Source organism: Bufo gargarizans, chromosome 4 (assembly GCF_014858855.1).
Source record: "Bufo gargarizans isolate SCDJY-AF-19 chromosome 4, ASM1485885v1, whole genome shotgun sequence".
Taxonomy (NCBI): Eukaryota; Metazoa; Chordata; class Amphibia; order Anura; family Bufonidae; genus Bufo; species Bufo gargarizans.
The window spans coordinates 274,637,961-274,710,049 of record NC_058083.1 but is presented as its reverse complement, the minus strand read 5'-3'; positions in this window follow the sequence as shown (position 1 = coordinate 274,710,049).

Sequence of the window (72,089 nt, the reverse complement as noted above, 5' to 3'; positions counted from 1 at the left end):
GCACCACGAACACGACGGCCCCTGCAGCGTGGCCTGCCTCTGCCTGTCATTTTTTATTAGATAAGTGTTACTATGCGTGCAAGGTACTGTGCCACTCTATATAAGTGGTGGGCAGTGGGCACAGTACAGTCTGTGTGGGCCTGACACACACGGGCTTGCAAATGTGATTAGATCACAGTTAAATTTAAAATATTTTTTTTTTTCCTGAAAGGTATTTGGGTGAATGACACCCTGTAACGGTATGAGTGCAGGCCTAGCCAGCCACTAGCCAGTGGACACAATACAGTATGTGTGGGGGCCTGACACACACGGGCTTCAAAATCTGATTAGATCACAGTTAAATTTAAAATATAATTTCTTTTTTCTGAAAGGTATTTGGGTGAATGACACCCTGTAACGGTATGAGTGCAGGCCTAGCCAGCCACTAGCCAGTGGCCACAATACAGTATGTGTGGGCACCTGACACACACGGGCTTGCAAATGTGATTAGATCACAGTTAAATTTTAAATATAATTTTTTTTTTCTGCAAGGTATTTGAGTAAATGACACCCTGTAACGGTATGAGTGCAGGCCTAGCCAGCGACTAGCCAGTGGCCACAATACAGTATGTGTGGGCGCCTGACACACGAGGGCTTGCAAATGTGATTAGATCACAGTTACATTTTTAATAGAATTTTTTTTCTGCAAGGTATTTGAGTGAATGACACCCTGTAACGGTATGAGTGCAGGCCTAGCCAGCCACTAGCCAGTGGCCACAATACAGTATGTGTGGGCACATGACACACACGGGCTTGCAAATGTGATTAGATCACAGTTAAATTTTAAATAGAATTTTTTTTCCTGCAAGGTATTTGAGTAAATTACACCCTGTAACGGTATGAGTGCAGGCCTAGCCAGCGACTAGCCAGTGGCCACAATACAGTATGTGTGGGCGCCTGACACACACGGGCTTGCAAATGTGATTAGATCACAGAAAAAAATTAAATATAATTTTTTTTTATCTGCAAGGTATTTTCTGTCACACCCTGTATGAATGGTGTGCACTGTGCATACAGTGCTATCTATGACTGAGCCTGCAGCCTCTCACACACGGGCAGCCAGGCAACTGCAATATATATATATGGAAAAAAAAAGCTGACTGATGTACCAGCCCTGAAAAGGGCTTTTTGGGGTGCTGTCTGGATTCTATTCTTACAGCAGATGAGTCTGTGGACACAGAACAATGCCCTAGCTAACGCTTTTCCTATTGAATCAGCAGCAGCTACACTCTCCCTCCTCTCACTGTGAATGCAGTTTCCGAATTAATCTAAAATGGATGCTGTTCAGGAGGTGGGAGGGTCTGGGAGGGAGGGTCTGCTGCTGATTGGCTGGAATGTGTCTGCTGACTGTGAGGTAGAGGGTCAAAGTTTACTCAATGATGATGTATAGGGGGCGGACCGAACATCGCATATGTTCGCCCGCAGCAGCGAACGCGAACAAGCTATGTTCGCCGGGAACTATTCGCCGGCAAACTATTCGGGACATCACTAATGAGACTTTGTCGTCGAAGAGTCTGTGGTGGGGTTTAATGTGACATTTAAGTCAGCTCATAATATTGTAGTGCCCTCTGCAAATAGATGCAGAGATGCAGGGTGTCAAGGCTTTTCAACAGCCATGGGACTTGGACAGAGTTGGGTGTATAAAAGTTAACTAGGGTGTTCCTTTGCGATCCAAGCTCCCCTTTGACCAATAGTACTCTCCCTTCCACGTCAGTATATTGTTGTTTCAATACAAAAGGGGGCTGAAGAAGCATGTCTAACGTGGAACCATCGTGGGAAAGGGGATTTTGGCAATTTGGCAATGTGATTTTTTCGGATCCGGCCTTGCGGCAAGTCTTCAGGATTTTTGGCCAGAGCAAAAAGCGCAGCATGCTGCGATATTTTCTCCGGCCAAAAAATGTTCCGTTCCAGAACTGAAGACATCCTGATGCATCCTGAACGGATTTCACTCCATTCAAAATGCATTAGGATAAAACTGATCAGAATTCTTCCGGCATAGAGCCCCGACGACGGAACTCTATGCCGGAAGAAAAGAACGCAAGTGTGAAAGAGCCCTAAGACTGGTGAATCCAGATTCATTGCGTTTTAGACACTTTTTTCATCTTGTTTCACAAGGAGGAATGGTGACTAGCCACAACGTGTGTTAAGATGTTGTGCTAGATTTTTTGCAAAGTAAGGCTGCATGCACAATACCGTGCCATTTTTTGCGGTCCGCAAACCACGGATCCGCCAAAAACGGAACCGCCTGCGTGCCTTCCTTTCTGCCAATTTGCAGAAAGGAACGGGCGGCCCATTGTAGACATGCCTATTCTTGTCCGCAAAACGGACAAGAATAGGACATGCTATATTTTTTTGCATCTTTTGCGGCCCCATTAAAGTGAATGGTTCCGCACCCGAGCCGCAAAAACTGCGTCGTGTGCATGAGGCCTAAGTCAACCAATAGCTGGGGTAACGTTAGACAAAAGGGTCACCAAATGAATCATCCAACATAATCTAATTTGATACATTTGGCGTGTTGACTAAGTTTAGACTGTCTAAATATTAGCCAGAATTAGGAAATCTGCCCAAAGTTCCCTTTGCCTGCCTAAAAGCTGTGTCCACCTTTGCCAACACATCAAGCAAGCAGACACTACAAAAATATGGAGCAGTGCCTAATAAACAATAATGGGAACATGGTGCTCGATGGAGTGACATTGCCCCAATGAGTGCTGAGAGTTGCACTATCAACAATCTAATATTTAGGTCTATCCTAAGGAGAGCCTATCAATTTTAAATTCCTGGAAAACCCCATTAACCACCCACTTCAATGGAGAGTGGCTGAACATGCAACAATGTTTGCCAGCATTTTGGTGCAATATTCTGGCATAAAGTAAGCCAACTAGTAGGTGGTATAAATATGAGTGAGAGTACAGAGCTGGGTGGCACTGCCACGTGTCTTCATCCGCACCAAGTCTGTCACACCGCATCAAAATAGAAACAGTAATGGTGGTGCTCAGCCAGTAAAAAAAGTAACAATAAAGTTCAGCGGTAGAAAGGAAAGAAGGCGGCATTCATTACTCTAGAAAAATTCACTCACTTTATTCCTCCATGAGTTAAAAAAGAAGGCTTGGAGCATACATGCAGTTAATTACAGCAGGTGTAGCAATGACGGCTGTTTTGCGCTGGACTAACGAAGCGCACACCTGTGTGCTGACCTTTGTACCTCAAGGCATCTCGTTGCCATGACGACAATGGACGCCTCCCTGAACAACACATGTTCCTAAAACAATCCAAGTAGATGCATAATGTATCATTGCAGAATCAAATAAACACACTTGAATAATTCCTGTCATTTAATCCTCCTAGGCCTAAGGCTGCTGTTCTCATGATCCATCTCGCTTCCATTTGGAGAAACGAGCGGAGCTGTCACCGCCTTGGGCCATGTGTGTTACTAGCTCAATCCCTAAAAATGAGAGACTCCTACTATCGCCCCCATGCTGCGTATGGACATGGAGTCTAGGGCAACCTTTACCTGTTCTAATAGAGTTTATATATTCTCTAAACCTTTCAAAGAGGGGTCGTATCGTCTTTCCTATATAGAAGACTCCGCATTGGCACTGTATTATATATACCACATAGTTACTCCTGCAAGTAATGAAGTAAGATACCTTGTATGACTTGCCACCAAAGCGCAAAAACTTACTCTGACTGTTGTATTTGCAAAAGGAGCAACAACCTCAACGATAATAACCTACTGGCTTCCTATTGGACAACCAGTTGCCTGTTTTTAAACTCCTCACTAACTTGTCCTTAATGGTGTGGCAACGCTTAACCGTGATAAGGGGTCTGTTTTCAGTAAGACCCTGCAAACCTTCCTTATTTTTCAGCATATCTGTCACAACCAGACAGCTGAGAAGCTCTGACAGAGGCCTTTCAGAACCTCCTCCTTGAGTTTCTGTGTTGTGGTATTCAGTTCCTCCTCTCGTTAGTCTCTCTCAGCTGTCATGTGTTGGACTAATTGCTTCCCTTTAAATTCCTCCCCAGAATGCTTTTCTGGGCGGCTTATACTTCTTCCTGGAGTGTGTGTGCATGCTGACCTTGTTCTCCTATCTGCTACAAAGCTAAGTGTTGTACCTTTATCTGTTATTTTCTGTTTGCTGGATCCCAGGTGACCCTGACTCCCTCCGTATCTTGTGTAGGGAGCCGGTGGTCGTGTCCCCTCACTATTGTAGGGCTTTATAGTCAAGGTTCGTGGATATGCAAACCTCCACCATTTGGATCTTTGCATAGGCTGAGCAGCCAGGGAAAGTGCCAGGTCTTCTGCAGGGGTCTCCCTTGGTTCCTTAGCTTTTGGATCCAGCGAGTCATTTATACATGTTGCTTTGCCTTGTTTCCTGTACACCAGGGATGTCAAACTCGTGGCCCTCCAGCTGTTGCAAAACTACAACTCCCATCATGCCTGGACATACTACAGCTATCAGGGAATGATGGGAGTTGTAGTTTTGCAACATCTGGAGGGCCATGAGTTTGACATCCATGCTGTACACCGTCCATGACAATATCCCAATTGTCTTGTATGACATGCTTAATTAACTCCGCAACCGGGCTAAATTTAAACACAAATGCAAATCTCTCTTTGCGATCCTGCGTATCAACTAGTTTCCTACGTAGTAACTGATCTTGTGTCTGCAGAGCCACCTTTTTGTTGGCTCCATCCACCTCATGCTCAGGGTAACCCCTAGTAACCAGCCTCTTCTTCAATTCTTGTGCTTGTCGAGCGTACCCTTCCTGTGTGTTGTTAATGCGCTTTAAGCGAACAAATTGCCTATATGGAATGGACTTTTTAACACTGCGTGGGTGGAAACTGCCATAATGCAATAGAGAATTGGTAGCTGATGGTTTGTAATCTTCCATCAAGCACTGAAATTGACACATCCAAAAACTCTAGAGACATCCCTCCATAATTAAGCGAGAATCTCATATTCATATTGTTAGTATGGTTGAGGTAGGCCAAAAAATCTCGGCACTGCGCCTCTGTGGCAGACCATTATATAAACACGTCATCGACATAGCGCAAAAATAGATGTAAATAACGTAAAAAAGGATTAGCGGTAGAAAAAATATATTTGTCCTCAAAAACAGCCAAATACAGGTTTGCGAATGTACAAGACACCGGCGTGCCCATGGCTGTACCAAGTCTTTGCCTGTACCATTGTTTGTCAAACCTGAAAGTATTATTGGTGAGGACAAAGTTCAAAGCTTCCTCAACAAACTGACAATAGAGTCTGCTCTTGTCTGTACTACTCAATATGCGCATGACTGCCTCCACGCCAGCAACATGGGAAATGCGAGTGTAAAGGCTCTCCTCGTCCAGCGACACAAGATACAGTTTGCGGACAGATTTATACAAGTCAATTTCAAATTGTACCAAGTCAATTGAGGGCTGGGATACAGTCTTGTGAAGAGCTTTGACTTGGTACAATTTGAAATTGACTTGTATAAATCTGTCCAAAAACGGTATCTTAAAACAATGTTTAAGGATGTGCCCGCTGCACAACCACCCAATAGGCAGAGAAAAATACTGGCTAATATTCATCAGCTGGGGTTCAATATTTCCAGTGAATTTGACGCTATGGAGGTAGCATGTTTGGAAATACTCACGGGGATGGATTTGCAAGAGGGAGGGTGTGCGTCTACTAAACCTGATAGATTTAAAGGTGGAATCAGGTTAACTTTATGCCCCCTATGCCGGCCGGCAGCACTTCTTCTACGTCTTCTACAAGCGTGTCCTTAGGGATTTTAAGGCTTTGATTTACCCTAGGTCCTATGACAATATTAGGTTAGGCGAAAATAACTCTCTTATGCGGCCTAGTCAGTTGGATGACGTCATAGTGAAACCGGCTGACAAGGGGGGTAATGTGGTCTTAATGACCCGGGAATACTACCTACAGGAAGCACACAGGCAGCTCGATGATCCCACAGTATATAAAAGATTGGGAAGTGACCCGACGGGATCGATTTTAACACAGTTAGAGGAGCTCCTCAACAGGTATGTAGCAGACTTTCTCCAAGGTAGCATAATTGACAAGCTGGTACTGTCCCACCCCAGGAAGCCCACCTGGTATTTGTTCCCAAGGTACACAAGTCACTGACCCGAGCACCTTTAAATTTAGCTTGGTGGTGGAGTTAATTAACCACTTCAGCCCCGCTAGGTGAAACCCCCTTCATGACCAGAGCACTTTTAACACTTCTGCACTACACTACTTTCACCGTTTATCGCTCGGTCATGCAACTTACCACCCAAATGAATTTTACCTCCTTTTCTTCTCACTAATAGAGCTTTCATTTGGTGGTATTTTATTGCTGCTGACATTTTTACTTTTTTTGTTATTAATCGAAATGTAACAATTTTTTTGCAAAAAAATGACATTTTTCACTTTCAGCTGTAAAATTTTGCAAAAAAAAACGACATCCATATATAAATTTTTCGCTAAATTTATAGTTCTACATGTCTTTGATAAAAAAAAAATGTTTGGGCAAAAAAAAAATGGTTTGGGTAAAAGTTATAGCGTTAAACAAACTATGGTACAAAAATGTGAATTTCCGCTTTTTGAAGCAGCTCTGACTTTCTGAGCACCTGTCATGATTCCTGAGGTTCTACAATGCCCAAACAGTAGAAAAACCCCACAAATGACCCCATTTCGGAAAGTAGACACCCTAAGGTATTCGCTAATGGGCATAGTGAGTTCATAGAACTTTTTATTTTTTGTCACAAGTTAGCGGAAAATGATGATGATTTTTTATTTTTATTTTTTTCTTACAAAGTCTCATATTCCACTAACTTGCGACAAAAAATAAAAAATTCTAGGAACTCGCCATGCCCCTCACGGAATACCTTGGGGTGTCTTCTTTCCAAAATGGGGTCACTTGTGGGGTAGTTATACTGCCCTGGCAATTTAGGGGCCCAAATGTGTGAGAAGAACTTTGGAATCAAAATGTGTAAAAAATGACCGGTGAAATCCGAAAGGTGCACTTTGGAATATGTGCCCCTTTGCCCACCTTGGCAGCAAAAAAGTGTCACACATCTGGTATCGCCGTACTCAGGAGAAGTTGGGGAATGTGTTTTGGGGTGTTATTTTACATATACCCATACTGGGTGAGAGAAATATCTTGGCAAAAGACAACTTTTCCAATTTTTTTATACAAAGTTGGCATTTGACCAAGATATTTTTCTCACCCAGCATGGGTATATGTAAAATGACACCCCAAAACACATTCCCCAACTTCTCCTGAGTACGGCGATACCAGATGTGTCACACTTTTTTGCAGCCAAGGTGGGCAAAGGGGCACATATTCCAAAGTGCACCTTTCGGATTTCGCAGGCCATTTTTTACACATTTTGATTGCAAGGTACTTCTCACACATTTGGGCCCCTAAATTGCCAGGGCAGTATAACTACGCCACAAGTGACCCCATTTTGGAAAGAAGACACCCCAAGGTATTCCGTGAGGGGCACGGCGAGTTCCTAGAATTTTTTATTTTTTGTCGCAAGTTAGTGGAATATGAGACTTTGTAAGGAAAAAAGAAAAAAAAAGAAAAATCATCATTTTCCGCTAACTTGTGACAAAAAATAAAAAATTCTAGGAACTCGCCGTGCCCCTCACGGAATACCTTGGGGTGTCTTCTTTCCAAAATGGGGTCACTTGTGGCGTAGTTATACTGCCCTGGCAATTTAGGGGCCCAAATGTGTAAGAAGTACCTTGCAATCAAAATGTGTAAAAAAATAGCCTGTGAAATCCGAAAGGTGCTCTTTGGAATATGTGCCCCTTTGCCCACCTTGGCTGCAAAAAAGTGTCACACATCTGGTATCGCCGTACTCAGGAGAAGTTGGGGAATGTGTTTTGGGGTGTCATTTTACATATACCCATGCTGGGTGAGAGAAATATCTTGGCAAAAGATAACTTTTCCCATTTTTTCATACAAAGTTGGCATTTGACCAAGATATTTTTCTCACCCAGCATGGGTATATGTAAAATGACACCCCAAAACACATTCCCCAACTTCTCCTGAGTACGGCGATACCAGATGTGTGACACTTTTTTGCAGCCTAGATGCGCAAAGGTGCCCAAATCCCTTTTAGGAGGGCATTTTTAGACATTTGGATCCCAGACTTCTTCTCATGCTTTAGGGCCCCTAAAAAGCCAGGGCAGTATAAATACCCCACATGTGACCCCACTTTGGAAAGAAGACACCCCAAGGTATTCAATGACAAAGTCTCACTTTCCGCTAACTTAGGACAAAAATTTCAATCTTTCATGGACTCAATATGCCCCTCACGGAATACCTTGGGGTGTCTTCTTTCCGAAATGGGGTCATATGTCGGGTATTTATACTGCCCTGGCTTTTTAGGGGCCCTAAAGCGTGAGAAGAAGTCTGGAATATAAATGTCTAAAAATGTTTACGCATTTGGATTCCGTGAGGGGTATGGCGAGTCCATGTGAGATTTTATTTTTTGACACAAGTTAGTGGAATATGAGACTTAGTAAGAAAAAACAAAAACAAAAACAAACAAAAAATTTCCGCTAACTTGGGCCAAAAAAATGTCTGAATGGAGCCTTACAGGGGGAGTGATCAATGACAGGGGGGTGATCAATGACAGGGGGGTGATCACCCATATAGACTCCCTGATCACCCCCCTGTCATTGATCACCCCCCCTGTAAGGCTCCATTCAGACGTCCGTATGATTTTTACGGATCCATGGATACATGGATCGGATCCGCAAAACACATGCGGACGTCTGAATGGAGCCTTACAGGGGGGGGGTGATCAATGACAGAGGGGTGATCACCCATATAGACTCCCTGATCACCCCCCTGTAAGGCTCCATTCAGACGTCCGTATGATTTTTTACGGATCCACGGATACATGGATCAGATCCGCAAAACACATGCGGACGTCTGAACGGAGCCTTACAGGGGGGGGGGGGTGATCAATGACAGAGGGGTGATCACCCATATAGACTCCCTGATCACCCCCCTGTACGGCTCCATTCAGACGTCCGCATGATTTTTTACGGATCCACGGATACATGGATCGGATCCGCAAAACACATGCGGACGTCTGAATGGAGCCTTACAGGGGGGTGATCAATGACAATGGGGGGATCACGCATATAGACTCCCTAATCACTTCCCTGTCATTGATCACCCCCTGTCATTGATCACCCCCCTGTAAGGCTCCATTCAGACGTCCGCATGTGTTTTGCGGATCCGATCCATGTATCAGTGGATCCGTAAAAATCATGCAGACGTCTGAATGGAGCCTTACAGGGGGGTGATCAATGACAAGGGGGTGATCACGCATATAGACTCCCTAATCACTTCCCTGTCATTGATCACCCCCTGTCATTGATCACCCCCCTGTAAGGCTCCATTCAGACGTCCGCATGTGTTTTGCGGATCCGATCCATGTATCAGTGGATCCGTAAAAATCATGCAGACGTCTGAATGGAGCCTTACAGGGGGGTGATCAATGACAGAGGGGTGATCAATGACAGGGAAGTGATTAGGGAGTCTATATGCGTGATCACCCCCTTGTCATTGATCACCCCCCTGTAAGGCTCCATTCAGAGGTCCGCATGCGTTTTGCGGATCCGATCCATGTATCAGTGGATCCGTAAAAATCATGCGGACGTCTGAATGGAGCCTTACAGGGGGGTGATCAATGACAGAGGGGTGATCAATGACAGGGAAGTGATCAGGAAGTCTATATGCGTGATCACCCCCTTGTCATTGATCACCCCCCTGTAAGGCTCCATTCAGAGGTCCGCATGTGTTTTGCGGATCCGATCCATGTATCAGTGGATTCGTAAAAATCATGCGGATGTCTGAATGGAGCCTTACAGGGGGGTGATCAATGACAGGGAAGTGATCAGGAAGTCTATATGCGTGATCACCCACTTGTCATTGATCACCCCCCTGTAAGGCTCCATTCAGACGTCCGTATGCGTTTTGCGGATCCGATCCATGTATCCGTGGATCCGTAACAATCATACGGACGTCTGACCGCAGCCTGACAGGGGCGTGATCAATGACAGGGGGGTGATCAATGACAGGGGGGTGATCAGGGAGTTTATATGGGGTGATCATGGGTGATCAGGGGTTTATAAGGGGTTAATAAGTGACGGGGGGGGGGGGGTGTAGTGTAGTTTGGTGAGACTGTACTGAGCTACCTGAGTCCTCTGGTGGTCGATCCTAACAAAGGGGACCACCAGAGGACCAGGTAGCAGGTATATTAGACGCTGTTATCAAAACAGCGTCTAATATACCTGTTAGGGGTTAAAAAAATCAGATCTCCAGCCTGCCAGCGAGCGATCGCCGCTGGCAGGCTGGAGATCCACTCGCTTACCTTCCGTTCCTGTGAGCGCGCGCGCCTGTGTGCGCGCGTTCACAGGAAATCTCGCGTCTCGCGAGATGACGCATATATGCGTGACTGTGCGCAGGGCTGCCGCCTCCGGAATGCACATCTGCGTTAGACGGTCCGGAGGCGGTTAAGCATGTCATACAAGACAATTGGGATATGCTGAAAAATGAGGAAGGCTTGCAGGGTCTTACTGAAAACAGACCCCTTATCATGTTTAAGCATTGCCACACCATTAAGGACAAGTTAGTGAGGAGTTTAAAAACAGGCAACTGGTTGTCCAATAGGAAGCCAGTAGGTTATTATTGTTGTGGTTGTTGCTCCTTTTGCAAGTACAACAGTCAGAGTAAGTTTCTGCACTTTAGTGGTGAGTCATACAAGGTATCTCACTTCATTTTTTGCAGTAGCTATATGGTATATAGTCGCAAGAAAAAGTATGTGAACCCTTTGGAATGATATGGATTTCTGCCACAAATTGGTCATAAAATGTGATCTGATCTTTATCTAAGTCACAACAATAGACAATCACAGTCTGCTTAAACTAATAACACACAAATAATTAAATGTTACCATGTTTTTATTGAACACACCATGTAAACATTCACAGTGCAGGTGGCAAAAGTATGTGAACTCTTGGATTTAATAACTGGTTGAACCTCCTTTGGCAGCAATAACTTCAACCAAACGTTTCCTGTAGTTGCAGATCAGACGTGCTGAACTTTCTCCATTTATAGACAATTTGTCTTACTGTGGACTGATGAACAGCAAGGCTTTTGGAGATACTTTTATAACCTTTTCCAGCTTTATGCAAGTCAACAATTATTAATCGTAGGTCTTCTGAGAGCTCTTTTATGCAAGGCATCATTCACATCAGGCAATGCTTCTTGTGAAAAGCAAACCCAGAACTGGTGTGTGTTTTTTATAGGGCAGGGCAGCTGTAACCAACACCTCCAATCGCATCTCATTAATTGGACTCCAGTTGGCTGACACCTCACTCCAATTAGCTCTTGGAGATGTCATTAGTCTAGGGGTTCACATACTTTTTCCATCTGCACTGTGAATGTTTACATGGTGTGTTCAATAAAAACATGGTAACATTTAATTCTCTTGGTTGTTTTTAGTTTAAGCAGACTGTGATTGTCTATTGTTGTGACTTAGATGAAGATCAGATCACATATTATGACCCATTTGTGCAGAAATCCATATCATTCCAAAGGGTTCACATACTTTTTTATTGCAACTGTATATAATACAGTGTGGAATGCAGAGCCTACTATATAGGAAAGACGATAGGACCCCTTGATCCTTTTGCAAGTACAACAGTCAGAGTAAGTTTTTGCGCTTTGGTGGCGAGTCATACAAGGTATCTCACTTCATTACTTGCAGGAGTAACTATGTGGTATAAATAATACAGTGCCAATGCGGAGTCTTCTATATAGGAAAGACGATACGACCCCTCTTTAAAAGGTTTAGAGAACACATCAACTCTATTAGAACAGGTAAAGGTTGCCCTAGATTCATTAAGCATGTCTATACGCAGCATGGAGGCGATACTAGGAGTCTCTCATTTTTAGGGATTGAGCTAGTAACACACATGCCCCAAGGCGGTGACAGCTCCGCTCGTTTCTCCAAATGGAAGCGAGATGGATCATGAGAACAGCAGCCTTAGGCCTAGGAGGATTAAATGACAGGAATGATTTAAGTGTGTTTATTTGATTCTGCAATGATACATTATGCATCTACTTGGATTTTTTTAGGAACATGTGTTGTTCAGGGAGGCGTCCATTGTCGTCATGGCAATGAGACGCCTTGAGGTACAAAGGTCAGCACACAGGTGTGCGCTTCGTTAGTCCAGCACGAAACGGCCGTCGCTGCTACACCTGCTGTGATTAACTGCATGTATGCTCCAACCCTACTTTTTACTAAGTGAGTGAATTTTTCTACAGTGGTGAGTGCCGCCTTCTTTTCTTTCTACCGATTTATTATCTAGCATCAACGACTGTGATAAATCTGCACATTTGTAGCCTGTCTAGATTTATGTTTGCACAATCTTAATTTTGCCACAATATTTATGGTTATGTGACTAAGACCTCATTCAGATAGCATAATGTATCCATGTTTATCTCTCCATATGTAATTCATGTATGGCACTCCCCTACTTTGATACTATAAAGCCAAGGATGGTCTTGGTGTTACATCTGGAGTTAAGGTTCTTAAATGTGGGTACAATACAAACAAAAAGGTAAAAGTGGACAATGTTGCAGGTGGGTCCAAACTCATGGAAGACAGGGCAACGCAATTAGCAGGGTGGATAAAAATCTATGATTTTTTTTTATAAAAAAAAAATCAGATTTTTTTTAATTTAAATCGAATTTTTTTTTTAGGAAAATATATTACCATCTAAAGGTTATTCCATCATGAAATAAAGATTCGTTTTTTATTATGTAGAATAAGGCTGTACGTGGACTCCCATATTGTTGAATGGATTAGGCCAGTGTTTCCCAACCAGTGTGCCTCCAGCTGTTGCAAAACTACAACTCCCAGCATGCCTGCACAGCCAAAGGCTGTCCAGGCATGCTGGGAGTTGTAGTTTTGCAACAGCTGGAGGCACACTGGTTGGGAAACACTGGATTAGGCAGTGGCTGAGGGACAGACAACAGAGGGTTGTTTATTTAGACCATGGTCTTGTTACCAGTGGGGTACCTCAGGGATCTGTTCTGGGACCCATATTCTTTAATATCTTTATCAACGAAATTGCAGAAGGCCTCGATGGTAAGGTGTGTCTTTTTGCTGATGACACAAAGATTTGTAACAGGGTTGATGTTCCTGGAGGGATACACCAAATGGAAAAGGATTTAGGAAAACTAGAGAAATGGTCACAAATCTGGCAAATAAAATGTAATGTTGATAAGTGCAAGATAATGCACCTGGGGCGTAAAAACCCAAGAGCAGAATATAAAATCAGTGATACAGTCCTAACCTCAGTTTCTGAGGAAAGGGATTTAGGGGTCATTATTTCAGAAGACTTAAAGGTAGGCAGACAATGTCATAGAGCAGCAGGAAATGCTAGCAGAATGCTTGGGTGTATAGGGAGAGGCATTACCAGTAGAAAGAGGGAGGTGCTCATGCCGCTCTGCAGAGCACTAGTGAGACCTCATTTGGAGTATTGTGCGCAGTTCTGGAGACCATATCTCCAGAAGGATATTGATACTTTGGAGAGAGTTCAGAGAAGAGCTACTTAACTGGTACATGGATTGCAGGATAAAACTTACCAGGAAATATTAAAGGACCTTAACATGTATAGCTTGGAAGAAAGACGAGACAGAGAGGATATGATATAAACTTTTAAATACATAAAGGGAATCAACACGGTAAAAGAGGAGAGAATATTTAAAAGAAGAAAGACTGCTACAAGAGGACATAGTTTTAAATTAGAGGGGCAAAGGTTTAAAAGTAATATCAGGAAGTATTACTTTACTGAGAGAGTAGTGGATGCATGGAATAGCCTTCCTGCAGAAGTGGTAGCTGCAAATACAGTGAATGAGTTTAAGCATGCATAGGATAGGCATAAGGCTATCCTTAAAATAAGATAGGGCCAGGGGCTATTCATAGTATTCAGTATATTGGGCAGACTAGATGGGCCAAATGGTTCTTATCTGCCGACACATTCTACAAACCGGATTCCAAAAAAGTTGGGACACTAAACAAATTGTGAATAAAAACTGAATGCAATGATGTGGAGATGGCAAATGTCAATATTTTATTTGTAATAGAACGTAGATGACAGATCAAACGTTTAATCCGAGTAAATGTATCATTTTAAAGGAAAAATAAGTTGATTAAAATTTTCACGGTGTCAACAAATCCCCAAAAAGTTGGGACAAGTAGATATAAGAGGCTGGAAAAAGTAAATTTGAGCATAACGAAGAGCTGGAAGACCAATTAACACTAATAAGGTCAATTGGCAACATGATTGGGTATAAAAAGAGCTTCTCAGAGTGGCAGTGTCTCTCAGAAGCCAAGATGGGTAGAGGATCACCAATTCCCACAATGTTGCGCAGAAAGATAGTGGAGCAATATCAGAAAGGTGTTACCCAGCGAAAAATTGCAAACACTTTGCATCTATCATCATCAACTGTGCATAACATCATTCGAAGATTCAGAGAATCTAGAACAATCTCTGTGCGTAAGGGTCAAGTCCGTAAAACCATACTGGATGCCCGTGATCTCCGGGCCCTTAAACGACACTGCACCACAAACAGGAATGCTACTGTAAAGGAAATCACAGAATGGGCTCAGGAATACTTCCAGAAACCATTGTCAGTGAACACAATCCACCGTGCCATCCGCCGTTGCCAGCTGAAACTCTACAGTGCAAAGAAGAAGCCATTTCTAAGCAAGATCCACAAGCTCAGGCGTTTTCACTGGGCCAGGGATCATTTAAAATGAAGTATGGCAAAATGGAAGACTGTTCTGTGGTCAGACGAGTCACGATTCAAAGTTATTTTTGGAAATCTGGGACGCCATGTCATCCGGACCAAAGAGGACAAGGACAACCCAAGTTGTTATCAACGCTCAGTACAGAAGCCTGCATCTCTGATGGTATGGGGTTGCATGAGTGCGTGTGGCATGGGCAGCTTGCATGTCTGGAAAGGCACCATCAATGCAGAAAAATATATTCAGGTTCTAGAACAACATATGCTCCCATCCAGACGTCATCTCTTTCAGGGAAGACCCTGCATTTTTCAACAAGATAATGCCAGACCACATTCTGCATCAATCACAACATCATGGCTTAGGAGAAGGTTCTGGGTACTGAAATGGCCAGTCTGCAGTCCAGATCTTTTACCTATAGAGAACATTTGGCACATCATAAAGAGGAAGGTGCAACAAAGAAGGCCCAAGACGATGAACAGTTAGAGGCCTGTATTAGACAAAAATGGGAGAGCATTCCTATTTCTAAACTTGAGAAACTGGTCTCCTCGGTCCCCAGACGTCTGTTGAGTGTTGTAAGAAGAAGGGGAGATGCCACACAGTGGTTAAAATGGCCTTGTCCCAACTTTTTGGGGATTTGTTGACACCATGAAATTCTGATTCAACATATTTTTCCCTTAAAATGGTACATTTTCTCAGTTTAAACTTTTGTTCCATGATTTATGTTCTATTCTGAATAAAATATTAGAAGTTGGCACCTCCACATCATTGCATTCAGTTTTTATTCACAATTTGTATAGTGTCCCAACTTTTTTGGAATCTGGTTTGTATGTTTCTATATTTTTTTGGTAAATAAATTCCATGAATCCATTCACAATGTCATGCTCTTCTATAGGTTTTTGTAAGATTATTGGGCAGTTTCTCTGCCTACAAGATATTATCACAGATGCTTGGATTACTTTTGCAGTTCTCAAAACTGAATTGGACTCAGCAGAGATCACATGCCTCTTCTTCACAGCAAAAATGTTATAACATGAACAGAGTTGAGAAAAATACCTTAATCCTGACTTCTACAAACCTATTAATACAGAATCAACCTAATCAAACTAATATGAAAAGTTGTTATTCTAAAAATCTTCATCTACTTGCATATTATAAGTTATACCAGCAAGAATTAGTCTTTATGTAGAAAACTATGATTTAAATCAAGCCTTACTGACTAGTGATTTAAATCGTGAATTAAATCATTTTGATTTAAATCAAATCCACCCTGGTAATTAGTCAGGGACAACGGAAGTAGGCAGGGCCAACAATGCCATAGTGCAGAGAAATATACTTCCCCAGCTGAACCAAATACCACAGTGCAGCACAAAATACTGCCACCTCTGCCACAGTATTCAAATGTATCACTGTCCTGAGGACGTCAATACAGTTCAATTCAGGAGGTCCTGTGGCTGCTGGTCAGGTGCAAAAGAGAGAATCAGTTCCTTATGAACCCGGCTGGCGGCCGTGAGGAAGGCTTGGGTGGCCCACTATGAAAGATTATATACATTTCTAATTCTTAGTTTTTTTTCTTTGTTTATTTGGGTGTTAGTTTTCAAATAGGGTGCAAACACTACGTACTGTATATGTAATATACAGATTTACTGTGTTTGTGTGAAGACTCTAACTAATAGTCTGGAGGACATTTTCTAAACAGGTAAGTGTTTGTCATGTTTTCTTCCTTTTGCTGAATGCCAGAGATGTTGTTAAATTATTTTTTGAAGGTTACATTGCAGGATAACTTCCAGATATTAAATGTCGAATAAGAGTCTTTCTAGTAGGTCTGCAGTTAGGAAGAAATATTTAAAGCAAAAAACATAGCTGCATGGGTGAGTAGGAATTGACCTGTAACAGGTGATGATTTCATAAATATATAGAACTGATTCTTGACAACAGTCGCATGTCTAATCTATGTTATAGAGGTCTAAATATTTGCCATAATTCTGGGGTAAAGGACTTTCTGTTTGTGTGACTTGGTTAACTTGGCTTTTGTGGTACAAACCTGCTCCAATAGCTTCATGGTCCTATCTACATAGCTTGGTCTAAGGCTACTTTCACACTTGCGGCAGTGTGATCCGGCGGGCAGTTCCGTCGTCGGAACTGGCTGCCGGATCCGCCGATCTGCCGCTGACTGAAAGCATTTGTGAGACGGATCCGTCTCACAAATGCATTGGAAGGACGGATCTGTCTCTCCGCTTGTCATGCGGACCGACAGATCCGCCTTGAACATTTTTTCTCATTTTTACCAATCTGCGCATGCGCATGCCGGAACGACGGATCCGGCATTCCGGTATTCTGAATGCCGGATTCGGCGCTAATCCATTCCTATGGGTAAAAGTGCCAGATCCGACATTCAGGCAAGTCTTCAGTTTTTTTCGCCGGAGAGAAAATAGTAGCATGTTGCGGTTTTCTCTTTTGCCTGATCAGTCAAAACGACTGAACTGAAGACATCCTGATGCAAACTGAACGGATTACTCTCCATTCAGAATGCATGGGGATAAAACTGATCAGTTATTTTCCAGTATAGAGCCCCTGTGACGGAACTCTATGCCGGAAAAGAAAAATGCAAGTGGGAAAGTACCCTAAATGTAGAGCTGTATAGGTTGTGTGTATGTTGCAATTTAGTGAGTGTTATAAATTTATAGATTACTTAAAGGGGTTGTCTAAGTTATTATTATTGATGACCTATCCTTAGGTGCAGGAGCAGGTGTAACTACGAGAAGAAGTCCCATCTACTCTTATACACTTGAGTAGCCTTAATCTTGTTATGTGCTATTTGCTCTTGATTAAATATAATATTTGTGTTAGATCTGTATGTAGGCAAACTGGGCAGTTTAGAAATCCATTTTATTGTTATTGGAGTACCTGTGAGATATTCTTCAGAATTCTCTTTTATATCCACATAAGATCTATGGAAGAAGACATATGGATATTTATTAAATGTAGTACCAGTAAAGGATCACAGAAATGTCATAGAATGCTGAGACCCCCACCAGTTGCTAGAATGAGGAGAGAGAATTGTACTCTCTCTCTTTACAGCAGGAGATGGGTTTAATAGAAAGTCTATGGGCCCATCCCGATTCAGTCCTCTACAGCACGATATGTGCTTGCTTCTCTCTCCTCATTCTAGGGATCGTTGGAGTTTTTAGTGCTCAGCCCCCACCGTACAAAACTTTCGATATGTTTGATGTATTAAAAGTTTTACCAAAACTCAATAACAATAACATCCTAAATATTACTGAAAATAAATGACATTAGATGAGACCTCTCAAACTGTCTTTAGTACATTGCTCCCCTGACTACAGCTTCCACTTCTAAATGACCAATATTATGGCATAAGGCTAATAATTTACCATATTGACTTAAGGACAACTGGGAAAAATATATAACTGAAGATAAAAACTAAAAGGGGTTAATGTTAACAAGTAGTCAATTTAACAGAAGGTCTGTGGTCACATTAACAAATTAGCACAGGGCTGTAAGTTGAGGATAATGTCACCTCCGTATAATTTTCTCATTTGACGTCAGAATTAGTTCTTGTCAAGCCAATTTTTGGAGTAATTTGGAAGATTAAAGGAGTGTAAGAGGGATTGGCATAAGTAAGTTTTCCATCAGAGGAGACAATTCAATTTACATTGATTGTCTAGGATATTGCACACCAGGTGAAGCAGGAGTCAATGGAACTCTTGCTCTTTATGTGCGTTCTGGATATAGAATAGTTAAATGTAACCACCACTTTCCCAGTAATAGCAGCTGAATAAATATGACACATTGCATTTTACAGTTTAGATATTATTTGTAGCTGGCTAGATAAATAATACATCATTGCAAATGCAATCATTCAAAGTTCCATTTTAAAAATAAATTATGGAATGCTTTTTACAGCTGCTGCAGTAACATATTAAATAACCGGTGACATCCACTAAACTCAGCTGAAGTGATGTGAAGTAAAAATCTAAAAATCAAGGCACTGTAGATATACACTACTCACAAAAAGTTAAGGATATTTGACTTTTATGTGGAATTTATGGAAAACATAAAAAGTTCATGCTACAGTGATATTTAGGGATAAGCAAATCGACTTTGGATAGAACATCCTAAGTCGATTCACATAAAACTTTGTGTCAATACTCTACAGATCAATAACTTCAGCTAATCGGAGCCAATACAATCTAATACTATACGGAGCTCCTGCTTGGTACAGTATTGAAACAAAGTTTTATGTGAATCGACTTCGGATGTTTCAGTGTTATTATATCATGAAACTAGGGCATTTAGAAGAAGCATGCAATGGTGATTTCCTCATCTCAAACAATTTATTGAAACAAAAGCCAACAACAGACTTATTGTCTGCTGAGGCATGGCATCCCACTCTTCTTGAAGGGTGGCCCTCAGGTCATTGAGGTTCTGTGGTACAGAGTTACGAGCCTCTACATGGCGATTCAGCTGATCTCATAGGTTTTCAATGGGGTTCAGGTCTGGAGAAAGTGCAGGCCACTCCATTTGATGCACCCCATTCTCCAGCAGCCGTTCCTTAATGATGCAAAGTGTAGAGTAGTTCTCTATTGACTACTACCACCGAAGGCTGATCTGGTGACAACAGCAGCTGATGGATAGCGCTGTCCTTGATGTCTCCAACATCGTTGGCGTCCATCAGTTCTGCTTAGCGTGAATCGACTTTCATCAGTGAACAGCACTGAGGCCCACTGGTCCCTCGTCCAGCGTAGATGCTCCCTGGCCCATGTAAATTGATGACGCCTGTGCCTAGTGGTGTGGTCAGGTACCCTTGCAGGCCGTCTAGCACGCAGACCACGCTGACGTAAATGGTTTTGAATGGTCTAACATGACACTTGGGTGCCTCTCACTGCCCTTAAATGTGCCTGGAGTTGTGTGGCATTCATCATCTGGTTCCGCTGGGCATTGTTAACAATGAACCGGTCATCAGTATGGGATTTGGCCAAAGGACTTCCACTTATATGCCTTTCTGTGAGTCTTCAAGTCTCTCTGTATCTCTGCTGCAACCTGCTGATGACACTCTAAGCTCAGTGGCCACTTCCATCTGAGAACATCCTGCTTGAAGCCTCGCAATGGTAATGGTAAATAAATACGTACAGTTTTGTCGAAAACTAAATAGGGATAGGTCAGGTGAATGTAGAAGGAAGTCAATGACCAGCAGAGCTCCTTACTTTTCTTTGGCATTGAAAGGGATTGCCTCATTAAGAGAATCCCTGGCTACATGCCCTCTTCGGACTTATCAGAGAATCCCTGGCTACATGCCCTCTTCGGACTTATCAGAGAATCCCTGGCTACATGCCCTCTTCTGATATGTCACGTCCTTATGCCGGAATGGTGATTCCCCGCAGAATCGCAAACGTTTGTTTTTTAAGACAGAGGTCAGGTATTCAGGGAGAGTGCTGACCAATCAGAGGTGGTGCTCGCTCATTGGGTGTACTGATTTTACTGGTCATGTGAATCTGGGCATGGCCTATTTAAACAGGCAACCTGCTGGCCATAGGTTGCCTATGGTTGGTCTTATCCCTTGGATTACCAGACTGGCCTTTTCTATGAAGTTGCTGCTGGAATCCTGGCCTCTGTCTGTACCCTGGCTCTGACCTGCATTTGACCTCTTGGATTTGATGTGATCTCTTGGTTTTTATCTCTGGCTACCCCTGGTTTGCGCTACTGGTTCTGATTCTTGTTTAATTTGGACTCTCCTAGTATTGACCTTGGTTTGGTATGTTTTTGTTTCTGTCTTCTGTCTGTTGTACCATTCTGACACTAGCTGTCTGTTATTTTGTCTTCCTGTTTTTCCTGGTTTCGGGTCATGCACTTATTTAAGGGCTCTTTCACACCTGCGTTCTTTTCTTCCGGCATAGAGTTCCGTCGTCGGGGCTCTATGCCGGAAGAATCCTGATCAGTTTTATCCTAATGCATTCTGAATGGAGTGAAATCCGTTCAGGATGCATCAGGATGTCTTCAGTTCCGGAACGGAACGTTTTTTGGCCGGAGAAAATACCTCAGCATGCTGCCCTTTTTGCTCCGGCCAAAAATCCTGAAGACTTGCCGCAAGGCCGGATCCGGAATTAATGCCCATTAAAAGGCTTTGATCCGGATCCGGCCTTAAGCTAAACGTCGTTTCGGCGCATTGCCGGATGCGACGTTTAGATTTTTCTCAATGGTTACCATGGCTGCCGGGACGCTAAAGTTCTGGCAGCCATGGTAAAGTGTAGTGGGGAGCGGGGGAGCAGCATACTTACCATCCGTGCGGCTCCCGGGGCGTTCCAGAGTGACGTCAGGGCGCCCCAAGCGCATGGATCACGTGATCGCATGGCACGTCATCCATGCGCATGAGGCGCTCTGACGTCATTCTGGAGCGCCCCGGGAGCCGCACGGACTGTAAGTATGCCGCTCCCCCGCTCCACACTACTACTATGGCAACCAGGACTTTAATAGCGTCCTGGGTGCCATAGTAACACTGAAAGCATTTTGAAGACGGATCCGCTTTCAGTACACTTGCGTTTTTCCGGATCTGGCGTGTAATTCCGGCAAGTGGAGTGCACGCCGGATCCGGACAACGCAAGTGTGAAAGAGGCCTAAGAAGAGACTGCTGTCCAGTTGTGGGCTGCCATTTAGGGCAGATTTTGCCATTAGGTAGGGATGGTGCTAGGCAGGAGTACAGGACTCACTGTTAATATTAAAGTGCAAAATAAAAAAAATCTAACTTACCTCTTATCCATTTTATCCTGAACACCCGGCCGCCTCCATGTTGATTAAAGATCCAGTGCAAAATCTCACTGGCCTGTGATGACGTCACCACGTATGGGATTTCACACGGGATCTTTAATAAAGATGATGGTGGCAGCAGGCTATTTACGCTAAGGTATAAGGTATGATTTTTTTAAAATTTTTATCACCATTTCAGGGAAAATCGATTCGCTACCACAAAGCACGAGGAAATTCGGCTTTGCAGGAATCAAATTGTCTGTGAAATTCGGATCGAAGTTTCGCTCAACACTAATAATTTGATGCGTGGGGTCACCTACTTGGAACCACATTTATGAGGACTGAAATCGGCTCTGTATTCTAGCTAGGGCACATTTTTCCTGAAAAATAACTAGTTCAAGGGTGCGGCGGCTTCTGGACCATATTTATAGCTCATGCTGCTCTAGGCTCTGACACCAAATTTAGAAAAATTTGGTAATTACTATTAATACTAATACTATACTAATTCTATATGTATACTACTATTCAGTGACTGAATAATACCAACTACACAGATAAATAATAACTGCATATCATGAGCACTACCAGTGACTAAATAACACCACCATACATTGAGTGATTAAAGGGGTTTTCCAGTTATACAAAAAAACATTACTGCATTATATGTCAGATGATGACATTCTGAGTGCATTTTGACTCCAGTATAATTGAAATCTGTGACCTGTACCCTGTGCAAAACTCATGGGCAGTTCCTATAGCATTAGGCTACTTTCACATTAGCCTAAATCTGGATCTGCAAAAATGCTTCTGTTACAACAAGACAACCGAATGCATCCGTCATGAATGGATCCAGTTGTATTATGTCTTCTATAGCCATGACGGATCCGTCTTGAACACCATTGAAAGTCAATAGGGGACGGATCAGTTTTCTATTGTGTCAGAGAAAATAAATTCGTCCCCATTGACTTACATTGTGTGCCAGGATGGATCCGTTTGGCTCAGTTTCGTCAGGTGGACAGCAAAACGTCTTAGTGTCCGCCTCCAGAGCGGAATGGAGACTGATCGGAGGCAAACTGATGCATTCTGAAAGGATCCTTTTCCATTAAGAATGCATTAGGGAAAAACTTTTGAGAGCCCTGAACGGATCTCACTAACGGAAAGCCAAAACGCTAATGTGAAAGTAGCATTAAGTCTATGCCTCTCCTTCCCATCCCAGCTTGAACATCGCAAAGAGAAGCAGAGTTGGCAGCCTAATTAGTATTTACTGTGGATACTAATGAAGCTCTGTTGGATGTGGAGGAGGGGCTCTCTTCTAGCACATAGACTTTTACTAAAGAAACTATTTAAGAGGTCTTCATCAGGATTTGAAGTCCAGACCTTCTGTATTTCAGGCAGAAGAGTTACCATTACACTACAGATCTGCTTTGTTGGAAGGGCTGAATTTTCTGTGCTTAGAAAGATATTTTCTTCCCAGGCATAACACAAAATAAATATCATTACAGGGATACCAAACACTCTTTTATGATATTTCATAATAAGGATGTTACAAAAACCTTAATGGTTTTTGCTTAGTCATTCTTTTAGTAACAATAACTTTGCAGAAAATTTTAACTTTTGCCATAAAAAAGAAAAAAAGCTAGCAAATAAAATTCCTCTAGCTTAACTAAGGCCCCAGTTCCAGCTGAAGAAAAACAGCCCCAAAGCATGATGCTGCCACCACCATGCTTCACTGTGGGTATGGTGTTCTTTTGGTGATGTGCAGTGTTGTTTTTGCGCCAAAAATATCTTTTGGAATTCTGGCCAAAAAGTTCAACCTTGGTTTCATCAGACCATAACACCTTTTCCCACATGCTTTTGGGAGACTTCAGATGTGTTTTTGCAAAATGTAGCCTGGCTCGGATGTTTTTCTTCGTAAAAAAAGGCTTTCGCCTTGCAACTCTACCCCATAGCCCAGACATATGAAGAATATGGGAGAATGTTGTCACATGTACCACACAGCCAGTACTTGCCAGGTATTCCTGCAGCTCCTTTAATGTTGCTGTAGGCTTCTTGGTAGCCTCCCAGACCAGTTTTCTTCTCGTCTTTTCATCAATTTTGGAGGGATGTTCAGTTCTTGGTAATGTCACTGTTGTGCCATATTTTCTCCACTTGATGATGACTGTCTTCACTCTGTTTTATGGTCTATCTAAGGCCTTGGAAATTATTTTGTACCCTTCTCCTGACTGATACCTTTTAGCAATAAAATCCCTCTGATGCTTTGGAAGCTCTCTGTTGCCCATGTCTTTTGCTCTGGGATGCGACTAAGAAAATTTCAGGAAAGACCAACTAGAGCAGCTGAACTTTATTTGGGGGTAATCAGAGGCACTTTAAATGATGGCAGGTGTATGCTGACTCCTTTTTAACATGATTTTGAATGCTTAATTCTGAACACAGCTACATCCCCAGTTATAAGAGGGTGTGCACACTTATGCAACCATATTTTTTATTTTAGTTTTCTTCCTTCCACCTAAAAGATTTCAGTTTGTTTTTCAATTGAGTGGTACAGTTTATAGGTCACATTAAAGGTGGAAAAAGTTCTGAAATTATTTATCTTTGTCTCATTTTTTTACATCACAGAAACCTGACATTTTAACAGAGGTGTGTAGACTTTTTATATCCACTGTACATATATATATATATATATATATACACTCACCTAAAGAATTATTAGGACCCCCTTTTGCCTTCAGAACTGCCTTAATTCTATGTGGCATTGATTCAACAAGGTGCTGATAGCATTCTTTAGAAATTTTGGCCCATATCGATAGGGTAGCATCTTGCAGTTGAGGGAGATTTGAGGGATGCACATCCAGGGCACGAAGCTCCCGTTCCACCACATACCAACTCTATTGGGTTGAGATCTGGTGACTGTGGGGGCCATTTTAGTACAGTGAACTCATTGTCATGTTCAAGTAACCAATTTGAAATTATTTGAGCTTTGTGACATGGTGCATTATCCTGCTGGAAGTAGCCATCAGAGGATGGGTACATGGTGGTCATGAAGGGATGGACATGGTCAGAAACAATGCTCAGGTAGCCCGTGGCATTTAAACGATGGCCAATTGGCACTAAGGGGCCTAAAGTGTGCCCAGAAAACATCCCCTACACCATTACACCACCACCACCAGCCTGCACAGTGGTAACAAGGCATGATGGATACATGTTCTCATTCTGTTTCCGCCAAATTTGGACTCTACCATTTGAATGTCTCAACAGAAATCGAGACTCATCAGATCAGGCAACATTTTTCCTGTCTTCAACAGTCCAATTTTGGTGAGCTTGTGCAAATTGTAGCCTCTTTTTCCTATTTGTAGTGGAGATGAGTGGTACCCGGTGGGGTCTTCTGCTGTTGTAGCCCATCCGCCTCAAGGTTGTGCGTGTTGTGGCTTCACAAATGCTTTGCTGCATACCTCGGTTGTAACAAGTGGTTATTTCAGTCAATGTTGCTCTTCTATCAGCTTGAATCAGTCGGCCCATTCTCCTCTGACCTCTAGCATCAACAAGGCATTTTCGCCCATAGGACTGCCGCATACTGGATGTTTTTCCTTTTTCACACCATTCTTTGTAAACCCTAGAAATGGTTGTGCGTGAAAATCCCAGTAACTGAGCAGATTGTGAAATACTCAGACCGGCCCGTCTGGCACCAACAACCATGCCACGCTCAAAATTGCTTAAATCAACTTTCTTTCCCATTTTGACATTCAGTTTGGAGTTCAGGAGATTGTCTTGACCAGGACCACAACCCTACATGCATTGAAGCAACTGCCATGTGATTGGTTGACTAGATAATCACATTAATGAGAAATAGAACAGGTGTTCCTAATAATTCTTTAGGTGAGTGTATATATACAGGTCCTTCTAAAAAAATTAGCATATTGTGATAAAGTTAATTATTTTCTGTAATGTACTGATAAACATTAGACTTTCATATATTTTAGATTCATTACACACCAACTGAAGTAGTTCAAGCCTTTTATTGTTTTAATATTGATGATTTTGGCATACAGCTCATGAAAACCCAAATTTCCTATCTAAAAAAATTAGCATATTTCATCCGACCAATAAAAGAAAAGTGTTTTTAATACAAAAAAAGTCAACCTTCAAATAATTATGTTCAGTTATGCACTCAATACTTGGTCGGGAATCCTTTTGCAGAAATGACTGCTTCAATGCGGCGTGGCATGGAGGCAATCAGCCTGTGCCACTGCTGAGTTGTTATGGAGGCCCAGGATGCTTCGATAGCGGCCTTAAGCTCATCCAGAGTGTTGGGTCTTGCGTCTCTCAACTTTCTCTTCCCAATATCCCACAGATTCTCTATGGAGTTCAGGTCAGGAGAGTTGGCAGGCCAATTGAGCACAGTAATACCATGGTCAGTAAACCATTTACCAGTGGTTTTGGCACTGTGAGCAGGTGCCAGGTCGTGCTGAAAAATGAAATCTTCATCTCCATAAAGCTTTTCAGCAGATGGAAGCATGTAGTGCTCCAAAATCTCCTGATAGCTAGCTGCATTGACCCTGCCCTTGATAAAACACAGTGGACCAACACCAGCAGCTGACATGGCACCCCAGACCATCACTGACTGGGTACTTGACACTGGACTTCAGGCATTTTGGCATTTCCCTCTCCCCAGTCTTCCTCCAGACTCTGGCACCTTGATTTCCGAATGACATGCAACAGTCCAGTGCTGCTTCTCTGTAGCCCAGGTCAGGCGCTTCTGCCGCTGTTTCTGGTTCAAAAGTGGCTTGACCTGGGGAATGCGGCACCTGTAGCCCATTTCCTGCACACGCCTGTACACGGTGGCTCTGGATGTTTCTACTCCAGACTCAGTCCACTGCTTTCGCAGGTCCCCCAAGGTCTGGAATCGGTCCTTCTCCACAATCTTCCTCAGGGTGCAGTCACCTCTTCTCGTTGTGCAGCGTTTTCTGCCACACTTTTTCCTTCCCACAGAGGTGTCTTGATACAGCACTCTGGGAACAGCCTATTCGTTCAGAAATTTCTTTCTGTGTCTTACCCTCTTGCTTGAGGGTGTCAATTATGGCCTTCTAGACAGCAGTCAGGTCGGCAGTCTTACCCATGATTGCGGTTTTGAGTAATGAACCAGGCTGGGAGTTTTTAAAAGCCTCAGGAATCTTTTGGAGGTGTTTAGAGTTAATTAGTTGATTCAGATGATTAGGTTAATAGCTCGTTTAGAGAACCTTTTCATGATATGCTAATTTTTTTAGATAGGAATTTGGGGTTTTCATGAGCTGTATACCAAAATCATCAATATTAAAACAATAAAAGGCTTGAAATACTTCAGTTGGTGTGTAATGAATCTAAAATATATGAAAGTCTAATGTTTATCAGTACATTACAGAAAATAATGAACTTTATCACAATATGCTAATTTTTTTAGAAGGACCTGTATATATATATATATATATATATATATATATATATATCCATAATTAGGGTTATTCCTGCAGTATATAAATCTTTTGCTAGTGGTAGTTGTGTGTGTGTGTGTGTGTGTGTGTGTGTATGTGTATATATATATATAACTAGATTAAATCAGCATAGGTAGACAAATAGGGAAAATAAACTTGACTTATCTAAACATTTCACCGAAGCTAAGCATACAGAGAAGGATTTACGCTTCAGGATCATCGACCAGGTTGCTATGCCGAGACGTGGTGGCGACAGGTCGATTTTACTGAAGCGACGTGAATTATTTTGGATTTATCAGTTGAATACATTAAAACCTAACAGATTGAACGTTGAATTTAGTGTTGTCTAATCTCTTCCCAGTGGGAGGGTGCCCTGTACCTGTGTATGAGTTAGGACTAGTGCTCTTTTTTTATATAGTTTCTCTTTATATTTCAGGATATCTGGATGGAAACAAAAACAAATTTTTTTTAGGACCTTACTCGGCACGAAGACTCCATGTGCACCCATCCTGGCAGGATGTATTTGTTTTTCCATTCTTTTTTGTTTTCTCCCTTCTTAAATTACTCTTATGCAGGATTGCGGCTGTCTTGATTCCTTAAAGGAAGATGTATTGTCCCGGTAGATTGCTGGGTTATTATTATGGAGTGTTGCAATACACTATCCTATGATATCGGTGATGTTGCAGTTTTCTGGTGCATGAGGGTATCAGGGAGGCGACACTGCTGTGTTTTTTCCCCCCTTTTCCCGCATGGGGACACCAGTCTTGGTGGCCCTATGTTAAGCATGCATGAACTCTGCTGTGGAGGATGGGGAGGAGTGGACATTGATTAAGCTGTGCCTTTTTATTTAGAATTTTTACCACTCTATGATTTGTATACTGTATGTTCAATGTAGAAACAAGACAGCCATTCCTGTATTAGTTTTGAGTGGATCTCTTCACACGGTGCGCGACGCATCCTGTGGATAGACATCCTGGTTGCAGGGCGCAGGCGCACGGTACAGGGATCCGATGTTTACAGAATCCGTGCTGGCGCATGTTCGGGAGTCACGGAAGTACAAGTGTGTGCAGGAGCGGAACAGGTGGAAGTCTCGCGAGAGCGAGACACATATAAACGCATGCGCAGTGCACATCGTGGAACACCAACAGGGTGACGCATGGAGCTGATCATGTTAGGGTCTGTTCCTTTTTTTCTCATTGAAGGTTTTTATTGAGATTTTCAAATAAAGTAGATATGACATATAGAACAATGTCTCACAATGGCATGAACAGCGGGTCTGTTCCCTTTTAGCTATTTATTGAGCACAGGAGCACTTTATTGATTACTAATGAATTGATTGTATGTAATTACGGTTTATGTTTTATATTATGATACTAAGATCATGTATCTAATCGTCACGGTCATCATTGGAAGCACCTGTTGTTTTTATCTATTTTTAACTATATGAAATTTGATTCACAATCATGTATTCACTTTGTTATTCAGTTAATATGTCTATTGGCAATTATGTAACACTTATGTATTCAGCTGTATTTATATGTGTTTGGGCACTTTTATCACTAACTTGACAAAGGATTGTAAGATCCTCACCTGCTTTGCACTCCAGGGGAACCAAGAGGGGTCCTCGTGGAGTTGCGGGACAGGTTATGCGTGTCTCTGATGCACCAGCGCTGACCCCTTTGCGAGCCAGTGCGGAGATGCGTTCGCGTGGACATCGGAGGGGAGGACCGTCGGAGTCCCGGGGACAGAGTGGCCAGGCGAGTGACAAGACGCCGCGGCCAGGGTTGTCTCCGGTGTCTCCTGCGACTTCCGTTTCCGCATCTGGGTCCACGCGCTCGCATACTCGCGCTGAGTCAATCATGCGTCCGTGCGTACGCACGAGGGCAGGTTCGCAAAGGGATACACGGTCGCGAGTACGCGCTTCTTATGCACTTCGTCGACCAGTGGCGCATATTATACTGACTCACAAGAGCAAAGTGGATTAGGGAGCCAGCCATGGGTTAATCAACTTGTGATTGCCTTAGGCCTTGTACTCAGGTGCAGGGCAATTTGTTCACCTATGGTAGTGGACACTTGGCACCCTGGGATTGGTCAGCAGGCATTTAAAAGGAGGTCTCTCAGGGTGATCAGTGCCCACTGTTATTTTCCCTCAACCAGGTATAGGTCACAACTCCTAGTGACTGAAGACTGCCAGGAACTTTGTCCTTTACAGCGGACCCAAGATCTGGAGTGACTCGACTGCCAAGTGCACAGCATCATTCAGCACTGGTTGGGACTATTCCTGGAATCTCCTTGCCTGATTTTTTGTTATTATTCCTTGTTACCAGCAAGTGTCCTGGACGTTTATGTTTCTGGTGAATAAACACCTTTTTGCTTTCATCACTGGTCTGTTTGTTGGTGCCTTGCATTACAAAGATCCATTGAGAGAGCTGAAATGCTGCATTGCTGTTGGGTGTAATAAAGTATCCACTTTTTCACTGGAAGACCGGATTGCTGCCTTATCCTTTTACCTTCATTTTACTATATATATATATATATATATATATATATTATTTATTAGACAAAAAAGTAAAAGCATAACAATTAATATCATGCAAATTAATCAACAAAAATAAATTCTCAAATTTCCCCTCTTTTAAACACCTAACCCCCCGCCCTTAACTCTACCCTCCCACCTCCTTGCGATGTGTCTCCTATCCCCTCCATCTACAAGATATTTCTGGATCCTGTTAACTAAATGTAACCATATATATATATATATATATATATATACTGGGTATATTTTGTGTGAACTAGACTCTTGAGATTAAGAGTCTGGCCAAAAATATTATTTTAATTAATATAATGTTTTCATACTTATAACAATTAACCTGAGAAAGATCTCCAAGTATCCAACATTGTTCTGCAAATGGAATCACTACTTTCAGTTTTTGGGTAATATAGTTGTTAATTGCCCTCCAATATTCTATTATTTCTCTACAAGACCAAAACATATTTAAATAATCAGCTCCCGGTAAATCACATTGTGGATAGTTTGAATAATTTCTTAAACCACATTTATTAAGCCACCGTGGTGTTAGATAAATTCTATGAAGAATATTAAATTGAACCACCATGTGATTGAAATTGTGAGATACTAATCTCAAATAAACCAATATATTTTCCCAATCAGCTAATTGGTTAGTTGAACAATCCACTCCCCAAGCCCTTTGTTCGGGGGAGCGTATATTATTAAATAGTGCTTCCAATAACAATTTATAAAGTTGGGAAATCTTGACCGTCCGAACCACGTTTCCCATCAAATCATTAAAAGGTGTAGAGAAATCTATCTCGAAGATAATTTTCACCTTTACAGTAGAAAGTGCCGAACGTAATTGAAAATACCTAAACCAAGATAAGTTGACAATATTTTCCCTTTGTGCCAATTACATAAATGGGAGTTTAACTCAATTTCTCTCCACCAGTGCAATATATATAATATTATTTTTCCTGCAGGTGCAGATTGTGCCAAAGGAGCGTACAACTAAGAGATCCCCTAATTCCAAACCATCCTTTAATCACTTCAGCCCCGCTAGCTGAAACCCCCTTCATGACCAGAGCACTTTTTACACTTCGGCACTACACTACTTTCACCGTTTATCGCTCGGTCATGCAACTTACCACCCAAATGAATTTTACCTCCTTTTCTTCTCACTAATAGAGCTTTCATTTGGTGGTATTTTATTGCTGCTGACATTTTTACTTTTTTTTGTTATTAATCAAAATGTAACGATTTTTTTGCAAAAAAATGACATTTTTCACTTTCAGCTGTAAAATTTTGCAAAAAAAACGACATCCATATATAAATTTTTCACCAAATTTATTGTTCTACATGTCTTTGATAAAAAAAAAATGTTTGGGCAAAAAAAAAATGGTTTGGGTAAAAGTTATAGCGTTTACACACTATGGTCCAAAAATGTGAATTTCCGCTTTTTGAAGCAGCTCTGACTTTCTGAGGACCTGTCATGATTCCTGAGGTTCTACAATGCCCAAACAGTAGAAAAACCCCACAAATGACCCCATTTCGGAAAGTAGACACCCTAAGGTATTCGCTGATGGGCATACTGAGTTCATAGAACTTTTTATTTTTTGTCACAAGTTAGCGGAAAATGATGATGATTTTTTATTTATTTATTTTTCTTACAAAGTCTCATATTCCACTAACTTGCGACAAAAAATAAAAAATTCTAGGAACTCACCATGCCCCTCACAGAATACCTTGGAGTGTCTTCTTTCCAAAATGGGGTCACTTGTGGGGTAGTTATACTGCCCTGGCAATTTAGGGGCCCAAATGTGTGAGAAGAACTTTGCAATCAAAATGTGTAAACAATGACCGGTGAAATCCGAAAGGTGCACTTTGGAATATGTGCCCCTTTGCCCACCTTGGCTGCAAAAAAGTGTCACACATCTGGTATCGCCGTACTCAGGAGAAGTTGGGGAATGTGTTTTGGGGTGTCATTTTACATATAACCATGCTGGGTGAGAGAAATATCTTGGCAAAAGACAACTTTTCCCATTTTTTTTTATACAAAGTTGGCATTTGACCAAGATATTTTTCTCACCCAGCATGGGTATATGTAAAATGACACCCCAAAACACATTCCCCAACTTCTCCTGAGTACGGCGATACCAGATGTGTCACACTTTTTTGCTGCCAAGGTGGGCAAAGGGGCACATATTCCAAAGTGCACCTTTCGGATTTTGCAGGCCATTTTTTACACATTTTGATTGCAAGGTACTTCTCACACATTTGGGCCCCTAAATTGCCAGGGCAGTATAACTACGCCACAAGTGACCCCATTTTGGAAAGAAGACACCCCAAGGTATTCCGTGAGGGGCATGGCGAGTTCCTAGAATTTTTTATTTTTTGTCACAAGTTAGCGGAAAATGATGATTTTTTTTTCTCTTTTTTCCTTACAAAGTCTCATATTCCACTAACTTGCGACAAAAAATAAAAAATTCTAGGAACTCGCCATGCCCCTGACGGAATACCTTGGGGTGTCTTCTTTCCAAAATGGGGTCACTTGTGGCGTAGTTATACTGCCCTGGCAATTTAGGGGCCCATATGTGTGAGAAGTACTTTGCAATCAAAATCTGTAAAAAATGATCGGTGAAATCCGAAAGGTGCACTTTGGAATATGTGCCCCTTTGCCCACCTTGGCATCAAAAAAGTGTCACACATCTGGTATCGCCGTACTCAGGAGAAGTTGGGGAATGTGTTTTGGGGTGTCATTTTACATATACCCATGCTGGGTGAGAGAAATATCTTGGCAAAAGACAACTTTTCCCATTTTTTTTTATACAAAGTTGGCATTTGACCAAGATATTTTTCTCACCCAGCATGGGTATATGTAAAATGACACCTCAAAACACATTCCCCAACTTCTCCTGAGTACGGCGATACCAGATGTGTCACACTTTTTTGCTGCCAAGGTGGGCAAAGGGGCACATATTCCAAAGTGCACCTTTCGGATTTTGCAGGCCATTTTTTACACATTTTGATTGCAAAGTACTTCTCACACATATGGTCCCCTAAATTGCCAGGGCAGTATAACTACCCCACAAGTGACCCCATTTTGGAAAGAAGACACCCCAAGGTATGTCGTGAGGGGCACAGCGAGTTCCTAGAATTTATTTTTTTTGTCACAAGTTAGCGGAAAATGATGATTTTTTTTTTCTCTTTTTTCCTTACAAAGTCTCATATTCCACTAACTTGCGACAAAAATTTAAAAATTCTAGGAACTCGCCATACCCCTCACGGAATACCTTGGGGTGTCTTCTTTCCAAAATGGGGTCACTTGTGGCGTAGTTATACTGGCCTGGCAATTTAGGGGCACAAATGTGTGAGAAGTACTTTGCAATCAAAATGTGTAAAAAATGGCCTGCGAAATCCGAAAGGTGCACTTTGGAATATGTGCCCCTTTGCCCACCTTGGCATCAAAAAAGTGTCACACATCTGGTATCGCCGTACTCAGGAGAAGTTGGGGAATGTGTTTTGGGGTGTCATTTTACATATACCCATGCTGGGTGAGAGAAATATCCTGGCAAAAGACAACTTTTCCAATTTTTTTATACAAAGTTGGCATTTGATCAAGATATTTCTCTCACCCAGCATGGGTATATGTAAAATTACACCCCAAAACACATTCCCCAGCTTCTCCTGAGTACGGCGATACCAGATGTGTGACACTTTTGCGCATCTAGGCTGCAAAAGTGCCCAAATTCCTTTTAGGAGGGCATTTTTAGACATTTGGATCCCAGACTTCTTCTCATGCTTCAGGGCCCCTAAAAAGCCAGGGCAGTATAAATACTCCTCATGTGACCCCACTTTGGAAAGAAGACACCCCAAGGTATCCAATGAGGGGCCTGGCAAGTTCATAGAATTTTTTTTTTTCGCATAAGTTAGCGGAAATTGATTTTTATTTTATTTTTTCTCACAAAGTGTCACTTTCCGCTAACTTAGGACAAAAATTTAAATCTTTCATGGACTCAATATGCCCCTCAGCAAATACCTTGGGGTGTCTTCTTTCCAAAATGGGGTCATTTGTGGGGTGTTTGTACTGCCCTGGCATTTGAGGGTCTCCGCAATCATTACATGTATGGCCAGCATTAGGAGTTTCTGCTATTCTCCTTATATTGAGCATACAGGTAATGAGATTTTTTTTTCCGTTCAGCCTCTGGGCTGAAAGAAAAAAATGAACGGCACAGATTTCTTCATTCGCATTGATCAATGTGGATGAAAAAATCTCTGCCAAAAAAAAAAAAATGGAGGGGAAAGGCGTCTGCCAAGACATAGGAGCTCCGCCCTACATCCATACCCACTTAGCTCGTATGCCCTGGCAAACCAGATTTCTCCATTCACATCAATCGATGTGGATGAATAAATCATTGCCGGGATTTTTTATTTTTTTTATATATATACAAAGTGTTTGCCAAAGCATAGGAACGCCGCCTCCTCCTCAGCTCGTATGCATCGGCAAACGTATCTGTTACTGCAGAGTAGAAATCTCGTCTTGCAGCGCCGCATACACTGACTAGCGTGTAATCTGACAGCAGCGCAATGCTTCTGTCAGAATGCACATCAGTGCTGTAGCTAATCGATCGGTTGGTCCACCTGGAAGGTAAAAAAAGAAAAAAAAAAAGAAAAAACCAGGCCGCAACGCAATAATTTTATTAACTTTGCAACAGAACATATAAACTTTAACTTTTTTAACTGAACATTAACTTTTTTGCTTACTGGTGGTTTTTTTTTGTTTTTGTTTTTTTACCTTTATAGAACAAACCTCTCCTTCCCCATGGGTCAATGTGCAAAGCGCAAATCGCCCAAAGATGTGTCGAAGTGCGTTATGCACTTTGTCCCAGGTGAAAGGAGACGTTTGCAGCAGCTGTGTGAGTGAATGGGCCCTAATAGCCCTGTGTGCCTATCCTGGTGAGATGATCCCTATGCTAATAGTGTACCTGTGAGTGGTACTTCCGGAAACACTCTCCAAAGCATAGGGCAGGGTGGTCAGGACAGTCAGGACAGAAATAGCGGGTGTCACGCCTTATTCCACTCCTGCTACAGACACGACATCTTTTTCGGGGTGACGGTTGGATTGAGGTACCAGGAACGACATTGGGGAAATGTCGCTCGTGTAGACGGCTAACTACACTGGTGGATGGGGCCACGGAACCTCCTGGGTACAGGAGGTTCTCGATGATCTCTTCCTGAAATTTGAGGAAGGATCCAGTTCTCCCAGCCTTACTGTAGAGAACAAAACTATTGTACAGAGCCAATTGAATTAAATATACAGACACCTTCTTATACCAGCGTCTGGTTCTGCGGGAAACTAAATACGGAGACAACATTTGGTCATTGAAGTCCACCCCTCCCATGTGGAGGTTATAGTCGTGGACTGAGAGAGGCTTTTCAATGACACGGGTTGCTCGCTCAATTTGTATTGTCGTGTCTGCGTGAATAAGGGAGAGCATGTAAACGTCACGCTTGTCTCTCCATTTCACCGCGAGCAGTTCTTCGTTATACAGTGCGGCCCTCTGCCCCCTTGCAAGACGGGTGGTAACGAGCCGTTGGGGGAAGCCCGCGCGAACTAGTACCTCAGGCGCCAATCCGTTCTAGAAACAAATGCCTAAAGAGGGCCACACTTGTGTAAAAATTGTCCACATAAAGATGGTACCCCTTGCCGAATAAGGGTGACACCAAGTCCCAAACAGTCTTCCCACTGCTCCCCAGGTAGTCAGGGCAACCGACCGGCTCCAGGGTCTGATCTTTTCCCTCATAGACACGAAATTTGTGGGTATAGCCTGTGGCCCTTTCACAGAGCTTATACAATTTGACCCCATACCGGGCGCGCTTGCTTGGGATGTATTGTTTGAAGCCAAGGCGCCCGGTAAAATGTATCAGGGACTCGTCTATGCAGATGTTTTGCTCTGGGGTATAAATATCTGCAAATTTCAGGTTGAAATGGTCTATGATGGGCCGAATTTTGTGGAGCCAGTCAAAAGCAGGGTGGCCTCTGGGACGGGAGGTGCTGTTATCACTAAAGTGCAGGAAACGCAGGATGACCTCAAATCGTGTCCTGGACATAGCAGCAGAGAACATGGGCATGTGATGAATCGGGTTCGTGGACCAATATGACCGCAATTCATGCTTTTTTTGTCAGGCCCATGTTGAGGAGGAGGCCCAGAAAAGTTTTAATTTCGGAAACTTGGACTGGTTTCCACCGGAAAGGCTGGGCATAATAGCTTCCCGGATTAGCGGTTATAAATTGTGTGGCATACCGATTTGTTTCTGCCACAACTAAGTCTAAGAGCTCCGCAGTCAAGAACAGCTCAAAAAATCCCAGGGCCGAACCGATCTGAGCTGTCTCAACCCGAACTCCAGACTGGGCGGTGAAAGGGAAAACTACAGGTGCGGCTGAAGTTGGGGACTGCCAATCAGGGTTTGCCAGCACCTCTGGGATTCTAGGGGCTCTACGGGCACGTCTTTGCGGTGGCTGCGACGGGGTCACTACTGCACGTGCCACCGTACCAGCTTCAACTGCCCTTCTGGTGCTCGCTACTTCACCAGGTTGTACGGCAGTGCTGGTACTAGGTCCAGGAAGGGCTGGGCTGCTGGTGTATGCCTCACCACGTAATCCGACAGCACCAGCCCCACTCTGCTGCTCTTGAAGCGGATCCTGCGCAACCTGCGGTCTAGCGACACGGGGCCGGGTACGCCTGGTGCTATCAGGGACCTCAGCCTCCTCGTCCGAACTTTGGGTCAGAGAGCCACTGCTTTCTACAGGTTCGTATTCTGACCCGCTGGATTCATCAGATGAGGGTTCCCACTCCTCATCCGACTGGGTCAGAAGCCTGTAGGCCTCTTCAGAGGAATACCCCCTGTTAGACATGTGGGCAACAAAATTTAGGGGTATTCCCTGAGACTACCCAAGAAAAAAAAGCAAGCCTGTCTTACAAAGGGGAGGCTAGCGAAGTACCGGAGGCCGCTGCGGTTGATAAAAAATATCAAAACTGATTTTTTTATCGCCGCAGTGCGTGTAAAGTGAATGTGCATCGATCAAAAAAATATTTTTTTTTTGTCACTGCGGTGGGGCGGGTGTGGGCGAGCGATCAGGCCTGATCGGGCAAACACTGCGTTTTAGGTGGAGGGAGAACTAAAGTGACACTAGTACTATTATAGATCTGACCGTGATCAGTTTTGATCACTTCCAGATACTATAAAAGTACAAATGCTGATTAGCGATACGCTAATCAGCGAATAACGGACTGCGGTGCGGTGGGCTGGGCGCTAACCGATCCCTAAACTACCTAACCAAGGGTCCTAAACTATACTGAAACCTAACGGTCAATACCAGTGAAAAAAAAAAGTGACAGTTTGCACTGATCACTTTTTTCTTTTCACTTGTGATTGACAGGGGCGATCAAAGGGTTAATTGGGGTTCAGGGGGGTGATCAGGGGCTAAAGTGTAGTGTTTGGTGTACTCACTGTGAAGCCTGCTCCTCTGCTGGATCCAACCGACGAAAAAGAACCAGCAGAGGAGCAGGCAGCCATATAACAGATCATATTTACAAATATGATCTGTTATCTGGCTTCTGATTGGATTTTTTAAAAATCAGCAACCTGCCAGCCAATGATCACGGCTGGCAGGTTGCTGACAAAATACTCCTGAACGAAATGCCGGCGCGAAATGCGTCTCGCGAGATGACGCGTATATGCGTGACTGCGCAGCGCTGCCACCTCCGGACCGCACATCTGCGTTAGGCGGTCCGGAGGTGGTTAATAGTGCACCACATTTTAGTAGATAACTTCCCAAACTCTCTATACTCCTGTTGGGTACTGGATAGTTGCCCAGACTCGAATAGCGAGAACATATTATCATATGGGGAGTTCCTGATCAAGGCCCGACACAGTTCACTTTTCTCCCATTGACAGTAACGCCATAACTGAGCAGCTATAAAAAAGCCCTTGAAAGAGGGAAGATTCAAACCTCCCTGTTCCATTGGTTTGTAAAGGTATTTCAACTTTAACCTTACCCGCTTTCTTCCCCAAAGTAAGTAGTTAATATTTATTTCAATTAGTTTTAAAAAACTTATCCTCAATCCATATTGGAGAATTCTTAAGGTCATAAAGGAATTGAGGTAATGTCACCATCTTCACTAGGGATATTCTGTCCGCCCTAGATAGAGAAAATTAAAGCCATACGGTAACTTTGGACCTTAGTTTACCAATCAGTGGGATCAAATTGAGCTGTAGAAAATGTTCAATCTTGGGAGAGATCATCATACCCAAGTATTCAAACGAATTTGAAATCTTTAACATGCTCAAGGTCCCCTCAATTGGACAGCCAGGTCTGTCTATTAGCATGAGAGTTGTTTTTGACTAGTTAATATCAAGGTCCGAGACTAAACCAAAGGAGTTAACTATTTAAATAACTTCTGGAAGTACAGTTTCAGTATGATTTATAAAAAAGAGAACATCATCTGCATATAGGGAAATACGGTTCTCTACTCCTAGTGTCCCAAATCCCTCAATCCTAGAATCTTGCCTAACCCTAACAGCAAGAGGCTCAATATAAACATCAAATAATAATGGAGAAAGTGGACAACCCTGACGCATACCCTACTCATGGAAAAACTCCTTGTCATACTTCCATTCATATTCAATCTGGCTGTAGGTGACATATATAAGCTTAATCATGTTTATAAATATGCTACCAAATCCCATTTTCCCTAATACCCTTCAGAGGAATTCCCACTACACCCTGTCAAACGCCTTAGAGTAGTCTAAAGATAGAATGGAGCGTAAAACTCCCCAGGAAGCCTGTATATTCGCACACAACCTATGCAGATTATAATGAGTACCTTTGTTGGGAATAAAACCATTCTGATTGGGGTGTGTAATTGTTGAAATAACTTTAGATAGCCTTGTAGTCAAAATCCTTGAAAAAAGCTTCATATCGGTATTCAATAAGGAGATTTGCCTATAAAACTCCATATCTAAGGGGTCCTTTCCCTTTTTCAATATTAATATTATTACCTTCTCTGTTATTGATTCTGGGAACCTACCCTCCTCCAATGATCCGGTGAACACCTCCATAAGACACAGGAAAATGACCTCACTATATTTAAGCTGAAATTTATAAGGGAACCCATCGGACCTAGGGGAGTAGTTTCCAGAACATGTCTTCAGTGATGCCTCTAGCTCCTCTAAAGAAAGATCTGCATTGAGGGATTATCTTTGGATATCTGTAAGGACAGGGAGAGAGATAGAGTCTAAATATGAGTCAATCTCTAGATCTGGAATAACATTGTCTGCATTATATAATTCTGAGAAAAACATAATTATTGTTCCTGACTAGAGATCATCCTCGCCAGAAGCTTCCCTGGTCTACCTGATTCAGAGAAATATTTTTGTCCCTTGAAAAAAAGTCTCTGCTGGGCCCTTTCCAAGAGAAAATCTGAATAAGCCTGACTTGCCTTCTGCAAAATTTCCCTATTTTCTGTTGTTTTATTCCTAGAAAATTCATTCATACCAACTAAGGCTGCTTCTTTTAAGTCTCTCTCTTTCCTACCATATTCTCTTCTTAAATAAACAATCTCACAAAAAAAAACTCCCCTCATAAAGGCCTTAAATGTATCCCATACCAGTTGAATTTTTACAGAGTTAAATTATTATCCCAAAACCGAACCATCTCCTGCTTCAACAATTCATGATTATCTATTATGGAAATCCAATAAGGGTTTAATCTAAATGGGGCTCTTACCCTATGATTATTATTAGTGTTGGGTGTGAATATTCGAATAGCGAATATTAATAGCGAATATCGGCACTTTGCGAATATTTAGAATATAGTGATATATTCGTATTTTCGAATATTCTACATTTTTTTTCATCTGAACCCATGATCCCTTTATATATATCTCCCCCCCATAGAAATCCTGTCCGTCTCTGGATTAAAAACACTGTTAAGTCTCCATTAACCAGCGAGGGACATTCAGGCCATTGGTCCATGAAAGTTAATAAACAATTAAGTACATATAAAGAAAATGGTGGAGTGATATAAATAAAAGCCCGAATACATAATCTTCCAAAAAGCTTTCCATTAGGAAACACAAATCTCCCCTGTTTATCAATAGAGGATGCCTCGCAGACAAATTCAATCCCTCTATGAATTAGGACTGTAACTCCTCTGGAATAACTAGTAAAAGTGGAATTAAAAGTCTGCACAGCCCATCCCCTACCGAACCGTAGAGCAGACTCCTCAGTAAAGCCAGTCTCAATCAGACAGACAATCGCTGGTGAATGTCTCTGAACCAAGTAAAGGGCTGCTTGTCTTTTTATCTTAATACCAGGCCCTGAACATTCCAGGTGAGAATTCTGTCTGTCATCAAATCTACCAGCAAAATCCCATAGTAGAAGAATATTCACAGTCCCAGCCTCCCACTCCCCCATCATAGGAGACACATCGCAACAACCCATCTCAGAAACCCTACCCCCAATCTTCCTGATCTACCACATCACTGCCATAGATCTCTTAACTAAGACCACCTCCCCCCCTCTCCCCTACCACAGAAAAAAAAAAAAAAACAAGACAAAAATATACGAAAGCTGCCTAGATATTATTCTGGTCAAGCCATTCCACAATGGAATCCGGGGTGTCAATAAAATTAGTTCTACCATTGAATATTATTTGCAGTTTCGCTGGATAAAGAAATGAGTACTTAATAGCGAAAAAGCTGCGTCTAATTTCCTGAATCTCTTTCGAGAAATCTGGATAAAAGGACAATTTACTTCCATTATATAGGATAGGAGGACACTCCCTCGCTTTTCTTAAAATCATATCTCGGGAGGCAAGTATCTTCACTAGGAGTGTCCGTGGCTGCCTACCAGGGATTGGTTTACCTCCTGGGACCCGGTTGGGCCCTTTCCACCATAAATAGTGGGGAGAAATGTTCCAAAATTATCCTGAATTAGAGTTTGTAACATTTCTCTGACGTAGCTCAACACTGGATATTGTGCCTTGATTCAGTGTTATTATCCCATTGGGCGCTTTATATAGTGGCGCAAACTACAGTAGTCGCCACTTACTTGTCTCAGGTGATTTATACCCCTGTTCTTTTGGGTCTATATCAATTAGAGGACTGTGGTCACCTGACTGGTGCTCAAATTAATGGTGTTTAGTGCTACACTATTGCTACACCCATCCAGTCTGTGTGAAGCACACGTTTCCTCCATTTGACCCTTCAGTCAGCCTAATTCACACCATGTTTTTTTCACACACACATTTTTTATGTTTTTAAAATATATCATTAATAAAACTTTATTATTTCGATTTTTCAACGTCCTTTAAATTACTTGCTTCTTGTACCAATACTCTGGATGTATATACTTCCACCACTGAATATTTATTTTGTTTTTTCTGTAACAGTTCAGATTTTTTTCCTCATTGCCCTCAGATAGACCCATAATTCTCAGATTACATCTCCTGGATCTGTCCTCTAGATCCACCGCCTCTTTTTTTTTAGACTGTTAACGTCCATCCTCAATGCAGAAATTTCAGTTTTAAATATTTTAGCTTCGCTCTCCAGGACCCCCATGGATTTCTCCATAGATATAACACTGTCCCGAATTTTTGTGACCTCGTCCCTTATCAGGAACACTTCTGTCTGAATCACCCCAAGTTGCATGGAGATATTATATATTAGTTCTCAATTTTTTTTAGTGGGGCAGGTTCCATAGTGGACGAGTTGTTTAAATCTTCCCTCTCCGCCCCTTCCTTCTGGGGATCATCCACCAATACTTCTTCCCCGCAAAGTCCAGCTTTTTTTGCGTTAAGATCAGCAATCTCTTTTTGTCCTGCTCTTGTGTTTACAATTGGAGATTTCAAAAACTGGTCAATTTTGGCCGATTCTGGTGGTTTTTGCTCCATTTTCTGAGCTGAGTAATCCGCTGAGCGCTTGTTTTGTTTGGGAGCCATTTCTACCCCCTTGTTTTTTTTTATGTCTTACTCTTCCTTCCCTCTCCCCCCCCTTAGTTTTTTATTTCCTTCTTTCCCCCTAGATAAGCTGTTTATGTATTATTCAATTACTTTGGGAGGCTACCAACAAAACAAGAGGAAATAGAAAACAAAAAGGCTTCACATGGAGAAACAAGTAGGACTAGGAAAGCCGCAGCCACAGCAGACAAACAGTGGTATCAAAGGCCTCTTTCACACTGGCGTCACGGATTTGGTCCGGATGCATGGGGGGGGGGGGGATTCAGGGAAACAATGCGATTTTGCTTGCAAGTGCTGTCAGTTTTGAATGCGATTGCGTTGCGTTATTGCATTTTCCCCTGTACGGGTGACATGTGGATTGCATGCGTTTTTCATGAGCATGAAATAAACTGATCCATCCTCTACATGCACCTGTTACTTCAAACACATATAAATACCTCCAGCATGCCTTGGCTTTTTGGACAGCTGTTTGGGGAGCTTTGGTCGTTTGGCACGTGTGTGTGTTTGGTGATTGGATTTCCATTTGCAGGATGTCCACTTTCACTGTATCATCCACTGACCATGTCTTCTTGTACTGGCTGGTCTTCCGCTGTTTTGGAGAGCAGCCAGAAATGATTGAGGAGGAATCACAGAGGAAGCATATGTGGGTGCATCCTATTATTTTGCAGCGGCCCAGCAAAGGTCCATTTGCTGTCTGGTACTCTGACCTCCGTGCGCACCCTCTGAAGTTCTTTAATTATTGCCGGACGTCAGTGACTACGTTTGATCGGCTGTTGGGGGAGTTGGGGCCTGTCTTGACTTTCCAGGACACCAACATGCGGCGGAGTGTGTCACCTGAAGAACGTCTTATTATTACTTTAAGGTAACACTATATATTATCATACTCATACATGTATGACCCACTATTTGCCAATACATAGCAGTTTTGTCTATGGCCTGTGTCTTCATAACTTTACCTGTTTTATATCTAAGTACTTAATAGTAGTAAACATGTATTGTATATAGTTCTTTTTATTCATTAATTGTGTGTGCTTTTGGGCCAGCCACTTTGTCTAAAGTAACTTGTTGTACTACCAAGTCATTGATTAGTCACACCAGATTCATGTTTCACAGAGGGTTAATTATTCTAATCCTGACTGTAATGATGAGGATACTTCACCTGTGTGTATATGGTAATGGTGTTGAAGTTTATTTAGCTAAATGCTATTCCTTTAAAGTATCTATCAATTTAACCACTTAAGGACATAGGACGTACCGGTACACCATGTTTGCCGAGTCCTTAAGGACTCAGGACATACCGGTATGTCCTAACTTTAAAAGTACATTGCGGCGCGGCGGGGGTTAATAGGAACAGGATGCCCGCTGAAATCATTCAGCGGGCATCCTGTCACAACGCTGGGGGTCATGTGACCCCCCGTATCGGCGTTTGCTGCAAACCACAGGTCAATTCAGACCTGCAGTTTGCGGCTTTTACCTGCGGTTGCGGCGGCGGGCGGTGTCATCGGGTCCCCATGCGGCTGTAAGGGGGACCCGATGGCATGGAAGGCATTGTGATGTCTAAGGAAGGCATTGCGCTGCCTTCAGGTGACAAGCCTGTTAAGGGGTTAAAGTATTTAGTCCCAATCTTGGAGTATGGCCTATTTTAATTTCAACTTGCCAGACACATTGCCATTAAATAATGTAAAGTGATGTAGTTGATTTCAAAATTTGTGCAATTTTGTGTATTCATTTTATTTATTTATTTTTCATTTCAGATATCTGGCGACGTGAAATTCTTTTTCTTCGTTACATTTTGAATTTATAATGGGGAACTCCACAATTGCTGGCATGGTACAGGCTACATGTGCTACCATTTGGTTGAGACTGAAGGCTTCAGTGCTGCCACATCCAATCAGGCAGTAGTGGCTTGCTACAGTCCAGGGCTTCTGTCGTGCCCTGCTCAGGTTATGTGCGGAGGTCTGCCAGGTGAGCAGCATGTGTATAGTCTTTTGTTTTTGTTTTGGAGTTGAGCTGTATCCGCCTCCCTTCAGGTGCTCTGGGTGGGGTCATTGGTATTAGTTTAAATTACGCCCACTCCCAGTGTCCTGTGCGGGTTATAGCTTCTGTCTTGCTCAGAGGAATGAAGGAAGGAAGGATTTTCTGTTTCTGCTCAGTACAAGATAAGTTTTTTTTTTTTTTTGTGGTTGTCTGTCTAGGCTGTTAGAGAGACGCCTGCCCCCTCCAGGTCCTGAGGGAGCAGGCTGCCTCTTTCCCCCTTTCACCATCTTAGGGATTTTAGGGAATCTTTAGCCTAGGCACGAGGACACGTTTTTTTACCACCATTAGGGTCTGAACCTGGGCATAGAAGTCTAGGGAGAGCTGGTAGGGATTTGTCAGGAGGTGACCTTTATCCCCAGCTTCTGGCCTAGACACTTGTTTGGTGGTATTCTGTGTATCTTGTATCCTGTCCACCATGAGAGCTTCCTGGAGAGGGCCCAATTCCTAAATTGTATTGGTGCTCTTGACGGGAAGCACATCCGGGTTAAGAAGCCACCAAACTCAGGGTCCCAATACTATAGTTATAAGCAGTTTTTCTCTGTAGTTTTGTTGGCCTTGGCTGACACAAACTACAGGTTTATAATTGTAGATAGGTCAATGGAAATTCTGCTGATGCTCACATCTTCAGGGCTTCCAGAATGGGTTGCTGGATTCAGTCCAACCAACTGGATGTACCACAGCCAGCAAACCTTACTGGCTCCTCTGGCCCACCAGTGCCTTATGTGGTTGTAGTGGACAAGGGTTTTGCCCTATCTACCCACCTCATGCGTCCCTTTCCTAGGTGAGGTTTGGATGCAAAGAGGCGCACTTTTAATTGTCGGGTTTTTCTTTCGCCAATCCAGCTGGCCCCAGAAAATGTCAATGTGATCATCAAGACGTGTGTAGTGCTGCACAACTACATGCGCACCTATGAGTTGATACCTGATGAAGAGGCCCAAGTCTACAGTCCACTATCAGGAAGAGACACTTTACAACTTGGAAGATCTGGATCTGCTGGACTGAGAGTGAGGGACTTATTTTTAGGATATTTTATGTCCCCTATCAGTTCATTCCCTTGCCAGTATTTTTGCTTTACCTGGATGGTTATTTTTTAGTTAGGAACTCACAGGATAACGAGGACACTTGACGTGGGTTGCGAACTTATATATTTTACTTACATATAATTGTTTTTCACACGGTATGTGAAATATGTACTAATACCTAATTCATTGCAGGTGACAAATGTAGCCTAAAGTGTATGAATGTTTTCCCATCTTCATTAATAAAGTTTTATTTGGCCTCATCCTCATATAATTAAAAATATTATTACATGTGTCATGGCGTTTACACTTCAAATGTAATGTTTTGACTATCGTGTGCGTAAAGTAGATTATATATTATTTCTAACATGTTATGTATATATGTATACTAAAGGTATTTACCGTATTTTTCGCTTGATAAGACACACTTTTGGAAAAGGGCAGTGCGTCTTATAAAGCGATGGTGTCATTTTTACATGGCTGACACTGATACATCACGGGCCGGTATGCTGCACAGCACGTCCGGCAATGCATCAGTTACAGTTATGCAGGGTGGGAGGAGGGGCTGGAGGCTGGAAACTCACAGCGGGGCCCGGTGCAGTCACTGTATTACACCAGGCCCCGCGCACAGCAATCTCTTTGTATGTAAAGTCTATTTCTTTAATGCTGAAGCAAACGCTTTCCTTTGATAAACTAGCCTAATCGTCTGAAACAGTACTCGCTATGAATGCAGCAGTCCGGCTGACGCGTGACATCAGTAAGTCAGTCGCGCTCCTGCTCCATTAATGAAGTGGGAGGAGTGTGACTGACTGAGTGACGTCCCGCTCCGGCTAGACCGCTGCATTCATAGTGAGTACTGTTTCAGACAATTAGACTAGTTTATCAAAGGAGAGCGATTGCTTCAGCATTAAAGAAATAGAATGTACAATTGGATATGAGGGGCACACCTACATCTAATTCACACCGACCACTGACCAGTGATAAATAAAAATTTATTAAATATACATACGGTACCTGATAAATCTAAAATGCATAAAATACAGATAAAATACAGCCGTGCTAAGGGTTAATATCGTCATGAACTAAGGTCTCAGTAGTAGATGTCTCTAATAGAAGCGCTGAGACTCGGCATATAGGATGATCGATACAGTCACTATATTGGTCCGCAATTTATATGCGATTCTTTCAGTATAGGAAAAATAGATGCGTTAATCTTTCAATATAGGAAGAATAGATGCGTTATCCTTTGCGTTTAATTGCATATATTTCTTTTCACAGTTATGGCTTTATTTCACAGTTGTAGCTTCGCTAGTGCACTGTGATACAATATAGCAAGTTACTCACTGTTATAGAAGCGGTGGAGTGTTCAGATTGTTGCGCTTAACAAGGCTTCCCACGTGTTATCAGCGCAGATGATCGTACCTCCGGTCAGCTTTATCGTGAGTGATGAACTTGCACGGAATGAACTTGCAAAAAGAGAAACAGTCCGTTTAGATGCCAGGGTCAGTAAGGAATCCGACCCTACTTGAGATTTGCCATTGCTTGGTGTCTCTCTTACAAGGCAGGACTTTCGTTTCTTTACGGATTAATTGCAGATTCAGTTAAGATGCGCAAATGATATTGCAGTTTCCTTCTTTCTGTGGAGACTTGTCTGCACCATACGCGTTTCGGAGTTAACACGACTCCTTCCTCAGTCCACTGACTGTATCGATCATCCAATATGCCGAGTCTCAGCGCTTCTATTAGAGACATCTACTACTGAGACCTTAGTTCATGACAATATTAACCCTTAGCACAGCTGTATTTTATCTGTATTTTATGCATTTTAGATTTATCAGGTACCGTATGTATATTTAATAAATTTTTATTTATCACTGGTCAGTGGTCGGTGTGAATTAGATGTAGGTGTGCCCCTCATATCCAATTGTACATTTTGATTCCTCTTAAAGGTTTGGGGTAACCTTTTTAGGGGGAGCACCCTTTTTTCATTGCAACTTGGAGGGTGAGCCATCCCGATATACTTCACATAATTAAAGAAATAGACTTTACATACAAAGCGACTGCTGTGAAATATAGGGCCATGAGGGGGACCAGCATAAGATGCTATATGTGTGTCATCCACATATATAGCATCTTATGCTGGTCCCCCTCATGGTGCTATGTGTCAAAGCACACATCCCCTATAACAGTGCATCGTCCACAGATCCCCCATAACAGTGCGTCATCCACAGATCCCCCATAACAGTGCGTCATCCACAGGTCCCCCATAACAGTGTGTCATCCACAGGTCCCCCATAACAGTGCATCATCCACAGTTCCCCATAACAGTGTGACATCCACAGATCCCCCATAACAGTGTGTCATCCACAGGTCCCCCATAACAGTGCGTCAGCCACAGATCCCCCATAACAGTGTGTCAGCCACAGATCCCCCATAACAGTGCATCAGCCACAGATCCCCCATAACAGTGTCATCCCTAGACCATCATTAGTTCAAAATCCACCAAAAGCACACCTTTTGGTTCAAAATATATATTTTTTCTTATTTTCCTCCTCTCTTATAATCAGGTGTGTCTTATAAAGCGAAAAATACAGTATTTATTCTACAGTTTTTAATTTATTTGATATTGGTGAAAACCACACTAATATTAAGGTGTGTAAGTGATAGAGGGAAAAAGTTAAATTAGTAATTGGATTGTGGTCATGTTAATGTTTACTACAAGTGTACAATTATTTTAATGTCGTGTATGTGTTGGTGCAACATAAAGATCATTTTACAGTGTATATAATAAAGAGAACTAACTATAAAAATCAGGAAAATAAAACTCGTCAACTCGACTATATTTTCTTTTTCTGGTACTAACAGAAAATAAAATAAGTATAAAAGCATGTGGAATGCCTCCAATTATTTCAAGAGCCAATCTGGTTCTAAGTAATTGTTCTAGAGGCAGCTGGCGCTAATAATAGGCCAGACTCCGGGCAAAAAGATTGTGATGATCCTCCTGCCGGGCTCTAGATAAATAATCCAGAACCTGCGCATTAATGTGCGTTTCGGCAGGAGGCATTGCCTGTCGTCTGGCCCGGCTGGTTAGAGGCAAAGGGGGGTGTAATCGCCTGCGGATGCTGCTGGAGGCCTGGATTCTGCCATGCCGGGTCCTGCCACACTGCATCTGTGCGGCCCCAGAGGTAGCGTCTTCTTCACAGGCGCTCGATAGCTGCAGAGCAGGCTCCTCCCCTTCATCCTCTAGGATGAAAAAAAAATAATTTAAGTCACATATTACTATAATCAGCAAAAAACTTTTATCACATAGTACTACATGAGCTAAACAACATATTACATATGGGGTCATTTAGCAACATTGGGGAAATTAGAAGTGTCATAGCTGCCCATAGCAACAATTCTTAATCCACTTGTCATGTTGTTCACCTACTTTTGGTAATGAAAGGAGTAATCGGAATGGTTGCTATCGGCAACTATGACATTTTAAATTTTACAATTGTTAACAATAACAGTACCTACATAGTCTACATACAGCGTGTATCGATAAACATGTAGTGGTCAGTGTGTAGATTTGACTTACGGACGCAGTGCAATAACATCACGGAGGAACATCAGCTGTTTCTTGAAGATATAGGGCCGTTTCTTTGGGGTCCCGGAACCACTCCGCCCATGCTGCCTTATTTTTTTGCAGGACTGGTCCCTGCAGCAACGCCAAGGACTCTTGACCTCTTCAACTTGTATAAAAAACACAAGAAAATAAAATGTAACCAAATATCCAATTCTACAGAGGCAGAAGATTACGTATGAAATGGCGAGCCCTCATGCCGCTCTCAACCTTCCATCACAGCACCATGCTTCAGATCCCAAAACAGAGAGACTCAGCTGTTAAGCCCAGCTGCCTATATAAAAAACAGCCAGATGCTGCCAAAACCCGGACTGGCACTTAAACTCTGGTCCAGTATTTGATCTCACCTGGAGGAAAATCAGCCCAGCAGCCCATGTTAGGAGGAAAATACCTGTCTTCCCAAACCAAACCCCTTGCTATGTCACATACACCCCCTTTGTTCAACCTTGAGGGGGTGAACACACGCCAGACAGTGTACCCGGGACAGGGCATCCCCGTTTCCCTGTAACCGGCCTGCCCTGTGTTCTACTGTAAACTTAAAGTTTTGCAAGGACAAGAACAATCTGGTGACCCGATCATTCCTCTCTTTGGCATGGTTCATCCACTTGAGAGGGGAGTGGTCGGTCACCAGACGGAACTTTCTCCCTAACAGATAATAGCGGACAGACTCGAGTGCCCACTTGATGGCCAGGCACTCTCTCTCCACTATACTGTGCCAGGTCTCGGCTGGAGTTAGCTTACGGCTGAGGAAGACAACAGGATGCTCCCCCCGTTGACTTCTTGAGACAGTACAGCACCGAGGCCTACTTCGGAGGCATTGGTCTGTACTATAAACTCCCTTTTGAAGTCGGGCGTCACCAAAATCGGGGACCCACACAGAGCCGACTTCAAAGCGGAGAAAGCCTCTTCTGCCTGGTCATTCCAGCGGACAATCACAGACTTCCGTCCCTTCAAGAGCCCTGTCAATAGAGCTGCTAAAGTAACAAAATGGGGAACGAACCTCATATAATAGCCCACCATTCCCAGGAATTACTTTACTTGCCTAGAGGTGACAGGTCAGGGCAAATTCCTTATCGCCTCTATTTTGTTTACTTGGGGTTTGATGACTCCGCGCCCAATGACATACCCTAGGTATTTGGTCTCCTCTAACCCTATCGCACATTTTTTGGGGTTAGCTGTTAGACCAGCCTTTCGAAAGGAATCCACTACAGCCTGTATTTTGGGCAGGTGACTTTCCCAGTTGGTACTGTGAATGACAATATCATCCAAGTTTTCTCTTTGGCAGCCTCCGTCAAGGATACTTGCCAGTACCCTTTGGTGAGGTCCAAAACATAAAAATACCAGGCTTGGCATAACCTTTCAATGAGTCTATTCACCCGAGGCATGGGATAGGCATCAAATTTAGATATTTCGTTAAGCTTACGAAAATCGTTACAAAGCCGTAACGTCTCATCCGGCTTGGGTATTAAGACTATTGGACTAGCCCACTCACTTTTAGACTCCTCGATGATATCTAGCCACAGCATGAGCTGCACTTTCTCTGAGATGGCTTGTCGCCGAGCCTCGGGTACCCGGTATGGCTTTAACCGGACTTTTGCCTGAGGCTCAGTGACAATGGCATGCTGGATTGCGGAAATGCGTCCAGGGAGGTCCGAGAACACATCCATGTTCTAACTAACGAACTCCCTGGTCTCCTGAGCCTGTTTAGAGGAGAGGCTGTCAGCAATTTTTACTGTCGCAACCGCTTCTCTTGCATTGGACATAGGAGCCGAAACCTCTTTCCCTAGAAAACCCGGCCGCGGGCTGTCTTCAATACAGGTTTCCCTATCTTTCCAAGGTTTAAATAAATTAACATGGTAAACATGCTCTGGTTTCCGCCGCCCTGGCTGGTGTACCTTGCAATTACTGTCCACGGTCAGTACCAGAATCAAAACCTGATCACCCGGGTTAAAGATCTGGACCCGAGCCTGCCGATTATAGATCCGACTCTGGGCTCGCTGAGAGGCCTCCATATGCTCCCTGACAAGAGGCAAAATGGTCTCTATCCCCTATCTTGATAACATACTCCAGGACACTTTTATATGGAGTGGGTTGCTGTTCCCACGCCTCTTTGGCCACGTCCAACAGACCACGAGGATGTCTGTCATAAAGTAATTCGAAGGGCGAGAACCCAATAGAAGCCTCTACCTCTCGCACAGCAAACATGAGATAGGGCAGAAGAAGGTCCCAACCATTCCCATCTTTAGACACCACCCTTTTTAACATAGTTTTTAGAGTTTTGTTAAACCTTTCAACCAGACCGTCCGTTTGCGGATGGTACATGGACGTCCATAACTGTCTGATATGCAGCAACTTACAGAGTTCCTTCATGACCTTGGACATAAAAGGGGTCCCCTGGTCAGTCAGAACCTCTTTAGGTAGCCCCACTCGGGAGAACATCTCCATTAGCTCCTTAGCTATTAGCTTAGGCGATGTATGTCGCAGTGGCACTGCCTCCGGGTACTGAGTGGCGTAGTCCAGGACGAACAAGATGTGTTGGTGTCCTCTAGCGGACTTTGGTACTGGGCCTATGAGGTTCATAGCGATTCGCTCAAACGGCAACTCGATGATCGGGAGAGGTACCAAGGGACTGCGAAAAAGGTGATGGGGGCTAGTTGCCTGGCAGGTCGGGCAAGACTTACAGAATTCTTCCACCTCCCTAAACACACTGGGCCAGTAAAACCGTTGTAGTATCTGGTCCTGTGTCTTCTGCATTCCCAGATGACCCCCGAGAACATGCTGGTGGGCTGTCTAATATGAGTTTCCGATAAGCCTGGGGTGCCACCAACTGTTCAATATATTCACCTCGCAGCTGGTTTACCCGGTACAACATATCCTGATGAACCACAAAGCGGGGGAAAACCGACTCTGCCCCTGGTTGTTGTGGTTCACCATCTACTATTAATACATTTTCCCAGGCTCGGGATATGGTTGGGTCCCAGTGTTGGGCGGTACCAAAATTATCCCTGGAGACATTGAGGTCTGCCAGCTCAGGACCCGGCGGCAAGTCCTCCATGTCTCCCACCATCACACTTAGCGGGGTTGTCTCCGACCAATTCCACCAAAGTGGCGGTCACCCCTACTGCTGGCCCTTCGGACTCAGGTTCCCAGGGTTTTGGTCTCCCCCCTGTGCCGGGCCACTCTGCTAGGGTTACCCCTGTCTCATGGGTATCAGAGACAGGGGAAGAAAAAAAGAGGGTTAGTCACTGGGCCTTCAGGAGTGATGGTCCAGGGGTAACTTCGCAGGGCGCCAAAGGTAGGGCAGACTGGGTGTAGTACGATTTTGTATTATATATTTGGAAATAAAAATAATGAAATAATATATCTTAGGAATATATATATTGATCAAAAGATAATGGTAAAGAGATAATGGTAGAACAGAAAGGGGCCGGCTGCCGGTGGTCTCAACCCACCCTGATCTCTCAAGGTGGGTGATTGGAAAGAAAACAGTGGGGTTGCGTGAAAGCGCAATAAAAAGGACCACAGGAGGGCGCCAGTAACCCTAAAATCTATGGTTATGATTGTGTAAAGCACAACGATAGAGGCTTATCCTTTTGTGTACACTTCACGGATAATGTAGTTGATTGGTATACAATGGGTAAAAAATAGGTTGTTAGTGGTTAGGAATAAGATAACAGTAGTGATAAAATATATACAATCAACTTATAAGATCCCAAAAATGGGTTGTAAAATCAAATCAAAATTTTTTAGTGACTCACTTCACCCAGGAGGGTAATGTGGGATAAAGCTCAAGACACCCACATCACACCTCCTGCGCCTGGATCGCCAGTAGAATCTCAGAAACGAACAGTGATCACTCTGGAGTCCTATGTTCTTTCTTTCAATCTTTTATTTCAAAGCCAGGGTGGGGGAGTGAGGAGCTCGACGCGTTTCGGGGCCTCTTAATGGGTCCCCTTCATCAGGAGCAAAGATAATGATAATGTAGAAATTATCTTTGCTCCTGATGAAGGGGACCCATTAAGAGGCCCCGAAAAAAACTAAAACATAAACATAAACTAAACATAAACCGAATGGAATAGCATGCCGCTGCAAGATGCTGCGGTAGCCATGCTGGTTCAGTATGCCTTCAATTTTGAATAAATCCCCAACAGTGTCACCAGCAAAGCAGCCCCACACCATCACACCTCCTCCTCCATGCTTCACGGTGGGAACCAGGCATGTAGAGTCCATCCTTTCACCTTTTTCTGAATCGCACAAAGAAACGATGGTTGGAACCAAAGTTCTCAAATTTGGACTCATCAGACCAAAGCACAGATTTCCACTGGTCTAATGTCCATTCCTTGTGTTCTTTAGCCCAAACAAGTCTCTTCTGCTTGTTGCCTGTCCTTAGCAGTGGTTTCCTAGCAGATATTCTACCATGAAGGCCTGATTCACACAGTCTCCTCTTAACAGTTGTTCTAGAGATGTGTCTGCTGCTAGAACTCTGTGTGGCATTGACCTGGTCTCTAATCTGAGCTGCTGTTAACCTGCGATTTCTGAGGCTGGTGACTCGGATGAACTTATCCTCCGCAGCAGAGGTGACTCTTGGTCTTCCTTTCCTGGGGCGGTCCGCGTGTGAGTCATTTTCTTTGTAGCGCTTGATGGATTTTGTGACTGCACTTGTGGACACTTTCAAAGTTTTCCCAATTTTTCGGACTGACTGACCTTCATTTCTTAAAGTAATGATGGCCACTAGTTTTTCTTTACTTAGCTGCTTTTTTCTTGCCATAATACAAATTCTAACAGTCTATTCAGTAGGACTATCAGCTGTGTATCCACCTGACTTCTCCACAACGCAACTGATGGTCCCAACCCCATTTATAAGGCAAGAAATCCCACTTATTAAACTTGACAGGGCACACCTGTGAAGTGAAAACCATTTCAGGTGACTACCTCTTGAAGCTCATCAAGAGAATGCCAAGAGTGTGCAAAGCAGTAATCAAAGCAAAAGGTGGCTACTTTGAAGAACCTAGAATATGACATATTTTCTGTTGTTTCACACTTTTTTGTTATGTATATAATTCCATATGTGTTAATTCATAGTTTTAATGCCTCCAGTGTGAATCTACAATTTTCATAGTCATGAAAATAAAGAAAACTCTTTGAATGAGAAGGTGTGTCCAAACTTTTGGTCTGTACTGTATATATATATCTTACACTTTTTATGAGGCAAATTAACAAAAAAAATGGCTGTTCTGGCACAGTTTTAATTTTTATTTTTTTTACAATGTTCACTTGACAGGTTAGATCATGTGATATTTATATAGAGCAGGTTGTTACTGACACGGCGACACCTAATATGTCTATTTTTATTTTTGTTTAACACAATTAAATCATGTTTTTAAAAAAAATCATCTTTTTGTGTCTCCATTTTCTGAAATCCATATTTGTATTTATTTTTGGGACGATTGTCTTAGGTCGGGTCTCAGTACCAGCACCGATGTCGCCATTTCAAGGAGAGTGTCAGCTGTCAGCAAGGGGAGGGGGGTTGGGCTCATGTTCATGGCAGTGTCCCCATCAGGGTGCTGGCACAGCAACGAAGCGTCCCGATTGGGGAGGTAGAAAACTCTTCAAGCATCGGGCCACTGCCACAGCAGAGCAGCGGCAAGATGGTTAGCCCCTTCCATACTGCGGTCCCTAAGGACCACGGCATGAAAGGGGTTATTGTTAGCATACAAGGTGGAAGTTTCCTGTTAAACCAGAGTGCAAAAATGGAATCTATTCTTCAGCAATTCAACATGACAGAGGCCAAAGGAACAAGCACACCTATGGATACAGCCTATCCAAAGTTAGAAGGAGAAGATGATCTTCTCACATCTAATGAACAGTACAGACAAGCAGTGGGGGCACTTCTTTACATTGCAACCACTACACGTCCAGATATTGCAGCTGCCATGTCTCTTCTATGCAGGCGAGTTGATAAACCACATCAAAGAGATTGAAATGCAATTACAAGAGTTATAAGATATCTGAAACAGACAAAAGACTTAAGTTTGAAACTGTCAGCAAGTGGTGACTTAAACCTCATGGGATATGTGGACTCCGATTGGGCAGGTGACCACAGCACATGCAAATCCACAAGTGGTTACTTATTAAAATTAGGAAACAGTCCTATATCTTGGACCAGCAAGAAACAGATGTCAGTGGCATTGTCTTCTACAGAAGCTGAATACATATCTGCAGCTAATGCCAGTCAAGAAGTTGTGTGGATACAGCAATTACTCAAGGATCTTGGGGAAGCAACATCAGAACCTACCGTCTTTTTTTTAGGACAATCAGGCTTGCATTAAGCTTACAACAAGTGAAAAGATTAGTGCAAGAACTAAGCACATCGACATCAGACATCATTACATTCATGACTTAGTTGATCAGTAAGTGATTGTTGATGCTCTGACAAAGCCACTCGCTAGAAACAGATTTGAGGATCTTAGATCAGAAATGGGACTGACATAGATAGTAGTTGTTGAGTGGGGGGGTTAGCATACAAGGTTTGTATTGTATAAGCAACAACCACTGTATGTCATTGCTATATGCCTAGTGTATTGTATGGTCACTAGATGGCAGTTTGTGTAACTTCCTGTTTGTCAGTTGTTCAATAAAGGTCAGTTAAGTGCTCGTGCAGATACCGAGCAGAGGTCAGTTAGACCTAAAAGACTGTCTGCCTGTCCTTTGTTTAGCCTCATAAAGTATTTCTAACAGTTATGTCTGCCGTTTCAAGCAGAGTGTCAGCTGTATGTTACAGCTGACACTCTACACCACTTAGCCATCCTGTTGAGGGCAGGAGGGAGGACCACTGCTGCGCCAGCCATCCTGAACGGGGGGAGGGAGAGAGAGCTCAACAGTGTGCGCTCCCGTGTGGAGACAGGAGGAACTACAGAAAATCTGTCAGATGAACAAGAAGCCTGCTGTGCATAGGAAGCCCATGCAGCTGTAGAAAAAATATAAAAATATAAAAATAAACAACGAATTGGAGAAATTATTTTCTCCACAAAATAAATTAGTGTTTTCTTTTTGTTAGTTTTTTTTACAAAGGTGTCCATAGCCTTTAAGACCAATGCTAAATGACAATATTGACTGTTCAGAGTCCTGATAGGTTAATATCCATGGAGCATACGATAACAAAAAATTATTCATTGGAATTTATTACAAACCACATAATATACATAGTTATGTGGAAGAAATGTTGCAACAAAAAGGAAAGGCAGCAAAAAGTAATGTGTCCTTATTTGGGGGTATTTAAAAGGGCATCTGTCAGCAGATTTGTACCTATGAAACTAGCTGACCTGTTACATGTGCACTTGACAGCTGAAGCCATCTGTGGTGATCCCATGTACATATGTGTCCACATTGCTGAGAAAAATTATGTTTTAATATATGCAAATGAGTCTCTAGGAGTAATGGGGGCATTTCTATTATATCTAGAGGCTCTGCTCTCTCTTCAACTTCCACACCCTCTCCACTTTGATTGACAAGACCAGGTGTGATCACATTTTCATTACCTGTCCCTGTCAATCAAAGTGCAGAGAGTGCAGCAGTTGTAGAGAGAGCAGAGCATCTTGATCTAATGAAAACACCCTGTTTCCTCCTAGAAGTTCATATGCCTATATTATTGCTTAATTCTATTCAGCAATGTGGACAGATATGAACATGGAACCAACACAGGTACCTTCAGCTGCCAAGTGCACATGCAACACGTCAGCCAGTTTCATAGGTACAGATCTGCTAACAGATGTTATTTAAATATCTCAACAATAATTGGGACATTGAGTCCACTGGTTGTGCTAGATGAATTATTTCTTGCTACTGGAGAACCAACCAGAGGAGATAATTTACTGGATCTAATCTTGGGCCAGATACAATATTGCATGTGCAGGTGCGGAAGTACTTGGGTAACAGCGACCATAATATGGTGAGTTTCAATATAATATTCAGTAAGGTCCTACAAACAGGAACTACGAACAACTACGAAAAATCTAAGAGATATTACGAGACTCCTGTAGTAAGTTTATACCCATGGGTAACAAAAGGTCAAGGAATAAAATTAAACCAATGTGGATAAAAAAGGGATGTATTGAACATAATAAGTCAAAAACAAGGAGCATTTCAAACATTAAAACCTGAGAGTTCAGAAAAATAATTCCCGACATACAAAGAGCTCAATAGAGAAAAAGGAAATAAAGTTAGCTAAATTAGCCACAGAAAAACAAATTGCGGATGACATTAAGACAAATCCCAAAACTGTCATAAACATATAAATACCAAAAAGAAAAAAATTTAATAATACTGGCCCTCTAAAAGATAACCATGGAAATATAATTATAGAGGACAAAGGGAAGGCAGAGATTCAACTCTTATAACAGGTTTACATGGCCCAGTAATCAGGCTAATTATCGGGGACAAATGCTCCTGTGAACGATTGTTCCTGACAATCTGCCCGTCTAATACCTCATTCACATGTCAGTGTTCGGTCAGTGATTTCCATCAGGGATTTTGAGCCAAAACCAGTTGCGGCTCTAAACACAGAACAGGTGCAGATCAATCTCTTATGCCTTATGTCTGTGGAGGCTCCAATCCTCATGTAGACTCACAATCACTGATGGAAATCACTGACCAAAACACTGACGTGTGAATGAGGCTTTATGGTGCAGCTTATCACCCGAACTACTGGTGGAACTACTGGTAAGTTTGACATCTTTCATTTGTAAAATATGTGAAGGTATTCTAAGAGATGAACTGCTAAAGTATATCATGATGAATAAATTAATAACTGGTAACTAGCATGGATTCTTGCACAATAGGTCATGCCTAACCTACATTCTGGGTTTCTATGATGAGGCAAGTGCAAATCTGGAAATTGGTCATGGGGCATATCTGGATTTTGCTAAAGCATTTTATATGGATAGTCTTGTGCTGAAGCTACAAATGCAGGGAATGGGGCAAAATTTGCACATGAGTAAAGAATCGGTTACAAGACAAAAAACAGAGTTGTAGTAAATGGTACATATTCAAAATGGGCTAGTCAGCAGTGGGGTACCACAAGGATCTGTGTTAGACCCAATTATCTTTCATTTCTTTATCAATGATCTTGTCAGTAAGACTGAGAATAAAGTGTCAGTTTTGGTCAATGACATAAAACTGTGTAGGATACTTAAAGGCTATGTATACCTTTGGGGCATTTTTATTATTGCATTGTACTCATTTTGAGCTAAAAATATTTTTTTTAAATGGTCTTTATTAAAAATATGGTGTCCATTTTTCTGTACAGAGCTGACATGCTCTAGTAGCACCCTTTGGGTTTTCTGTCTTTTCCATCAGACCAGGAGCAGATGGACTCCTTATCTCTGCTCTCTGACCTCCTAAACACTCATTATAGCTAAGTTCTTATCTTACTGTAAGAATGAGAAGAGGTTTATTAGATGACCGGCACAAAGTAAAAGAACCAGTCACACAGCTGGAAAAACAGTTAGCCCTTTATGACAGAACAGCTAAATATCTTTAATAATGGCCAACTGAAAAAAAAAAATTCAGCCAAAAATATGTCACATGCAATCATAAAATCTCGTTCAAAGGTGTACATAGCTTTTAAAACCCAGCATGATTGTCAAACATTACAGAAAGACCTATATAAGCTTGCATCATGGGCAAGAATGTGATGAATGAATTTTAACATTGCTAAAGTAATGCACCTGGGACACAGTAATCAATTTGTTGCATACATACTAAATAGAATAAAACTAGGGACAACACAACAAGAAAAGGACTTGGGTGTTATGGTTAAGCTAAGCAGCTGTGTTCAATATGTCAAGCATCAGCTACAAAAGTAAAAATCAGTAAAAAAATGTAAAAGTAAAAAATATTTTTTTTAAAAGATTTTTATTTTTATAAAAAGACACTTAAAAACCTGTAATCCCAATGTAATGTTCCCTCTTTATAGATAGCTCGCAAGGCCACATTTTGAAAATGGAATTCAGTTTTGTGCTTGAAATACTGTAAAGTTATTAAATGGGACAGAAGGTCTCTCTTAAAAATTGGGCATGTTCAGCTTAGAAAAAAGATTAGAGGAGATCTTATCTACATGTACAAATACATATGTGGTCATTACAAAGACCAGGGACATGATTTATTAATCCCAAGGACTTTACAAAGACTAGGAGACATGGAATGCCCTACCCGAAGAGTTAGTGTAGTGTCCCACTACGTAAAGGTGGGCACTACTTAAGGGTCAATTGGGTCATGTTGTTCCCCACCTCTTGTGGAGCATAGTCATGGTATTTTGTATTGCATTGTAATGAATATTTCCATGTTATTTCCTGTGTACCAGGCCTGCTAGGGGTGTAGGTTCTCCTCCTAAGCTGTAGAGGGAGCTAGGGAACCCCCTAGTATATATTGACAGGCACAGTCCAGGGAGGTGGAGTGTGTTAGAGATCAGGTTCACTCTAGTCATGGAGAAGCGCAGTGTCAGCTAAGAACATGCAGCTAGACAGTCCAGGCTCCCAACCTGAGTCCAGGAAAATGAGTATCCTCCTGAGTTATCCTGCACCCTGCAGAGTCCAGATCAGTGCTGATCCTATCCAGCCAAGTGGAAAGCTGAGCGGCAGAAGTTTATTGTCAGCAAGAGGATTTTTACCAGAGAAGGTTTCCCTACCCAAGGATAAAGCAAGCTATTAGGCATACGGGTCTTGGAGAATGCCAGACAGGATCTGCAGAAAGTACAGCTTGATCTGTGAGTTTTAATTCTCTCTGAATCACCTTGCTAGGGTTCGACCTGCCATCTATGTCAAGCCTGCTTATTACTAATCTTCTTCATATGGAACTGTTTGGAGTTTGTACATAGTTAGAAGAATTCTAGTTCACTGCAATCGTGTGTACCTCCATTATTCCTCCTTAGAATCGGTGTGCCACCGTTACTGGCACTGGCGTGTCACGAAAGTGTAAGGGATCTCGCCACAGGCACGCTAAACCTTTTACACCCAGGGCACCTCACCTATCACCTGACCTGGTCCCTATATCTAGAGTGTGCCCCAGAGGATCTACGTGCCAGCATCTTCTTCACTGACTGTACGCCTGCCCAGGGTATACTACAAACTGTGAGTACTAAGAGCAACCCTTGGTCTGTTAACTGACCCCCGTGACATCACACTCGCTCACCCTGAAGGACTGGCGTACTGCATTAGTAATAGCAGATACTATGTCAGCATTTAAAAAAAGGACTGGATGCTTATCTAATTGGCATTGAGGATTTGCTAACAATTAATGTTGTACAATTGGTCTGTAAAAGGTTGAAGTTGTTGCACCTGTGTCTTTTTTCAGCCTGTGAAACTTTGTAACTTTATGGAAGCCACTGTCATTGGTCGTTTGTTGACTGAGATTTCTTATGTTCACTTGGTTGATGTAAAACAACTCTCTATTCACAGCAAAAAGTAAGGCTGAGTTCACATACCCATTATTTTTCCGTTCTGATCTGTCAGAAGAACAGAAAAATAAAGACAAAACGTAACTTGTAAAAAAACTAAAACTGATACTGAGCATCATTTATGTACATTTGGCATCTGTTTTACCCATTTCCACCTGTGATCCGTTATTTTAGACAGAAATAAGTCCTACAGATTTAAGATAACATATCTCAGACAGAAATGGCTAAAACGGTTGCCAAATGTATCAGTTTTTTTCACAGGATCCATTTTTCTCTTAAATTTTCTGTTCTGACTTATCAGAAGAATGAAAAAATAAACAGTAATGTGAACCCAGCCTAACTCAGGCAGGATGGCTGCTCCCACAATCATCTAAAGAATAAAAGAAAAAATATAATTTTTCTCCACACATGTGCATGGGAGATTGCTGAAGCCCAATCACATGCATTGCACTGTACTTTGGGAGCAGATTTTCAACATGCTGATCTGCAGCTATTCTTCTGAGTGTTCAGAAGTGTTATAGACAATGGGTATAGAACCACTGTGCCAACCAACCAGTTTGACATAGGTCTAAGTCGTAAGGGCGTTATCCTTGCATTTCCTGGTATTCACCCTTTAACCCCTATACAGGGATCTGAACTTTGCTGCAGGGGAGTCACCAGGCCACTGTCCTGTTGTGGTTTACTGCTGACCCACAGGTGTCAGAGACAACGGTGCAAAGCACCTAGGAATCAGGCAATACTCAGTCAGGAAACAGAAAGAGGACAGGTCTGGCAGAACTTGTGCGAATCCTTGAAGCTTGTCTGAGGTCAATGCAGGCGACAGAGGTCGGCCTGTGCACCGACCTCTGTTGCCTGCATTGGCCACGGACTAACTTCATAGATTTGCACAAGCTCGCCTTTCACTTGAAATTAGGAAGTAAGACAACTTAAAATGCGGGCACCCTCCTACTGGGGAAGGTGTCTTATATTCTGTTAGACAGACAGCCATGGGCTGGGAAAGAATTAGGATGTGTGTGATCTGGCTCTTTAAGAGCCAGGAAGTACGCGCACCATACAGGTGGGGAGAACAGGCCGGGCAGAGAAGTGCAGGTTATGACCAGCAGGAGAAGAATGAGACTCTGATGGCTGGACCTGCTGTGGTTGAGGATGAGGAGGGACAGCAGGTGCGGGCCACTGGACGTGAAAAGTGAGTAAGGTGGCCCCCTTGCCCACCAAGGGGAGTGGGTCAGGCACAGTCTGCTGTGCTAGCAATATCCCCCTTACATCCCTTCTTCTTTGTTCCAGGTAATTGTAGGAACTTCTTCATCAGAACAGGAGCATTAATATTTTTAGCAGGTTCTCACGACCTCTCTTTGGGAACAAAACCTTTCTAGTCATTCAAGTAATTTTGTTTATCACCACGTACACATCATCAGAGGTGACCAGAGAGGTACCAGGGATAGATCTTCTGGAATAGAGATCACTGGCTTGAGAAGGGAGACATGAAATAAACTATCTGCAAAGAGGCAGGCTTCTATTGTTTTATGACCTCAAAGGGACCGAGGAAGCGAGGTGCCAGTTTATATGAAGGTACCCTGAGCCTGATGTTCCCAGAAGATAACCAGACCTTATATCCAGTTAAGAACTGAGGTGGAGGCCTGCGTCTTCAGTCCCCAAACGTCTTCATGAAAGCCGAGGTCTGTAGAAGAGCAGTTCTAGTCTCCTGCTAAATCTGGGAGAAGTTTTCAACAGAAGAGTTTGTTGCTGTTAATGCAGAGAAAACTGTGACACACATAATAAAGAAAGGAGATTTTTCGATAGCCTCAGTAGAATCGTTATTAGATCTTAATTATATATTAATCATCCTGGTGGGCATTGGTAAAGTAGTGGAAATAGTTAGTCAAGACCTGAATAATGCATTCCACATTTGCATTGGTCTATGAATGGTATGCAGATAAAAAGTATAATTTGAAATCCAGAAGGTGGCAAACAGCTGTCCAGAACTTGGATGTAAATAGCACTTTGCGGTCAGACATGATTTTCCATGGAGATGGAAAATGTGCTGGATGAACAAATTAGTTAGCAGGCTGAAGGATGGTAAACCAGGCAGGGGTATGAAGTTGGCTATCTTCGAAAAATTATCTGCTACTACCGAGATGACCATGCAGCCAATAGAAGAAGGCAAATCAGTAAGGAAGTCCATGGCGATATAATACCACGGGACTTCATGCACAGGCAGAAGAAGGAGAATTATAGAAGATCTTTGTTTTGGAGTCTTGTTTTGGAAACAGGTGGTACGAGTTGAAATCCAAGATGTCCCTGGTGATGGAAGGCCACCAGAAGTGTCGGCATATGAACTTGGAGGTCTTATGGAAGCCAGGAAAACCCTTGACTCTAGAGCAATGACCCCAGATCAATACCTATTTAATTATGGCAGAATATCCTTTATTTGGACCAGAGCTACTTGAATGATACAGGCTGGATCCATGATATTTTGAGGCTCCACCTCCTGATTAGCAGGTTCAAAAGAATAGGACAGGGCATCTGCATTTATATTCTTATCTTCTAGATAAAAATGTAACAAAAAATAAATAAAACAGGCAAAAAAACAAGCCACCAGGCCTGGTGAAGGTTGAGTCATGGAGCAGACTGAAAATAGGTCAGATTTCTATGATCTTTGCAGCAAAAGTTTGAGTTCTGTGTTCGGGCATTTCCTAAAGCTTGTTGAAAGGCTGCAGGGCAGCCAATCAACAAGCTTTTAAGCAGTAGACACTTAGAAGTCATCACAGCCATGCCTAGTAATAGCATGGCTGTGATTGGCCGGTGCATCATGTGACCCAGCCTCTATACAAGCTAGATTACGTGTAGCACCGCCCCAACAGCTCTGAGTAATGCAGGCAGCTGAAGTGAGGGAGAGTGTTAGGAATCTCATCTGGCTATTTATTCTGTGGGTGACCTATAGTGATTTTTTTGTGGGTGCAATGCACCATCTTTGCACCCCTGACACAAAAATATAATAGTTAATCTGTCTGTTAGTTCGGTGGGTGACATATACCCATTTTTGGTGTGAGGTACATCTGCACTGCATATGTGACAGGGAAATTAATATAGTTAATCTGTCTGTTAGTTCCATGGGTGACATATACCCATTTTAACATTCACCGTTATTTTATAGGCCCGAATACTGGTGTACGAATGGTGAGGCCAGAACAAGTAGAGGCGGTAAAAGATTGGGTGGCTAACAGTGCCTCCAGTTCCCACCCGGTCCCCTGCTGAAAGCGCAGAGTTGGCACCTGGTGCTCATGGGAATCTGTCTTTCACCTCACCCCCTTGCAAATCAGCCAAGCAGTCTCTTCTGCTTTTTGATGACTCTGCTAGCAGTGTTTCCGTGGGCCATCCACCTAGCCATGCCCCAGAATTGGAAAGAAATTGAGTGCACTAATACCCAACCACTTATGTTTCAGGATGTGGACATGGGAGGACCACCGCAGCACGTCTCTGATGCAGACGACTGCTGCAGCTTTCTGCAGTGTGCAGGTCTGGCAAGAAGGGCAGGGGTGAAGTGTAGGTGGAAGATGATAAGAAGGATCATAAGGTCCTAGACCCCACATGGAATGAAGGTCATGTGAGTGACGTGTGCAGTTCGGAGGAAGAGGTGGTGGTCACACAGCACCAGCCGCATAGGAAAAGAGGGAGCAGGGTGCAAAGGCAGAGTGGCCATCCCCTAGCCAGTACACCTGCTACTGCCCACCGCACCCAGGGACCGAGCACACCAAAGCCAGCTCCAAGGAGTTGAGGCGAGGCATAAATGTACTAAACTTGAGCACCACCTGCATGACCAGGCATCTAAATGCAAAGCACGATTTGCAGTGGAGTACACACCTCAAAAACCATGAAAGATCTCAAGCTCCTCCTGCTCTCTCTTCCACTGCAGTCTCAGCCTCTTCCTCCCCCTCTGGAGTGACAGTGGCACTTGCCACCCCGCAAATAGATGATGTGGCAGCAACACCACCACCTCCACCACCGTCACCGTCACCAGGCATCTCCACACTGTCCCATGGAAGCGTTCAGCTTCCTCTGGAGAGAAAGAGGAAGTACCCCCCTACCCACCAGCGATCCCTGGCCCTGAATGCCAGCATTTCAAAATTTCTGGCCTTTGAAATGCTGTCACTCCGTCTGGTGGAGATGGAGACTTTTAAAAACCTTATAGTGGTGGCTGTCCCACAGTATGTGGTTCCCAGCCGTTACTACTTTTCCAGGCGAGCCATCCCTGCCCTGCACAACCAAGTGGTGGACAAAATCAAATGTGTGCTGCGCAACGCCATCTGTGGCAAGGTCTACATAACCACTGATACGTGGACCAGTAAGCCCGGGCAGGGACATTATATCTCCCTAACTGCAAACTGGGTAAATGCAGTGGCGGCTGGACCTGAGGCGGATAGTAGTTTGGCACATGTCCTTCCGCCACCGAGGATTGCAGGACGTTTCTAGTTGCCTCCTCCTTCTACTCTGCTTCCTCATCTACCGCCTCCTCATCCGGTCAGCGTAACACATGCACCACCAACTTCAGCACAGTCAGGGAGAAACACAGGAGGCTTTTTTGAAACTCATCTGTTTGGGAGAAAAACTCCACACCATGCAGGAGCTGTGGACGGGCATGGAACAACAGACCGATGAGTGGTTGGTGCCAATGAGCCTCAAGCCCGGCCTGGTGGTGTGCGATAACGGGCAAAATCTTGTAGCAGCTCTGGGCCTAGCCAGTTGGATGTACATCCCTTGCCTGGCACATGTGCTGAATTTGGTGGTGCAGAGGTTCCTGAAAAATTACCTCGATATGTCAGATCTGCTGCAAAAAGTGTGGTCCGTCTGTGCGCGCTTTCGGCGTTCTCACCCTGCTGCTGCTTGTCTGTCTGTGTTGCATATGAGACGTACCCCCTCAAGGTGGAACACCACCTGGAACATGCTGGAGAGACTGTGCGAGCAGCAGCAGGCGATAGTGGAGTTTCAGCTGCAGCACACACTGGTGAGTCACTCTGCAGAACAGCACCACTTCACCACCAACGAGTGGGCGTCCATGCAGGATGTGTGTGTCATGTTGCGCTGTTTTGAGTACTCCACCAACATGGCCAGTGCTGATGACGCCGCCCTCAGCGTTACTATCCCACTTCTATGTCTCCCTGAAAAAACGCTTCGGGCGATGATGGAAGAGGAGGAAGAGGGATCATTTCCACGGTTATCAGGCCAGTCATTCCCAAGTGGCTCGGAGGGTGGGTTCCTGCACCAAGAGAGGCCAGGTACACAACTGTCCAGCCAGGACACAGTTGTGTAGGATGATGAGGAGGAACTGTGTTCACTGCAGAATGGCACCCAAAGCAGCTCATGGGCATCATTGGAGCGTGGCTGTGGGATACAGAGGACACAGACGATACACCTCACACAGAGGACATCTTGTCCTGAGCAACTACATGCTACAGTGCCTGCGCAAAGACCGCCGAGATGCCTACATTCTAATCAGTGCTGATTACTGGGTGGCCACCCTGCTGGGTCTTAGCAGGAGGCAGCATTTCAGCAACATGGTGGAACAGTACATGTGCACATGCCTACAAGTACTGACTGATGGGTCTGCCCCATTCAACTTCTGGGTCTCCAAATCACAGACAAGTGCAGCTACCTGTCCACAGCCAACGTGGACAAGCTCACATTCATTGAAATGAACCAGGCATGGATCCCACAGGACTTGTCTGTACCTTATGCTGAATAGACAAGCATACCGGCTGCACCCAGCCTTTGGTATACTACAGCGCACTTTCTCTTTGCGTTCTCTTTTCCATTTCCAAATGTTTTGGGGCCTTCCCAAATTTATAAAAAATTTGCAGAAGGACCCGGCTTTGCACGGGTATATTTCATCTATTTCATTTCATGTTTGTGTGTGTCGTTAAAAGATATCAACAGTATCCCCCATAACAGTGCCCGCCCCTTTATCAGTGACCTCCACAGTGCCCGCCCCTTTAACAGTGACCTCCACAATGCCCGCCTCTTTAACAGTGACCTCCACAGTGCCCGCCTCTTTAATAGTGACCTCCAGAGTGCCTGCCTTTTTTACAGTGACCTCCACAGTGCCTGCCCCTTTAACAGTGACCTCCACAGTGCCCGCCCCTTTAACAGTGACCTCCACAGTGCCCACCCCTTTAACAGTGACCTCCACAGTGCCCACCTATTTAACAGTGACTTCCACAATGCCCGCCCCTTTAACAGTGACCACCACAGTGCTTGCCTCTTTAACAGTGACCTCCACAGCACCCACCTTTTTAACAGTGAACTCCACAGTGCCTGCCTCTTTAACAGTGACCTCCACAGCGCCCTCCTCTGTCAGTGACCTTTACAGCGCCAGCTCCTTTCACAGTGACCTCCACAGTGCCTGCCTCTTTAACAGTGACCTCCACAGTGCCCGCTCATTTAACAGTGACCTCCACAGCGCTCTGCACCTTTAATGCTAGGGCTACATGACAACATGTGTCGCGCGACATTTTGTTTTTAACAATTTTTATAATGATAGGCTATGGTGTCACATTACGAAATGCGACATGCTGCGACTGCGACACGACAGTCGCAAAAAATCCATCCGAGATGGATGCACGTAGCAGCGTAGTTGTACCCTATGTGTCGTGCGACTTATTGTTGTCCTGTAGCCCTAGTCTAAAGCTGACCTACAGCAGTGAAGAAAAATGGCTGGGTTATGGAAACCTGGAGTAAAACTGTGTGTACGGCAATTGAGATTTAAAGAGATATACTTGCAGGCTTTTATTGGCTAATGCAGGTCATTTTTTGGGAATATCACAGTAACGGTACGTCCTACAGAGCTGAGACCTGGTCTACAACCTTCTTGAACACCTGATGTATCTATGTGCCAAATTTGGTGAAGATCGGTACAGTCGTTTGGTCGCTCATAAAGAACAGACAGACGTCCAGACAGACAGAGACATAAACTCATTTTTATATATATAAGAGATAAATAAATAAAAGAAAAAAACGATCCCCTCCTCCTCCACCGCCTCTTCCACCTACATGTCTACTGCCTACTCAACCTCCTCCTCCTAGTTCATGATTATTTTATATATATTTTTTTTCTATTCTATGTAATTTTAAGTCATTTCCCTATCCACATTTGTTTGAAGGGCAATTGTCCTGCTCTTACCCCCATTTTGCTTCCTTTTGCAGCCCTCTTGCCCTTACTATGACTATTTTATAGCCTTTTTAGTGCACCAAAGTTCGGGTCCCCATTAACTCTAATGGGGTTCGGGTTCGAGTTCGGGTCAAGTTTGGGTCCTGAACCCGAACTTTGACCCGGAGTTTGGCCGAACCCGGCGAACCCGCTCATCCACGGGTCCGCTCATCCCTAATTATCAGTAACGGAAGCGTTTTTTATGAACCCTGCCGGATCCAGCAAAAATGCTAGTGTGAAAATACCCTAAACTATAAAAATATTTATCCCATATGGTGTAACAGAAAAAAACTGAGCAATCATGAGGTAGCATTTCTAGTCCTATTTCTTATCAAAGATGTCAACATAGCTGGCATAAGCAGGAGGAAATCCTTGCAGATATTGTGGAACAGATGGAACACAGGGAGGTCCTCAAATGAATTTAATTCACTAGAAGAGCTGAAGGACCTGTGGTGTCAGTGGTTGAGAAGGACCTCCATCCTGGGGAAGAAGCTGTGGTGAGGTCTGCTACAAGAGGAGTGGTAAGTGAAGGGAGAGGCAGAGTAATGCTGGAAGTTGTGGTTATTGAACTGGGACTGTATGTGAGGGCTGAAGGGAGGGATGTTATTTACATGGGACTGTATGTTGAGGGTGTGATGTTATTTACATGGGACTGCATGTTGGAAGTGGCTGAGGCAGGGTGATGTTTTTTACATGGGACTGTATATTGAAGGCGGCTATGGGAGGGGATGATGTTATTTACATGGGACTGCATGTTGATGGTGGCTGTGGGAGGGAGTGATGTTATTTACATGGGACTGAATGTTGGAGGGGGCTAAGGGAGGGATGATGTTATTTACATGGAACTGTATGTTGGAGGCGGCTGTGGGAGGGGGGATGTTATTTACATGGGACTGTGTGTTGGAGGTGGTTGGGGATGGGGTGATGTTGTTTACATGTGACTGTATGTTTAACCACTTAGCGCTACGCTAACGCCGAAAGGCGTCATCGCGGCGGCTCTCCCAGGCTACGCTAACGCCAATAGGCGTCATCTCGCGTGAGTCGAGATTTCCTGTGAACGCGCGCACGCAGACGCGCGCGTTCACAGGAACGGGAGGTAAGCGAGTGGATCTCCAGCCTGCCAGCGGCGATCGCTCGCTGGCAGGCTGGAGATGTGATTTTTTTAACCCCTAACAGGCATATTAGACGCTGTTTTGATAACAGCGTCTAATATACCTGCTACCTGGTCCTCTGGTGGTCCCTTTTGTTAGGATCGACCACCAGAGGACTCAGGCAGCTCACTAAAGTAGCACCAAACACCACTACACTACACTACACCCCCCCTGTCACTTATTAACCCTTTATAAACCACTGATCAGCCCATATAGACTCCCTGATCACCCCCCTGTCATTGATCACCCCCCTGTAAGGCTCCATTCAGAGGTCCGTATGATTTTTACGGATCCACGGATACATGGATCGGATCCGCAAAACGCATACGGACGTCTGAATGGAGCCTTACAGGGGGGTGATCAATGACAAGGGGGTGATCACGCATATAGACTTCCTGATCACTTCCCTGTCATTGATCACCCCCCTGTAAGGCTCCATTCAGACGTCCGTATGATTTTTACGGATCCACTGATACATGGATCGGATCCGCAAAACACATGCGGACGTCTGAATGGAGCCTTACAGGGGGGTATTCAATTACAGAGGAGTGATCACCCATATAGACTCCCTGATCACCTCCGTCATTGATCACCCCCCTGTAAGGCTCCATTCAGACGTCCGTATGATTTTTACGGATCCACGGATACATGGATCGGATCCGCAAAACACATACGGACGTCTGAATGGAGCCTTACAGGGGGGTGATCAATGACAGAGGGGTGATCACCCATATAGACTTCCTGATCACCCCCTGTCATTGATCACCCCCCTGTCATTGATCACCCCCCTGTAAGGCTCCATTCAGACGTCCGTATGATTTTTACGGATCCACGGATACATGGATCGGATCCGCAAAACACATACGGACGTCTGAATGGAGCCTTACAGGGGGGTGATCAGTGACAGGGGGGTGATCACCCCATATACACTCCCTGATCACCCCCTGTCATTGATCACCCCCCTGTAAGGCTCCATTCAGACGTCCGTATGATTTTTTACGGATCCACGGATACATGGATCGGATCCGCAAAACACATGCGGACGTCTGAATGGAGCCTTACAGGGGGGTGATCAATGACGAAGGTGATCAGGGAGTCTATATGGGTGATCACCCCTCTGTCATTGATCACCCCCCTGTAAGGCTCCATTCAGACGTCCGCATGTGTTTTGCGGATCCGATCCATGTATCCGTGGATCCGTAAAAAATCATACGGACGTCTGAATGGAGCCTTACAGGGGGGTGATCAATGACGAAGGTGATCAGGAAGTCTATATGGGTGATCACCCCTCTGTCATTGATCACCCCCCTGTAAGGCTCCATTCAGACGTCCGCATGTGTTTTGCGGATCCGATCCATGTATCCGTGGATCCGTAAAAAATCATGCGGACGTCTGAATGGAGCCTTACAGGGGGGTGATCAATGACGAAGGTGATCAGGGAGTCTATATGGGTGATCACCCCTCTGTCATTGATCACCCCCCTGTAAGGCTCCATTCAGACGTCCGCATGTGTTTTGCGGATCCGATCCATGTATCCGTGGATCCGTAAAAAATCATACGGATGTCTGAATGGAGCCTTACAGGGGGGTGATCAATGACAGGGGTGTGATCAATGACAGGGGGGTGATCACCCCATATAGATTCCCTGATCACCCCCCTGTCATTGATCACCCCCTGTAAGGCTCCATGTAGACATTTTTTTGGGCACAAGTTAGCGGAAATTTTTTGTTTGTTTTTGTTTTTTCTTACAAAGTCTCATATTCCACTAACTTGTGTCAAAAAATAAAATCTCACATGAACTCACCATACCCCTCACGGAATCCAAATGCGTAAATTTTTTTAGACATTTATATTCCAGACTTCTTCTGACGCTGTAGGGCCCCTAAAATGCCAGGGCAGTATAAGTACCCCACATGTGACCCCATTTTGGAAAGAAGACACCCCAAGGTATTCCGTGAGGGGCATATTGAGTCCATGAAAGATTGAAATTTTTGTCCCAAGTTAGCAGAAAGGGAGACTTTGTGAGAAAATACAAAAAAAATCAATTTCCGCTAACTTGTGCCAAAAAAAAAATTCTAGGAACTCGCCATGCCCCTCACGGAATACCTTAGGGTGTCTTCTTTCCAAAATGGGGTCACATGTGGGGTATTTATACTGCCCTGGCATGTTAGGGGCCCGAAAGCGTGAGAAGAAGTCTGGGATCCAAATGTCTAAAAATGCCCTCCTAAAAGGAATTTGGGCACCTTTGCGCATCTAGGCTGCAAAAAAGTGTCACACATGTGGTATCGCCGTACTCAGGAGAAGTTGGGGAATGTGTTTTGGGGTGTCATTTTACATATACCCATGCTGGGTGAGATAAATATCTTGGTCAAATGCCAACTTTGTATAAAAAAATGGGAAAAGTTGTCTTTTGCCGAGATATTTCTCTCACCCAGCATGGGTATATGTAAAATGACACCCCAAAACACATTCCCCAACTTCTCCTGAGTACGGCGATACCAGATGTGTGTCACTTTTTTGCCGCCTAGGTGGGCAAAGGGGCACACATTCCAAAGAGCACCTTTCAGATTTCACAGGTCCTTTTTTACACATTTTGATTTCAAACTACTTACCACACATTAGGGCCCCTAGAATGCCAGGGCAGTATAACTACCCCACAAGTGACCCCATTTTGGGAAGAAGACACCCCAAGGTATTCCGTGAGGGGCATGGCGAGTTCCTAGAATTTTTTATTTTTTGTCACAAGTTAGCGGAAAATGATGATTTTTATTTTTTTTTTTCCCTTACAAAGTCTCATATTCCACTAACTTGTGACAAAAAAAAAAAATTCCAGGAACTCGCCATGCCCCTCACGGAATACCTTGGGGTGTCTTCTTTCCAAAATGGGGTCACTTGTGGGGTAGTTATACTGCCCTGGCAATTTAGGGGCCCTAATGTGTGCGAAGTAGTTTGAAATCAAAATCTGTAAAAAATGGCCGGTGAAATCCTAAAGGTGTTCTTTGGAATGTGGGCCTCTTTGCCCACCTAGGCTGCAAAAAAGTGTCACACATCTGGTATCGCCGTACTCAGGAGAAGTTGGGCAATGTGTTTTGGGGTGTCATTTTACATATACCCATGCTGGGTGATATAAATATCTTGGTCAAATGCCAACTGTGTATAAAAAAATGGGAAAAGTTGTCTTTTGCCAAGATATTTCTCTCACCCAGCATGGGTATATGTAAAATGACACCCCAAAACACATTTCCCAACTTCTCCTGAGTACGGCGATACCAGATGTGTGACACTTTTTTGCAGCCTAGGTGGGCAAAGGGGCACACATTCCAAAGAGCACCTTTCGGATTTCACCGGTCATTTTTTACACATTTCGATTGCAAAGTTCTTCTCACACATTTGGGCCCCTAAATTGCCAGGGCAGTATAACTACCCCACAAGTGACCCCATTTTGGAAAGAAGACACCCCAAGGTATTTCGTGATGGGCATAGTGAGTTCATGGAAGTTTTTATTTTTTGTCACAAGTTAGTGGAATATGAGACTTTGTAAGAAAAAAAATAAAATAATAATAAATCATCATTTTCCGCTAACTTGTGACAAAAAACAAAAAGTTCTATGAACTCACTATGCCCATCAGCGAATACCTCAGGGTGTCTACTTTCCGAAATGGGGTCATTTGTGGGTTTTTTCTACTGTTTGGGCATTGTAGAACCTCAGGAAACATGACAGGTGCTCAGAAAGTCAGAGCTGCTTCAAAAAGCGGAAATTCACATTTTTGTACCATAGTTTGTAAACGCTATAACTTTTACCCAAACCATTTTTTTTTTTTACCCAAATTTTTTTTTTAATCAAAGCCATGTAGAACAATAAATTTAGCGAAAAATTTATATATGGATGTCGTTTTTTTTGCAAAATTTTACAACTGAAAGTGAAAAATGACATTTTTTTTGCAAAAAAATCGTTAAATTTTGATTAA